Source organism: Sander vitreus, chromosome 10 (genome assembly GCF_031162955.1).
Source record: "Sander vitreus isolate 19-12246 chromosome 10, sanVit1, whole genome shotgun sequence".
NCBI classification, from domain to species: domain Eukaryota; kingdom Metazoa; phylum Chordata; class Actinopteri; order Perciformes; family Percidae; genus Sander; species Sander vitreus.
Window position 1 is genome coordinate 10,404,998 of NC_135864.1, and position 60,319 is coordinate 10,465,316.

The following is a 60,319-nucleotide window of genomic DNA, read 5'->3' on the forward strand; positions in this document are numbered from 1 at the left end:
GGTCTGGCTATTTGAGACTACATTCACAGTCAGACTGCTCCTCTGTATTACTGTCACAAATAAAAAAATATATTTTTTTATTCAATTCCTATTTAAAGCTGCTATGGTCAATATATTCACATTGGACTAACTGTATGTGAGAGAGGCTGCATGCGAAAACAAAACCACAGAGTCAACACCTGATCCTGCTGCTCCCCTCGGCTCTTCAGAGGGTTTCAGCATCTTTCCTCTCATTGTTGACTCTCACCGCTTTCATCAAAGTTTTTTCCCGAAGCAGGCCACTGTTTTCTGCTACTGTAGAGGTGGAAATCACTAATCACTTTCATCCAATCATTTAGCATATGTTAATCCTGACTTTCATCAACATCATTGTTTTTTTGCCAATATTTCATAAACCAAGTAGTTTTAGTTGCTCAACCTCAATCATAACATGACCATGCTGTGAAAATGAAATAAGTAAAAAGGGCGCATTGAACGTTTGAAAATATCATCATTGGACATAATCTTGGGTTTGCAGAATAAATCGGAATCAGAGTTGAGACAGAGCAACACCCTATACATCACAGAAATAATAGCAGGTGCTGTCTATTTCAGGGTTTCTGGAAATCAATCTACAAGCCCAATGAAATACTAAAGATGTACAACTCAAGAATGTATTGTATTGTATTGTATCATATGGTTTCTTTCCTTTTCGTTTTTGGATAACTGTAACAAAATAACAAATACTATGTTTATTTTTTTTTTTTTTTTTTGCAGAAGAACTAATAATAAGAAAAAGGAAGTCAGCATCACGTTTCTACTTTTAGAAGCTTTTCATCTATTTATACACCGCCTTTAATATCAGTGCGGGTAAGTATTCACACAGGGCTTTTATCTTGTGGTTGTGTTTTTTTGCATTTATCAGTGCAACTTTCAATGCAGGTCCACAGGTCTGCAACTCATGTTATTAAATATATTATTAACCTATAAGAGTTTTGATTTTGTTGTCACTTTAGTTAACGTTAGACACAGTATTGTTTGCTAACACAGGTTGACCCAAAACGGTTTCAGTTTGGACCAAAAGTGGTTAATTCAATTTCAATTTTATTTATAGTATCAAATCATAACAAGAGTTATCCCAAGACACCCCACAGATAGAGTAGGTCTAGACCACACTCTACAATATACAAGGACTCAACTTACACAACAATTGCCATTCATAGAGCCATGCCACCAGCTACCACCATTGCCATATTTTTCCTGCCTTTTTTCATCAGGGAATCATGAGGATACAGTTTGTCTGTTTTCTACTGGTGCTTCTCTCTGCCACTGTGCTCTCTCAGGATGCAAAAATCAAACGTCAATACCAGCATGAAGAATGCTTTTTGAAGAATGAACAAATGAGTGGCTGTCAAATAAAGGGAAAAGCCCCAAAAAATACTGTTTAAAAACAAATTATATTATTAATAGTAGTTAGGTCAGGAGGTCAGTGTGTTACATGGAACACATACCGTAGTGGTGCTTATGTCGCACACACAGTCAGATCTTTTGTTTCTCCCATGAGCTCAAATAAAATAAAACAAGTGCATTCATAAACAATTCAATCAGTATCATTTACTGTTTTAAAAAAATGTAGACATGACAATTAATTTCTAAACATTCTAGGGTAACACTTTATTTTAAGTTTTCTACATAAGAGTGACACTGTCATTACACAGTCATGAAACATGAACCCTAACCCTAACCCTAACTTGCCATGACAAAACCGAATGACACTTACTAAATGAAGCGTTAGGTCATAAAAGTTTATAACTTGTTTATAATGTTTTATGACACGTTCATGACAGTGTCATGTAACTCTTTTGTAGAAAACTTCAAGTAAAGTGTAACCCATTCTAGTCTCACAGGACTGTGTAAAAAGTGATATGCACAACAGACTAGGAAACGAGCAAAGCCACATGCAGCAGCTGCACAAAAGCTGTGGCTGGCCAATTTTTTGCACCTGACCAACACCAGGACTATTTACTCAGAGCAGACCTGACCTATATTGCACATGATGTTGGAGGTTAGAAGTGCAAAAAAGGTCTAAGATAAGTTCTTAACTTGTGGTTGTGATCGAGGTTGCTACAAACTGCTGCATGAACTCAGTGGGCTAAACGAAACTAAAGAACCACACAAACCAATCCATTTCTTGCCTCAACATCAATTTACTGACCTTTGTATTCTCTTGGTCCATTGATGCTGCGTGCTCATCAGTTGTGCTGTACTGAAGTAGAACCTCTTCCCCAATGCCTGTCAGCATCTTATAGGTCCAGCATTGTTCATTTGGATGTTCTTTAGCTTCTACCTCACAGAGAAGAAAGACACTTTTCTACCACAACTGTCAGATCTGTTATGTCTCCCTTATGTTTAATTAGACACATTCAGAAACCATTGTTACTGCCACTGTATTAGACTATTGTTTAAATATTTTTTTGTAGCAAATTGAATAGCTAAGCACATGGAGGGCTTTTTTATGTAGCTGTATTAGGTGTTTGAAAAATGTTAATAAAATATTGAAATAAACAGAAATCCGGCTGCAAAGTTCTATCTTTCTTGTCACAGCACTGTAAAAAAGTGAACTGCCTTGGAAACATACAGAAAAGCCACATGCAGCAGCTAGGCAGACAGGCGAAGGCTGCTGGCCATTTAGGGCTGAGACTAATTAGGTTAAAGAGGTTAGAGATGCAGAAAAAGAAGAGCTACAAGACTAGTTTCACCAGTTTACTTGATTATTTTCGTTTTTGCTTTGCTGTTATTCAATATGTGCTCGTTTATAATACAAATCATTGTATAAGAGCAGGGCGCCATCTGGTTGTAGTATCCTCAACAGATCCTGAAAGCAACACAATTCTTCCACTGGATTTTCAACAAACTATAACTATAATCACATAATTTCACAACGATAGTGGAGGGCATTGTGTAGATAAATGGGTCACTTTACTTTGGTGAAATCCCCTCAGCAGTAAAACATGCATTTTCTATTGTAACATTGTGATGAAAAAAGGAATGACAACTGAATAACATATCACCTCTCAAGAGCAGACGTCACAAAGTCCTTCACAACAGAAAACAATAGCAAGTAAAACAGAACAAAAGACATGAAGCTAAAAAAATTACCCTTACAAATAAATAAAATGTGAATAATTTTTATGAACCTGTTTTCTTTATCCTCCTTTGTTAGATCATGAGCACCTGTTTCCCACCAAAAGATGGCAGCAGTGTAAAGAGAGGAAGAGGGGACGACAGTATTTGTATCAAGTGTTTTATAAACAAAATGGATATACAGGTTATCAAAGCTGGAAGGTCAGAAAGTAGCTACCAACATCAACATGGGAGATAATAATAATAATAATAATAATAATAATAATAATAATTTGATATAGCACCTTTTTACAGAAAAAGTCACTAAGTGCTTCACATGATAAACATTTTGTTCAAATACATTAGGATCCAAATAGTAAATAAGCAAGCAAAAATAAATACAAATGAAAGTAAAAGATTAAAAGACTAAAAACCCAAAGTTACAAACATGAGACAAAAGCGAGTTTAGACAAGTGTGTCTTCAGCTGCTTTTTAAAAGCATCAACCGAGACTGCAGAACGTAACATAACAGGAAGGGCGTTCCACAGAGTCGGAGCCACCATCCCAAAGGAACGGCCACCGTTTAGTTTTTAAGCGAGTGCGTGGGACCACCTACAAAGGTAGTAAAAAGCAACCTTAATGCCGTATCTGTGACTGCAGAAAAAAAAAGAAAAAAAAAAAGACTTTGTTTACAGAATTTAGCAACTATGATAATTCTGCATTAAAAAAACAAGTATTTCAAAATATTTTACAGAACTTGGTCTGTGGGAACCTACTCTCGCTTTGCCAGACTCTCCTCCAAGCTGGAGGAGAGTGTGGCTACTCCGCATAGCATTAAGGGATGGAAGGAAAAACGTGCTCTGGTTTATTGGCATTTCTTTAAACCAATCACAATCGTCTTGGGCGGTGCTAAGCACCGGAGAAAAGGTGTGTTGCCGCTGCAAAATAGGCTCGGACGGAACTTGTTTTGGTGGAACGTGTGTATTTAAAAGTTGTTTTAGTCATGCAACAGAAAACTCTGATTGGACAGATAGTCTAGCTAGCTGTCTGGATTTACCCTGCAGAAATCTGAGAAAAGGTTAACCATAGTCTTAATAAATCGACCGGAGTTTAAAATGCCAACACAAAGGAAGCCCAAGGCAACTGGTATCCGGCATAAATGAGTGAAATGAAAAAGTGGAACGTCAAGGATATAGACTAGTGCACACCCTGTAGGTGCACAGTTGTACCCTTGTAATGGTGCCCTTTTCTCTGGGCAGTTAACACCCGTTCTGTCCAAAACCTCATGACTATTAACTGCATGTTGTGTTTAGGGAGAATTTAACTTTTTTGCAATTATGTATTTTGTGGTGATATCTAGGTGCCTTTTCAAAAATTCGGAGAACATGTTTTAGATAATTGGAACAGCATTGCAGCAGAAGATATTTAATTGATTGAAGTTTTTAGAAGTTCTATCAGGTTAAAATGACACGACAAGACCATTGCTTTTCCTACTGTATCATTGTTATTGATGACTTTTCTGAACTAGAATCATGCGCTTACATGACATGTCAAAAATGCTGCTGCTTGTGATGTCATGTGTGCAGGATTGACAGATGTAGTCAAATTCTAGAGGTTGTGTTGTTGCTAATGCTTTATTGCAAAATGTTCGCAAAACAGAAAAAACACTTTTTTTTACTTTGGCCAACTTAACAAGCTTGCGATGTGAATTCCCCCCCCCCCCCCCCCAACTGTGTTGCTGGGGCAAGAAATCAAAGTTCAAAACAAATTCTATAAATGATTTAGCAGTTTCCACAGACATCACTGTCACTGTGTTCCTGATTCAGGTAAGAATTGCTTAAGACAAACGTGTTGACTATAAAACATATCTATTAATTGATTACTTACTCTGTTTCAGCTGCAAGGACTAAACAAAAATTAGTAAGAAAAGAACTGTTAACCATTCTACGTTATATTTTAAAGCTTTGTTTTATTCTTACTCTCTTTGTTATCCAGCTGTCAATAAGAGTTTACAAAGGGCTTTTTACAGATTTCTCTGCAGGTCTGCGACACACAAAATTAAAAAAAAATAAAAATGTATAAGGCCTAACTTTTAGCAGTATTCAGATTTCATTTTTTTTACAGCTCTTGTCAAGTGTTATCAAGCAAAATATAATTTAGCAGTGGTAATGCTATAACACCCACAGTCTCAGTGCATATGACAATATGACAATAATAATAGCTTAAATATTGCAGTACTCGCCTATGCTGCAATACATTCTCTAACAAAATATTTTCCCCACATTTTCTTTACCAGGGAATAATGAGGATCCAATTTGCTTGTTTGCTGCTGCTTTCTGGTACTGTGCTCTCTCAGGATGCAAGCATTTCTCCTCGTTACAGAAAGTTTATAGTCCAGCATATCAAAGGGCAGATGAGTGCTACCAGATGTGACCATGAAATACGAAGTAGAGACATCACCAAAACCAACAGCAATGAGTGTAAGGAGACCAATACCTTCATCCAAGCCAGCACCAACCTAGTTAAAACCATTTGTGGTGGTGCAGGAGAGCCATATGGTGAGATGACCAAAAGCCTCCAACCTTTCAGCATCGTTGTCTGTACACTGAAAAACCAGCAGGCCAGGCATCCTCACTGTCAGTACCGTGGTCAAGCTCGTACCAGGAGAATTGCGATCAGATGTGAACAAGGCTTTCCTGTACACTTCGAAAGAGACATAATACACTTTGAAAACTGATTAAAACAATAGCTGTGTACTTCGGTCTCTTGTCAATTAAAATGCATTTGACATCTTACAGCTGTGTGTGTTTTTTTTTTTTTTAATATAGTCATGCAATAATTTACAGTGTAGTTGTGAATAACAGATCATTGACAATGTTTATATTGGTCACTGACCCTTTTCTATAAGCCACAGCAAAGTTTTAAGGAGCGACTTTAAAGGTTAGTCTCGCTTTACTACACATGTTCGATCAGTTATCACTAATAAGATCCTCTGTATATACAATTCACCTTTGTGATATAGCGCACATGAAAGAGGTATTTCTGATGTAACTATTTTATCTTTTTTTATTCAAGTATTGCAAGGGAGGGTTAAAATAGACTCTGAGGGAAAAAAACAAATGGCCCTCCCAAAAAAACTTTAAAATACCCTCCCCCCTTTTTAGCCTAACCCTGCAATAATCGTTCTTTGAACTGCAGCACAGCCAAAGTGCATTATTTTGTTGTTTGCTCATACTGTGATTAGAGGAATGTTGACAGTCCACTGGGTTCAAGGCTTCTCCAAAATTGAAACTGAACTGTGATCAACAAACATTTAAATCAGTTTGAATGAACCTTCTGCCTTCCCTCTCTAATTATTTAGCATTTGCTTCCTGCCAAAATATGGCAGCACTATTAAGTGATGGAACCATTTGTGTTTATTATAAAGACATCAAAGTCCTGAAAGAAACTGCCACAGTCAACAGGGGTATTGAAAGATAATTACTTGTAGTGTTTTATCCAAGCTCCTACTAAAACTGACACTAAAATAAGTCTGAATGGGTCAGCCTCCACAGAAATAGTATGCAATTTGCCAAATTTAGACACTGCTTTTTTTTTGTTCTCATTATACCATCATACTAAATGTTCCAAACCATGAACAACTCTTTAGTGTCATACAGTACATCACCTAATCAATCAAACTATTTCATTATCCTTTGTAGGCAACATAGTAAATATGACATGTAATACACCTGATTTTTACAAATTGCTCCATTAAACAATTTACCAGCAAAGATGTGCTGTGGGAGACTGGGGCTGTAAAAAGTAAAATAAAAAAAACATGTTACATCCTCAACTACAACCCCCAATATTTGATATATAGATGCCTAATGATGTGAAATAGACCATCACTTTGAGTAGACTGGATTGGCTGTAATGATACAGTCTTTCTCTCTCTCCCTGTCAGCATTAGCTCGCTCTACCTGGACTAGTAACGTATCAGCATGCTATACGGTCATGCTCGGCGCCTCGGCTTGGACACAGCGGCCTCGGGCGAGAGAGAGAGAGGCGTTAACGTGGAACACTATCACACTTTCCTTTTCTCTCCTCATTGGACTAAATTTGTGGACACTACTGTTTGCGTGCATCAATAAGTAAGTCTGATGTCCTGTGGGTACCGGACGATGTTATTTAGGATCTGCGAATGTACGTTAGCAACAGTAGGCTAATTCACGATTTTATGTGTGCTATTTTATGTGTGAGCTAATATTGTTCATGTGCACTGAAAGAGTTATGTTTCTGTTAATTGAATGCGTTATTCAGTGCAAATATAACCGAGAATGTAGTTCACGGAGATCAGATCACGGAGATCTGATTGAGTAGACTTTACGGCACCAAAATATATATATATATATTTTGGTGCCGTAAAGTCTACACATATATATATATGTATATGTATATGTTTTTGGTTTCTTTTAAGTGAAAGTGGTTCAAGTTGTAATTTACTGCCCCTACCAGCAGGTGGCATTTGAATGTATGTCTGATTCGTTTCTATGTTAACTGTTAGCCCATATGCCCATAACTGGATTTAGATATACAGAAATACTGAATGCTGTCTATTTAATTTGGGATTTAATGTTAATGGTTTGTTTGTAACTAAGATTGTTTGTAAGTTGTCACTTAGACAGTAGTTACTTTGTACTTATATCATTTCAGAACCACATCCATGTAGGCATCCACATACTGTTGGAGAAATGAGTGTGTGTTGATTGTGTGGCAATAAAGGATAATTAAGAAGTGACACTTGTTTGGTTCTTATCAGACCCCTTTCAGTGGACCCGGATTCACTACTAACCAGTCAGTTACCGGTACATGGGTAGCGCCATCGTGCACCCGTTTTTTCAAATTATATTAAAATTACACAAATGTTTACAGAGCACAAAATCTAAAATGGAACCGGTCAACAAAAATTTTGATTAGTTTAAATCAACCTCTACCAGAAGATAGCAGCAGAGTAAAGAGCGAGAAAGGACTGTTATTACAAAGGGATACACAGATATCCAACCTGGAAAGCCAGAAAGTAACTACCAAAATCAACCTAGACGATACAAGGTAGTACATACAAATGAAATGCAACTATAGAAAAACAAAAGGACTAAAAACACATCAAGTGGCTTTAATCAAAAGTAATATTATATAGTAACATGTATGTATTAGGGGTGTGACTCTTCACTGGTCTCATGATTTGATTATCCTGTCAACGATCCGATTCGATATCACGATGCGTCACCTCCTCATTATTTATTGCTACACATGGTTTTCATCAACAAATTCAAGCAGTCAGATATATATGAACTACCCTTTTTTATTGTATCTGCAATTAAAAAAGACGCTTCCTGAATGTAGCGTCTGTAGCGTCTAAACACAGCAGACAAAAGACAAAAACAAAAAAAGCAGCGACCGGAAAATCAACAAGTAATCGATTATAGTCTGTCACTGCATCGATGCAGAATCGTCCACGTCCATGCAATGATTCATTTCAACACCCCTAGTATGTATGTCACAGTGGAAAATAAACCGCACACCTTCTAGGTTCACTATTTTACATTTAAGCCAAACTAAAGGGAATATTTTTTGTTATATAAGTTTCAATCCAAGTCAGATATTGTCTTCACATTTCCAGCCAATCTTGGATGTTGCAGGCCTAGTGTACTTTTTAACCTGTCGCTGCACTCTAAGTTTGAACTTTAACCTTTTTTGACTTGCAGTGCACTAACAATGAGATTACAACTGCCCATGTGGTAACCTGACTAATAATAAATAAAAACTCATTCTGGTTTCAAAATGTCTTCCCTGCCTACTACTCTAAAGGAGGGTCGAGTTTCAGTTATCTTTTCTGTTAAACTGAAACTCATAAATTCACAAAACAGGCTTCTTGTATTGGGTAAAAGGTCTAAGGGGCAAATCTTATGAACATTATCACATTTCAGTGCATCATTTTCTTTCTTTTTTTTCTTTCTTTTCATACCACACTTTTCGTGTGTGTTAATTAAAGCGATGAATCATGCATTTTTATGACACGCAATGTCAAAACCACACTGCTGGTGCTGTCATGTTTGCAGATTAGAAATACTTGGTTGAGATAGTTTCAACTTTGGTGGGACACTGCAAACCAACACGACAGACCAATCAGATTGTTTTGAATCTGTTACTTCCCATTTGATACTTGTGTTAAGACCTATGGTTAAGATTAATCATGCTGTGGTACGATCTGAATTAACTGCAGTCTCAAGTGGATTAACCTGAAAATGCTGATCCTATTTTGCGTAGCTTTCTTCACAATGGGGCGTAAGTATGTGTACAAAATTCAGTTTACTCCTGTTAAGTTTCAATTATTGTCACCTTCTTATGGTAACTTTGGTAAATGTATCATATTCAATTTGCTTTACAGGATGCACAGACGACCAAAGTTTTGTGACAAAGACTGTTTGTGTTGGAGAAGATGTGACTCTAACATGTAGCCGCCTGTCTGGATTGTCAGGATACTTATTTTGGATCAGAGTTGTTGCTGGAAACTTTCCTGAAATGTTAGGAGCCACTTATACATTTGATAATGGCAACGTTAATAAAACTCCTCGCATTACAGCAAAACAAGAGCCTGGGACATTTGTTCTACATATTACCAAAACAGAGCTGAGTGATACAGCATTTTACTACTGTGAACAAGTGGTTGAACTACAAACAACATTTCTGAATAAAACGTCTCTGAAAGTGAAAGGTAAATAGAGCCATATTTACCTTGTTCATACCCAATATTTAATTTCCAACTTCAGTTATGAACATTGAAGCTTACTGTACAAAACTCTTTTATATTGAAGGTTGGTGGCATAATTTGGTTTCATTCCCTAACTTTGAATAAGTAATGTACTTGAGTAGTTACCAAACATTCTTATTATATCATGGAAATTTACATTTACAATTTACATTGTTTTTCTCCTTTCCCAGCATCAGAACCTGATCTCACTGACGTCATTAAAGACCATCCATCTGATCCAGCCCGCCCAGGAGACTCAGTGACTCTTCAGTGTTCAGTCCTCTCGGACTCTGAGGACAAAACATGTCCAGGTGAACAAAGTGTGTTCTGGTTCAGAGTCGGATCAAGTGAATTTCATCCCAGTTTAATATACGCTCACAGAAACTGCGGTGATGAATGTGAGAAGAGTCCTGAGGCTTACTCTCCACAGAAATGTGTTTACAATTTCTCTAAAATCGTCAGCTCCTCTGATGCTGGGACTTATTACTGTGCTGTGGCCACATGTGGGGAGATTTTATTTGGAAATGGAACAAAACTGGACATTGAAGGTAACCGCCATATAGCATATTTAATCTATTAGAAGTCGAGCTTAATCCTTAAAGATCATTTTCAAGTAAATATTTATCATTTTACCAAAAGTTAAACAAAGATTAATGATATACTTAACTTTTACAGTTTAACTCTTTTTCTCATTTCAGCAGCCAACATGTCGTCTGGCGATTGTCAGCGGGCCAATACAATTCTGTTTCTGTTGTGTGCTGCTTTGGCTACAAGTTTGACTGTTGTAGCCTTACTGGTATACACCATCAAGAAAAAAAAGTTCAATTGTTGTAATGGTAATAAAACTTACTTCACTCTATCACACATTGATTTAGTTGATTTTACTCAAACATTAGTGCCATGTCTCTTTGGTCTATACATCGTTGATTTTCAAAATATAACATCCTGTGTATTCTTATGATTGTTCTTCAAAGTTTGTCATGTTATATTTCAGCTGCTGCTGCGGTCCTGCAAACAAATGCAACATCTACTGGTGATCAACAAAGTCAGCAAGTGAGTCATTTTAAAGACAAGATGTTTAGTTGGTACATTCATGTTGACAGCTTCCATCTAATAATGTTTTGCCATTTATTTTTACAGAGAGATGAAGACTCATTGATTTATTCTATGCCAAACTTCACTAGAGGGAAAGCTGGCAGGAGTGTCAGGAGAGATGCAACGACAGTCGAGGGAGAGAGCATCTACACTGATGTCAGGGTTTTGGGGTAGGAACAGCAACATATACACCGTAGGTCCTAATTATTGTTTATTTAATGCAAATATTCATGTCTATTGATTTTTATTTTTATTTTTTTTATTGATTTGTGTTTTATTTGTTTTAGCTTACATTTTAGGTCAATATGGACATGATACACTGATGGGCTTTTTTGCAAGGTTACATTAGAAGTGTTTCCTACGCGTTCTGTCTCTTCTTTATGTCATAGAAAGTTTAACCTTTAATGTGGAAAATTTATTTTTAAGCTTTGTATGTAACAAAAGGCAAAATGAGAACATTCTTGGACAAATAACTGACAATGACTGGATTAAAGAATTGATCCCTTACTTGACTTTTTTGATTTTAGGTTACTTTATATTTATACTCCACTACATTTTAGAGTCAAATACTGTACTTCTTACTCCATTACATGTATTATGTGGCGTGACTGAAGCTGTTCACATTTACTTTTAGTTAACTGTTTCAGTTACTTTGCAGATACTGTTTACTAACACAAAATTTAACCAACTAATCAAAGATGATGTACTATTATAGATGTAGCTACCCAGCAGATTAAAGTAATATTAGATGATGCTTACACATAAATGTATCAATATTTATAACCCAATGATGTAATGGGTATCATTCTGACAAAGGCCATTCTGCATAATGAGTATGTGTAAGTATATTTTAATGCTAATACTTGTGTACTTTTACTTGAGTATAGTTTTGTATGTAGGGCTTTTTCTTCTAAGTATGAATTTTTCTACACTGTGGTATTTCTACTTAAAGCAACACTAGAGAACTTTTCCCGCTTCGGTCCCCCTACAGGTTGTCTCATTGGAACTACAGCTCGCTACAAAAGTTCTCTAGTGTTGCTTTAAAGTACAGAAGGAGATCTGAGTACTTCCACCACTGCAAAAGCCACTACAATTTCTAAAAAACCACAGGAGCTTTCACACCAAATCTGTCTGGCTTTCACCACATCCCCTAAGTGCAGGATAACATGCCCAACAAGTCCAAACAGCAACAGAAAAGGTCATGTATCAGTCCGACCAGTGAGTATATCCTCAACTGCCACTTCTATGGTTAAGGTTTAAGTTTTAGCAACAATAACATGGTTAATGTCAAGGTTATGGTTAAAATAAACATGTGCTCTCTGTGTCAAAATCCAGTCCGTCCAGGATTTCGCGGCCTTTTTTTGAGATTGTTGCGGCCCAAAATGCCTGATTTTGCGGGAGCTTTTGTAAAAAATTGCGATAAAAGTTGCAATGTCAGGGGCGACCTCTAGCTCACCCAGTAAGAGCGTGCGTAGGCTGAGTCCTTGGCAGCGGCCCGGGTTCAAATCCGACCTGTGGCCCTTTGCTGTGTGTCATCCCCTCTCTTTCTCTCCCCCTTTCCTGTCTATTCACTGTCACTATCAAATAAAGGGAAAAGCCACAAAAAATAATCTTTAAAAGAAAAAGTTGCGATGTCTTTTGTTTGTTTGTTGCAATGAAGTTGCAAAAAAAGTTGTGATTTTTTTTTGTATAGTTCTTTAAAAATATAAAGGAAACTTGTTTTGGGGAGAATAAAACTACTCTGGGCTGAGATTTCCTAGTAACCTTACCAAAAAGGCTCAGGGTGCTGCAAATGTTGGTATAATATGAAAATGGCTGGTGGATTTAAGACAAAAAATAATAATTTATTGAATCAAATTTGAACATATGTGTCAGTGGCTTGTTGATCTTTACATCGTTAGTTAATTTCCTAATCTGGCCTGGGACACACATTCATACAGTTTGATGAAGTACTTACTGGACTTTAACTTATCATTGCACTTACAATAACGAGCGCAGCTGTCCTCAATTTAGGTCATTGTGTCGTCTCATCTCCAGTTTTTCCTGCATCCACCGTGTGTGTTGTTGGTGTGTGTGTGTGTGTGTGCAAGTGTCGCGTGGGGAACAGAGCAGCAGCCCCACCCGCTGCAGAGAGCCGATAGCCAGGATTGAAACGGCAGCAACGTCAGCGACTTTTAAATCGTTAGAGTCTACATTGATGTTGAAAATGTATACAGGTTGGCAGGACGGTCTGAAATGTTTTGCACGGTCTTTCGCTGTACGTTTTGTTGTTAAATGTGAGATGTTTGAGTCACACACGTCTCGTCTTCATATCACAAACAAGGAAATGATCAACCCATTCTCACTCCCGCTTGGTCATTGGCTCTCAGAGTGCACGTGGGACTGCTGGGACTGGTTGAAGTCGCGGGAAATTTCAGGTTATTGGTCTAATTTGCGGAAAAGTTGCGGTGATTGGTCAAAATTGCGAGTTTCACCAAATCGCGGTGATTGGTTGAATTTGCGTGAATTGGCGCGATTGCGACATCACGAAATCCTGGAGGGACTGAAAATCGCTTTATATGGCCAACCATCCACCCTAATAGGTCACTGTTGTATCTGATGTAACTTCTACATGTTGCTTCTGCCTGTCTATGATTTGCACAACCACAAGACAGCGCTTGTCAGAAAAGATTTCAGTGTTTCCCAATAGACTTGGGCACCCCGCCCAGGTAGATTGTGACCCACCCATGTAGATAAAAACCAAACTTACCTATTTTTTTAATCAACAATGTATTTTTTTTAGGGCTGTCAGCGTAACGCGTTAATCGCGATGCGATTAAGGGGCCGACGTGACACGATTAATTTTTTTTAATCGCATGCCGGCATTTATTGATTTATTTTACACTTCACTCGGCTTTGCGTCGTGCCTAACAGGCTACTATTTTGACCCTTTGCAGCACCGTTACTTATCATCAAGCTGCCACTTCCTCCTAACACATCCTGCTGTTGCAGGCTGCAGGCATGATGGAGAAACACAGCAGCAATAACTCTGAATGGAGCTTTTTATTTTCCAAAACTCCCGGACGCCTCGTAGACAAGTCGAAAGCCATATGCACATTGTGTAAAGCCGAATTAAAATATTACCGAAGCACGTCAAGCTTGAGCTACCACCTACGAGCTAAGCATAGTAGTACAGTTAACGTGATGCTACCCGCTAGCTGGCTAAACGGGTGGCAACTAACTGCAGACCTGTCAGCATCGTAGAGGACTCGGGTCTTAAAGACGTACTACGGTTGACCTGTCTCGTTGCCGTCGAGGGAGACAGTAGTTTCACCATACACATACCACACGGAGAAAGCAGCCACACTGTAACTGCTGCAAGGTGCTGCAAACGCTGTCTCATTAACCGGTGATCACTGGACGTCAGTGAGTAATCAACATTATTTAGGAGTTACTAAAAACTATATTGACTCTAGTAAGGATAGGGTTTTTTAGTTTTTTAGTTAGGTACTTGGAGGAATTGTGCAATAATGACAGAGTCACACATTTTTCTTTTGTTTACAGTAAATAAATAATTACAAATCTTAAAATCAAGTTCATAAAGTAACTTTCTTTGCATTCATTTGATTCCCAATCAAGATACACTGGTAAAAAATTGCTTTCAATTGTTAATATGTACTTAAAAACTGTTCTGAAATGCAAAATAATAGAATTTTAATCATGTGATAAAATATGCGATTAATTGCCATTAGACATTCAGCGATTAGTTGCGATTAAAAAAAATGTAATCGTTTGACAGCCCTAAATTTTTTTACAGTGCACACAAACCAGTGGCCTCCAGCCCCTCCACGCGCTGTGTGCATGACAAGCGTCAAGGCTTCACGTTAGGCTCAGAGGCTATTGTTAGTAGTAGCATGCTGCTGATGGTCTTCCCGTGGGATTAACTGTACTAAAAAATGTAGAAACGCCGCATCCACACCGCTGTGAAAGCTCCCTGAACGTCATTTATCAGTGTCTGGTTGTTCACCCTCTCCGCAGAAGTCTGCTCCACTCCATATCTTTTTAATGGAGTTAACTGCAGCTAACCTGAGCTAACTGCTAAATGGAGCTAATCATTTTTAACCGAACATTCAGTTCTCGTTCCCCGTTTTCATATTCATTAACTGCATTTATGGACTCTAACCCAAATCAAACCCATCATTTTATTAAATTGGCTGTAAAAGTTTTAAATTACAACTCAGAGTTGTTTGAATGACAGAAATCTGTTCAAATGAGATCTTAATGAGTGCAACACGGGACATGTACAGTACAAAACAGCATGTTTATGATCCCCAAAACACTTGAAAAAATGAACAATGATGTAACAAACAAAATGAACAAGAATTAACTTTTCTTCGTCTTATATGATTTAACAGAAGTTAGGAGACAGTGTTGACATTTATAATAACATAACTGTATGGATCGTAGTATAGTTTTAAGGGTAAGTTGTTATATAACATTTGGGCTCTGGGTAATCAGGTATTTTATCTGCTGAACCATAACATTTGACAAACCAACCAGATATAATTGACCAAGCACATAAAGTAAAGGCTACACTTGATCTATCCTTATCCTCTTTTAGTCTGATTTGTTATATGCAGGCAAGGCCTTCTCATTAATTTGGACTATATGTGATGCAGCATCCTGCCATACTGCGTGAAAGTGATGGCTGCAGTCACTATGTATTCATGTCTCTGCAATAGTGCATTGAAACTCTAGGTGTTGAGCCTTGTGTTAAATCACTATTCCACACGATAATGACCTAGTGTCATGATGAGGTTATTGGTAGGACACGGCCCGCCACTGGTTATATGTAAATAGTTATTTCTTTCTAAATTATCTGTGAATGTTATGTAGTCATTGTTTTGAATGAATAGTTTATAAACCTTTGACTAGTTTATTACTGAACCCAGCCATCACATCCTGCGCCACCCACCACCACAAGTAAAATCTTAACCTTTGAGAGACACTGGATTTACTGTAACAGAAAGTTGTTTTAAGCATTTGAACAAATTAATGATGTTGTGTCCCTTGTGGTGCAGCTTATAGGCTGCTTGGAACGCAGTCATAAAACTCTGGTGCAGACGAAACAACTAAGAAAATTTAAAAAGGAAAGTGTCAGTCCAATTCTAAGAGAAGTCTAATGCAGGTTGTATGTTAAGAAGGCAACTCTTCTTGGCTGTGGGGATTTTCTTACCAATTCTCAGAAAACAAAAATGTCGTAAAACAGAGCTGTGTTCTTCTGCCTGGGTCCTACTTCCTACATACAGCCATTTCCTTACTGAAAGTGGGTTACGAAGAAACCACACGTTGTATTTGAAAGCAGCTACTTCCCACCATCATACTGTGATACAATACGCCTTGTCCAGACTGAAATATCACAACGGCTATCTGATGGATTGTCATGAGATGTTGTTCCCCTGAGGGTTACTCCAAATAACTTGATTAGCTAGATTTTTCATGCACAACCATCAGGTTGACATTTCTTTTATTTATTTTGCTGTCTTGACAACTATTAAATTGATTTCCATGAAATATGAAATAGAAATTCATCAGCCACCAGTAGATCTATGTTTTCACTTATCCAATGAAATATTTCAAATGTATGTGATGGAATGGTTCAGCATGTGATAGACATCCATTGTTGAATCCTCGTGATCCTTGAATCCTAATAGCTGTGGTAATCTCTCTGACTTTTTATGGTGCCATCATCAGGTCAGAATTTTCATTTGTGCAATATTTTGGTTTATGATCAAATATCTGCAAAACTAATGGCATTCCTCAGCCTCAGCTGTATGTTCTGTTTAGTGGTAATTAGCAAATGCTAGCATGCTAAAACAGTAAACTAAGATGGTGACCAGATGGTTAACATTAAACCTGCTTGAAATCAGCATGTTAGCATTGTCATTGTATGTTCAAATGCTGACCTTAGCGTAAGTATTGCCTCACAGAGCAGCTAGCATGGCCGCAGTCTTGTTTACTTATTTGTGTAATGCGGATGATGCAATATGGATTATTTACCTGTAAGCTCAACTTTCATTTACAATGTGAGTCACTGTAGACCTTGACTGGACAAAAGGCAGCAATATTAAATCAAGAGCATTGCTCTCTGCCATTTGAACGGACCACACAACCTAAAGGGATTGAGGTTGCATAATGTGACAGGAAATGTAGCCTACTTTTGAGACCTCCCCACTGTGACAGTCTGACCCATCAACACCATCTTATGAAATCACATTAACTGTAAAGGTGATAATATAAGGTGGTGGTGCGCTTTCTGAAAAACCAACGATCAAGCGACAACAGTCAATCAGGATGATCATTTTATGGATAACACTGCTTCTTCTCCATCAGGGATGTAAGTGCTCTTTAACTCTATCCAAATAATGTATTATTTGAGTGTTTGTTGGAAAAAAGTTTGTTTTTTAAATATTTAATTTTAAGTTGTTAGCAAATTATGGCCACCTTCTCTTAATAGTTGGTTTGGAATTAAACAAACTCAAAGCAACTTTATGTATCTAGTTGTAGTTTAATAAATAAATGTTCTGTATTTAAATGCATGTAATATAGTATGTTCTTTCATCTTTGGTAATATCATATTATGCATATGGATTATTATTATTATTATTTTATCTTTTGTAAAGAACTTTGTAACCTAGGTTTTGAAACATGCTCTAGAACAAACATTTTAATTCTTTAATTATTATTATTATGGAATACCAATTATATAATCTCCATTGTCTTTTTAATCCAGATGCACTGATCTCAGTGACCACAGTTCAACTTGGCAAACCTGCAACCTTCACATGTGTTTTACCTGATTCGGAGTATAGCAATACACGAATCAAGTGGTACAAACAGAGTTTTGGTGATACTCTTACATTAATTATTACAATGAGAAAAGGCACTGCAAATCCCATGTTTGAACAAGGATTTCCTCCCTCACGATTTAATGCAAACCAAACTACAACCATGAGCACTCTGACCATTTTGAAGACAATCCAAGAAGATGAGGCATTGTATCACTGTGCATTCTCTTCCTGGAGTACAGATCAGTTTAGTGGCACATATCTGTCCTTAAAAGGTAATGCATGTCTGTGTATTGTCACTAGACTAGATGTTCTAACTCTGCTTCCTATACTACATGATGCAGACAACCTTTAACATTTTCCATTTATATTTTGTAGGAAACACTCAGAGGACATCAAACTATACTGTTGTTCAGCAGCCAACAGTATCTGATCCAGTTCATCCAGGAGACTCTGTCACTCTCCAGTGTTCAGTCCTCTCCGACTCAGAGAAGTCCTGTCCAGGTGAACACAGTGTGCACTGGTTTGGAGTTCGAGCACATAAATCTCATCCACATATCATCTACACTGATGAAAATGGACATGATGGATGTGCTAAGATATCTGACACTCAGAGGAGTTGTGTTTATCGCTTCTCCAAGAACGTCAGCTCCTCTGATACGGGGACTTACTACTGTGCTGTAGCCACATGTGGAGAGATATTGTTTGGAGATGGAACAAAACTGGACATTGAAGGTAACTGTAACCCGTTGTCTCCCTTTTATTGCCACCTTTAGTTCTTTTAAGGTTGAAAAAAATCATCTTTGATAGCACGACTGTATATTCTGTATTGGCTTGTTTCAACCCAAGACCTTTTTCCTACACTAATTATAGGAAGGAAAGGAAAAAGGTTCTGTGGGTTTGAACAGTGTTTTGCTCTACATCATACAATAACCCACTGGCAAGTCCGTGGGCTTAATAGTTTGATAAGGACGTTTGCATCTTTAAGTGTTGATTAGTCTTGATTAGAAGTCAAATGAAATCCGTACAGATCAAGTGTAAGCAAATATTTGTGGAATGTAAAATCCTCTTTTGTGTAAATACATTTTTTATTTACTTTTACTAAATGTCATTTGTGTTTCTTTTTCATGTTTCAGGAACCGGCGCGTGGTCTTCTGGTATTATACAGACGGACAATACAGTTCTGCTTCTGCTGTGTGCCATCTTGGCTATAAGTGAGATCGTTATATCCGTCCTTATTTACGCAATCAAGAAGTCCAAGTGTGGTTATTGCAATAATAAAGGTAATATGTTACCTCACTGTATCACACATAGGTAATGCTAATATCATTAGTGTTGTGACAAAACTGATTCTAAACTAATGCATCCTTTTTTATTTTTATCTATTGATTTTGTAGCTGCTGTTTCCCTGCAAGAAAATGTTGCAAAAAGAAATTTAACGGTAAAATCAAGTTATCAAAGAAAGTTATGATTTACATTGATTGGTATTTGTCATCTAACATAATTTGCGATACATTTCCTCAGAGAGATGAAGACGCATGGATTTATTCTGCTGTCGTTTTTACTGTGATGAAAACTGGCAGTGGTGGAACGTGGGATGCAAAAGCAGCAGAGAGAGAGAGGATCTACACCGCAGTCAAGGCTTTTGGGTTGGATTAGCATGGATTAGTGGACTGTTTGTGGCTGTTGATGTTTTTCTGTTTAAAGATAAAGTCTGTTATTATATGTGGATGTTAGGTAGTGTTGTGCATATGATGTATATCTTGCCTTAATGTTTTGTTCTTATGCTTTAATTGCATTAAAACAGTCCATTTATGTAAAGAGTATAAATGGTGTAAAAATGGTGGACTAATCTAACAAATATGAAAACACGACAGCAAATTTGCCGTTGTGTTTTATGATTTGCTGTCATGTTTTCCTATTTGCTGTTGTGTTTTATGATTTGCTGTCGTGTTTTCTTATTTGCTGTCGTGTTTTCATATTTGCCGTTGTGTTTTCCTATTTGCCGTTGTGTTTTATGATTTGCTGTTGCGTTTTTCTATTTGCTGTTGTGATTTGCACTTCAGGGCCACCATAATTTATACTGCAATCACACTTTCTGTATTTTTCAACTAGGTTATATTTAGTCCTTTCCTCTGAAAACATTAATTTAACATGAATATTTCTAAAAAGACCTAAGTTCTACCAAACTTTGTAAGTAATTCTGAATATGATGTGGATCTAATGTAACATGCAATGTGACTGTGATTTAAGTCACAACTGGGAAGTTCTATTGTTTTCATCATTAAGTGGAAGGCAGAGTTATGGTGCGTGTTAGTGAACTGTATGACATGATATGCTGCTGCAGTCATAATGAAAGACCAAAAAAGTTTGGCCTGTGATGTCATTATGCAGCTAGAGACCACAACGTAGGAAGCCTTTATATTTTGTCGATGTGTAGGTACAATAAAGGTGGATAAAGTGAATGCATTTCAGTTTCTCCTGTTGTTTGACCATTTGAAATTTTGGGTAATTGTTATAAAATGATTCATAATTTTAGCAAACCACGTTGGTGCATAAAACACACTTGATCTGTGCCTGTATGACCGCAATACACCACGATATGTAAGAGCCATATTTAACTATGATCATTCAATATATTTTCCTAACCATTTATACTAGTAAATAAAAGGGGGGAAAAATCACAAATTTAGTTCATACTAATTGGGTGTGGTGGATGTAAAAAGGCAGAAAAGCCTGTAGGGGCTAAAAGGACTTGCTTAGCTTTTAAGAAGAAAATCTGCATTGCTTTTTGCATTTTTGTGGAAATAAAGTAGTAGATTTAAGAAGATTTGGAAAGATTCCTGTTTTCATGAAACTAGTACATTACCAGAAAATGTATTTATTCCCCTTAAATACATTAGTGCAACATATAACCAGATTTTCATTCAATAATCATTTTGTATGCAGGTGATACTGTTCACACACAAATGCCTTAACACCCAAATGATGAAGACAGAAGCTGTCAGTTGTTGAAATGCAGTGTAGAGCTCAAAAATAATTAAACGAGAGAGATGACAAAGGGTTAGGGGGGATAGTGTGATCATAAACTCTGCTCATGGTGTCAAAATGCTCATCCAGAAGGTTGTTAATTAAGGGCAAGACCAGAACATATGTATTGTTGGCAAGGGACTGGTTACACCTGTTACAGGCGTCCTGGACAGTGGAGTATATTTTAGACAATTTTGTGTAGTGGACTTTATAAAGGACCTTGCATTGGATTAGGCCATGCCGAGCACATATGGAGGAAGAGTGAACCATAGCCACGCGGCTTTTGTCAAAGTGGAAAGTGGGGGAATGTCTTGACAAAGTCTCTAATCTGGAAAAAGCAAAAGAGGTGTGACTTTGGCAAACCATAAAGGGAAGAGAGCTCTGTGAGGGACGCAAATATGCCATCCTTGTATAGGTCCTTGACACTGATGATGCCATTACTGTGCCAGGCCAGGCCCAGATCTAAACTTGAAGGTGTAAAGACATGTTTTTTAAGCAGTGGGGTCAAGACGGAAGGGCCCTGTAAGCCAAAGTTTTTTCTAACCTGACTCCAGATCTTGAGCGAGAGGGATACAATCAGGCATGTGCCCCCAGATGTTGAAGGCAGAGGGAGTTGGGAGCAGAGGACCGACCGCAGTGGAAAGGTGTGAAAGTTAGTTGCCCAGTAATATCGTCTGAAGTTAGGGAGTGCCAGACCCCCCTCAGTCTTAGGGGACTGTAATATCGCCTCTCGGATCCTAGCGGGTTTGCCGCCCCAAAGAAATTTAGATATTGCCGTGTCCAGCTTGTCGAAAAAAGATTTAGCGATAAGTACAGGGATGTGCTGGAAAAGGTAAAGGAAGTTGGGGAGGGCAACCATTTTAATTAAATGTATCCGGCCCATGAGGGAGAGCGGTAAGACCAACCAGCGGTCAAAATCACTTTAAGTTTTTTCGACCAGAGGTAAGAAGTTTTTGCGGAACATGTCTGCAATGGCCACTGTAATAAAAACATCCAAGTAGCAAAACCCGTCCTCTGCCCACTTAAACGACGATAAAGAGCGTGGGAGCTGCATAGCCAGAGAATTTATCGGTAGGAGCTTGCTTTTCTCCGGGAGCGAGACGGCTGGGTTAGAGTTGTACAGGAGCATGTCGTCCGCATACAGTGAGACTTTATGAGTTGTGCCAGATTGTGTGATGCCTTCAAAACTTTCCTCCAAGCGAAGCCAAATGGCCAGAGAAGGGCTTTTTTTAAACCAAAATATTAATAAATAATTAACGCCATGGCATTTATTAAAAACATTAAAAGCAGAGCTAAGCTGAAGCTCTATGAAAAGACTTGGGGTTTGTTTTGCATGCAGAACCTGCTCTGTCTACCCAGATGGGTGGTGCTGTGTGTGGAAGTCTACTCTCATAGCAGAGTACACACACTCTGGTGACGACTCTCTCTTGTTCTTCACTTTTTTCACTTTTCTTGTAGAGACATTTAGTCCTGCATAGTTCACTGCCTCTCCATCATCATCCTGCAGATAATAATTGTCTATTAATAACACACATTTTAAAATTAGGACTGTAAAATATAGAACAATTCATTCATTCATGTCTAGAATGTACAGTATATCATCAGGCTGTGGTACAGCATCAGATCATTGGGCTATTGAGTACCAACATTACTCTTGTTTTCATTACTGCCAAACACAATGTAGCAAGGGTGGAAGTAAATGGTTATGTATTAAAAATACTAATACATACTACATAATTCTACTATGTAGGTTTTATTGACAACCTAATACATTGGCTAAAGAAAACATTCCACTTTTAATAAATCTGTTCATTATGTGATACGATGCTAGACAGAGAAGCCTGCAGTCGAGAGTCAGAATAATGTTACATAGTTGAAAACTAGGATGCTTTTTGCCTTTGAATTTGGTGCTTAGTATCAAGGTTATAAACACTTACCAAGTAAGTTGACTGATCCGCTGTCGACTTGTCATGCCCAGGATTACATGCGGCACTCATTGCTCCTGATGATAAAAGCAAAGCCTTGAGAAAATGTGTACACTGGAAACTGCAAATATCAAGCAACTTTTTTTACATTTTCAGTTATTTCCTTTACAGTTACATATTCCCTCCTTTGCATCTCACGCAACACTTTTTTTAAGTTGGCAGCCGAATAGCTAAGGCATTCAGTTGTACAGTGCTGTATGTTGGAAAATGTAGATTGGGATCCACATATTTTATATGATGTTATACTGTATGGTGTTGAACTGTTACTATATCTGAGTTGATTTTTGTTGATTTTAGTTTTTATTTATGCCTCAGCGTGACAAAACCACTGCTAGAATGTAATACTGTATCATTTGATGTAATGTAATCAGTGTAACAGCTCTGTCTTCTTTTATTGGGACCACACACGTTTGTTTTTATTTTTCATCACAAAATTTGTCAAATGAAAACAGACTTGACGGGACAAATGTCAGCTGAATTTTAGAGTACTCATTTTAAAATTTACCCTTCGACTTTTTCCCTTTTATGGGACTTGGCGGTTTTAATTTATTTTTGAAAATAATGCATCATTTTTATCCCACACTTACCATAACTGTGGTAATTAGTTTGCAGAATATGGATTTACATATACTGTACAAAATGTACAGTATATGGAGATAATACAATTTATTTAAAGAGTGAAAAGGGGCAGATTCTTCAGTTGTTGCCAAGGCATCTTTCACATACAATAAATCTGCATACAGGACAGTTATTTTTTAGCAAGTATTAGCCTGTGGTGCTGACAGTTTTCCTTAGTAAAATATTTAAGTTGCATTTCCACTTTTGACAGGTTATGTAAAGTCATACATGTACGTCGCCCCAAAGACGGAATAACCCAAGACTGAAAGTGGCAACCATTTAATCAGAGGCTCACAATTTATATCCTTTGGGCTAAAACTGAAAAATTGCTACCTATAATTGCTTGACTGGGACAAAAAAAAGACAAGATGGAGGAGAACTGAATAATTAAATAGTTCATTTAAACAAATGGAACTGTATTACACATAAGGGACATTTTCTAGGCTAGTGTTTAGGCACAATGTGATGTCATGCCTTTTATTATTGAGTCTCCAAAACATTTACTGAAATGACAAATAAAACCAAATATTTTAAATGTTGGAACACGAGCATAAATCAATGCCGAAACCCTTGAATATTTGAGGAATCTACCTTCGCAATGTTTACAAATTCTCTTTCAATTTACGTAGAAAATAAGGACGACTATCACCGTCGCACAGCAGGCCAACAGGACTCCAAGAACAAGGACAACTGGGTCCAGTTCTGATCCTGCAATTAGAGAAATGTCAAAAGACATTTAACACCTCATTTGTTTGTTTATTTTAATTACTTCCCGGAGCAATAGAGGAAAGATTATTAAAGTAACTCAAAACAATTCTAACCCTCCTTTAGAAGTAGTAAGGAGTTTTCAATAAACCACTTATTACTCTTTCATTGCCCCTTATTTTCAAAACAATACAAGAAAGAGACAAAAAGAACAATATTTCTTCTTTTACTAACATTTATCTTCTCAGAGAGTTGGGTATCTGTTTGACTTAAATATGCAACTTGAAAGGGACTTAAAATATGTTTCCATAAATATATGCAGAGTACACTTAGCAATCATGAAAAATGTATGTTCTTTATAACAAAAATTGTAATCCAGTCCGACCAGCTTTTAAAGTTACGCTGTATTAAAGATTTCACAATTCTACATTAAAGACTTTAAAAACATACTTCGTCTGCAGATATGCGTTATGCAGTTGACTAATCACTCATGGACCGCCTCCCTCTCACACACATTGGCCAACTCTGGCAGACATGCTCTCTCCTCCTTTTTCAACATGAAATTAAAAAGTCATTATTAATATAACTGTAAAAACATACTTGTCTCTACTTTAGTTCGTTTATCAAAGAGGAGCTCTCCACATGTGACCACAGCACAGTAGTCTGGACACTGATCTAGGTTTCCTTCGTTTTTGGAGAGAAGTGAACACTGGAGAGTCACTGAGTCGCCCGGCTGGACCGACTCAATTTCCAGGCTTTGTTTCACGTAGAGAGATTTCTGTTGAATTTTATGATCTGTGTGATTCACAAAAAGGCAGTTAATTACTGGATTGTTAAGTATTGACAAAGCAGTAAACAAGGTCACTGAAAGGAACATACTTTACCATTCACAGCCAAAAGTGTGATGTTAATACATTTCATTATGTATGCCGATCCTGCTTGACACAAGTATGTTGCTTCATCTTCTTTGCTTACATTTCTGATGTCGAAAGCGTTCAAATTTGTTACTGTGAATCTTGAGTTGGTAAATGGTTCTTGAAGTGTTATTTTGTCAAAAGTTCCTGCTGCAACTGTTTGGACCATATTTCCAAACTTCAGCTTATACCAGTAAAACAACCCTGACTGAATACAAATAGTTTGTCCAAACATCTGGATGACCTAATATGTTTTTATACATTATACAACAACATTTTTACAGCAGTACTCGTCTTACAAGTGCACTTACAAAATGTACTTAGAAGAATCAAAGCAGCCAGTCCTCCCATTGTGGCACAGAGCCCTTCTCTTGCACAAATTGTGATGTCTTCACACCCAAATGAAGTATGAAGTCACAAAGTGATCATACGGTGGCCCTGAAGTGCAAACCACGGCAGCAAATCCCACAAGAGAGAGTAAATCCTTAGCCTGGTCCTACCAGACTCTCGTACATTTAATTTGTACAGAGAGTCTGGCCACTCTCCATTGACAAGTGTTAACTTCCTTGAAGGCGGCTACTCTGTTAAAGTTTAAAACTATTGGATCTGCCCAGAGCCACTCTGGATCTGCCATAACCAATCGCTAACATTTGGTCGTGACATATGTCATGTGCATGTGCAACAAGAGGGGAGACCGACAACTATTGGCTTATATTTAGCATTAGCATCGCTAGCATTAGCCTTAGCCAACTCCTTCACCACTAATGGAGCGAGCTGGACAATCTAACTTTTCCCAAACCCCGTGGGGAGGAGGGCCACAACATCATGGCCATCAACGCAACTCAGCAAATATTGTTCTTGCTCGGGCTTTAACTTCTGGATATTCGGCAGCATTGCCACAATGGACTGAATGGCTTCGCTCGCATCTTTCTAGCGCACGTCCTCAACGTCATCGTTCTCAGCCACTCCCTCTGTTCGCTGATTGGACACCAAATATTTGGCCGGAGAAAACCCAAGAATATACCACAAACCCAGATGGAGTACTGAAGGGAAATGAAAATTGAGTACATAGGAGGGCGCAGCCAGGGTAGAAAATCCTATAAAGGGGTAGGAAATGTCACAATGCAACTGCAAATCCCACAACACAACAGCATTTCGCCACAACACGACAGCATTTTGCCACAGACCCATTTGTAAATTAAAGACAATGGAACCAATCACGACGAGGATTAGTATCCAATATGTACCCACCCTTTCCATTTCAGTCTTACTGATGCTGTTGTGTTGTGGCAAAATGCTATTGCATTGTTCGGATTTGCTGCCGTGGTTTGCTCTTCAGGGCCACAGTATGATCAAATTTACCAAAACCATGATCATCAGTTTTAAAAAACTAATTAGCAATATTACTATATTCAAAAATACCTTTTCTTTTTTATTTATTTTTGAAAATGTATAAAATTAACATCTACTAAATGGGACCTTTAGTGAGATGGCTTTCTCAGCCTCAGGGAGCAAAAGACAGAGCGCTTGTAGTTGCAACCACCACAGATGTCTGGTAATGCTCGTCTTTTACTTTCCCTGCACAAGGGATGCAGCATATGTATATTCTGAGATTGCATACGTACTTGTTAACAGGCTTGTTTACAACCTCCGCAATTCTGACTTTTTCTGAAAGAGACTGATTGATTGTTGCAAATATGTCTTGCCTAGCTTATACAACGCTATCTAACACCATGTACATACTGACGTACATAGGCAGCAGACCCACAAAGGAAAGCTGAATGACTAACAGACCCATACAAACTTTGGTTACACTGTACTTAAAGGTATCTACATAAGAGTGACATGACACTGTCATGAACGTGTCATAAACATTATAAACAAGTCATAAACGTTTATGACATAACGCTTCTTTTAGTAAGTGTCATTCGGTTTTTGTCTTGACAAGTTATGGTTAGAGTTAGGGTTACGGTTCATGTGTCATGACTGTGTCATGACAGTGTCATGTGTTCATGACAGTGTCATGTTAATCTTATGTAGATACCTTGAAGTAAAGCGTTACCCAAACGTCAAAGACATGTTCTGTTGAAAATGTTCTTGTCCTACACAAGCTCACTCAAAATTTGTCCAGGTAAAGCTCAGTTCTAACTGGGTTAGTTTTATCAGGGTGTGTATGGTTATTCATTTGTAAGTGACATATTAGGACACTTTGTTTGGAATTCAGAACAGTATCTCTAAGAATTGCTACAGGTGTTTCTACAGGACATCAATTAGGCCTAGTGCAGTATTGGGCAGCGATGGGTTACTTAGTAATGGAGCTTTTTATGTTGTAAGTACATTTTAATTTCAGAATGTTTGCAACATAATGTATTATAAAACATGTTTTGGGGCCAACTACTCTGTCTTTCTAGTCTCACAGCACTTTGTAAAGGCAATTTGCATTGAAAACAACAAGCAAGGTCATGACAGCGCTGACAGACACAAGTTATGGCGGGCCATTTCTCTACCTTTGACCAACCACTGAGGCTGTTTACTCAGAAGAGAGCTGCCTCTGCATATCAACAGGATATGTAGTGAGGTTAGAGGTGCAAGAAGGGAAGCGCTACAAGAGGAAGCTAATTTTAGTTTAACCAGTATACCTGGTTGTTTTCATTTTACCAGCCTTTTCGTATCTTACTCCACCAATGCACTTTTTTTTCTAACAAAAGTATAGGTTCGCTACATGCACTGTGCATCACACTGCTAAGGAAAGGAAACAAGACATTTGAGTCCACCACACAGCGATAATGTATTAATACTGTTTCCTGCTCCCTGCAGGCACATTGTGTGCCTCTGAGAACGTATATACCAAAGTTACCTTTGCTGTGTGTTCTTTAAACTGCATGTTGGACTCATATATATTTGGGTGTCTTCGTGGCATGAATAATTGATGTAGAGTAAGAGATCAGGATTTTGCAGCAATAGAGTAAAAAAGATTGTCTGCACCTTTTTATAAAGCTCTGGATTAAAAAATGTAATGTGTAGCACTCCCCGGTCTCTCCACAGCAACCAGCAAAGACAAAAACCTGGTGCACTGAAAACACACGCTCACGCTCACTGGCAGTGCTCGACTAAAATACTGTATCACTGACCAGGTGTGGATTTGTGTAACCCGCCTGCACAATGAAACTATTACTATTGCACACGCTTTGCTGACTTCAAACCCCCCTCATAAGACTAAAATGGTGAGAAGACAGGAAGAAAAAGGGCTTTTGAAATCACACCTTGTTTTCGCAGCCCAACCACAACCAAGCTAAACGTTCCACACGTCATTTGTTTGTCAGTGGCGATTGTTAATGTGTGTCTTCATTAATTCACAAGAAAATAAAGTGCAGCATACAAATGTATTTATCGTTAGTGTTTGAATTATATTTTACAGTTTCTATCCCGTGTTCATCGACCGCATATTTAACTGCACAGTACTTTACTAGTCTTTTTTATTTAATTCACACAAATAAATCTGATCTCAGTGGTAGTGATAACCCGTTGGCTTTTAAATTGTCATAAGAAACATAGTATTTATAATTATATTATATGAGCTAATGAACAAAAAAGGTTTGTAAATCTAATCTGCTGTTTAACACATCATGTAGTTTTCACCAGCAGATGGCAGTGATGTGAAGATGATTTGTAGTACCGTCCAGTGCTTTAAAGTCTCAATATACAGACACATGACAATGTGAAAGACCACAAAAAACAGACAAGGGCAGGTTAATGGTATTAAATGTAACTACAGACTTTCTGGTTTAGCAATGAATTTTAACCATTGAAAGCACCACCACCGTAAAACTTAATGAGTGTGTCATACGTGATGAGGCCCTCTCATACAATGGGCTGCACACATACCTAGATAATGGTATTACTTGAATTTTGCTGAATGGAAGACTACAACCAGGCAATTGTCGTGATTGCAGTGAGCAGAAGGTTTATGGTGTCACGGCTTTGACAAATGTGTGAGTAAAAAAGATGTAGAAAACTTTAACTGACTTCCTCAATGGTGCCCTAGCTATACAGTCTATGCTTAGCTATTAGCAATCTCAACCGGCATTGGAAATGTAATTGGAAACAACATAACCAGCTGGTATTGCCATTTACATTTCATGTGGTACATGTGGTATCTCTGTTTGTGCTGTAGCCCCGACGAAGAGGTGCACATCAGCTACAGACAAAGCTATGACTCCTTAATGCAGGACCATAAATCAAGCTTAAGTCTTCACTATTTTATATTTAGTGGCAAGTACGAGACAAAAAAGAATTAAGTTTGTATTAGTGTGTCATCCATGTAGCATGGTGAAAACAGATGACGCTTGCATGCTGTCATAGCCATTTTTGTAAACATAGCCACAATATTCTCCAACCTCAACCAAGTGTTTTAGTTATCTTCCTTCAACCATAGATTAAAGCTATAGTACATAGTTTCTGTCTCCCCCATGAGGAATTCTAAGTAATGACAACAAAACTGTCGGCGCGTACACATGATACAAGCCTTCCGTGATTGTGCACCACCCCCACACAGTTGCTAGTACCAAGGAGGACACAAAGGATTAAAAAAACATGATGGAATCTTCAGAAGTGGTAATTATCTTAACTCGATTTTCTGCGTGCGGAAGTCACCAGACGACACCATTACCTAAACATAGCCATACAGAGAAATACAGAGAGTTTTCTGGAGCCAATAGTCTTAACTAGTCTTAACTGATAGTCTTAACTAGTATCTACTCATTTGGCAATGGCTTGATGTAACGGACGTTCATTAATATAAAACAAAGTTATAGTACACTAAAGCTTTAATCATACTGTAGCTGTCGAGCACAGTTATTGTAGAAATTAATAATTTCAAACCATTGATATTGAACATTTACTGTAAAATCAAACAATTCTGGGTTTTTCAGAATCCAGCATGAGTATTCTGTCTGGAGATTGTTGGTTTCGTAATATGGACTAATCTGCAGATGGAAATCCAATTCTGTTATGTCAAGTGTGAGAAATGAGTTCACTTCAAGATCAAATGACATTAGGTCATGAGAAATTTGCATTTGCTGTTGTTGATTTTCTTCACAGGAGAAATGTTGTAAACAAAATATATGTTGTGTTTACTGTAAACATCCGCCCTGAGAACCAAACATGAGATGACAGAAGCTGGTGTTGTTTCATGTGTTTAAGTTGGTTAGTTCTGCTTGACATATTTCCACTGTGGTAGTACAGTTAAACGGCAACACAACAAAAGGCCAATCAGATTGCTCTGAAAAAGTTCCCTCCCATTTGATATAATTACAATAAGCTAAATCATCTTTTGATATGATCTAAATAAGGTGCAGTCTCTCATGTGGAAAGAGCAGAAAATGCTTATCATATGTTATATGCTGCTCTTGCTCAAAATTGGACGTAAGTATTAAGGTCACATTGAATTCAAATATATATTTAAAATACATGTGTTATCTTTATAGATGGGGCATATGAATGTATCTCTGTTGTTAATCATTGTTCTGATTTAATTTTTTTTTCAGGATGCACAGACAATCAAACTTTTGAGACAAAGACTGTTGGTGTTGGACAAAATGTGACTCTAACATGTACCCGCCAGAGAAATTGGCATTCAACAAACTTATTTTGGATCAGACTTGTTTCTGGAACCTTTCCTGAATTTTTAGGAGGAACAATCAGCCTATGATTTCAGTGCTTTTGAGACTCGTCGCATTACAGCAAAACAAGAGCCTGGCACATTTGTTCTGCACATTACCAACACACAGATAAGTGATACTGCAGTCTACTACTGTATAAAAGTCAGACAAAGCTTCATGACATTTTCAAAAGGAATATTTCTGAGAATCAAAGGTAAATACAGCAACAGAAACTCCAGATGCTAAGTCAGTATTATAGAATTATACATAATTTTTAACAGCAATTACATATTTTAATGTTTTCATTTTTTCTCACTTGTACATAATAAGTTAGTGTATGCTTGCATGATGCATATAGTCACAATACTCTTTTGTTTATAAATAGATAATTGTAACTTAAACCCCCCTCCTATAATGTAATTGAATTGAGAAAAAATGGTTTATTATACTGTATGTTGTTTTGATTTTCAAGGACCAGAATCTGATATCACTGCTGTCACTTTGGACTTTCCATCTGTTCCAGTCCGTCCAGGAGACTCAGAGACTCTCCAGTGTTCAGTCCTCTCGGACTCAAAGAACAAGACGTGTCCAGAAGAACACAGTGTGTTCTGGTTCAGAGCCGGATCAGATAAATCTCATCCCAGTTTAATTTACGCCCAAGGAAACAATAGTGATGGATGTGAGAAGAGTCCCGAAGCTCTCTCTTCACAGAAATGTATCTACAGCTTCTCCAAGACCGTCAGCTCTTCTGACACTGGGACTTATTACTGTGCTGTGGCCACATGTGGAGAGATATTATTTGGAAATGGAATAAAACTGGACAGTGAAGGTAACAGCAACGTATTTCTATGTTATGGTTTAATTACCACCATCTTATCTAATAACGTAAATGATTTACTACTATTTCTTAACTTTGATTATGTGTTTCTCTTTATAATGTTTCAGTTGTTGGCACGTGTGATTCACAGAACAACAACACAATTCTCTTTCTGCTGTGTGCTGCTTTGGCTATGGGTCTAGTAGTTATAGCCTTCCTTGTTTATGCCATCGGGAATAAATCCTGTGATTGTTGCAACGGTAAGAGAAGTTACTCATCAATCTATTAAACTGTTTTTCCCAAACATAATTGGATTCACATTTGTGCTGTGTATACGACAAGTACAGTATCATGTATCTTCAAGAAAGAGAGATCCAAATAATACTTTTGTACTACAATTTATGGTTTTAATATTACAGCTGTCGTGACTCTGCAAACAAATGCTGCAACAGCCAGCGATAATCAGCAAAGTGAGCAGGTGAGGAATTTAAAGATGCTGCTATACTGTATATGTGCATGCATTGGAATATGATCTCTCATTTTCAATTTTGAACTTTCTTTCGTCAGAGCCGTGATGACTCTTTGGTTTATTGCACACCGAAATTTACCAGGAGAAAAGCCGGCAACACAGGGAGAAAAAATGCAACAGCAAAGGATGCGACGATCTACAGTGATGTTAGGGCTTTTGTAACGATTAACAATCAACATAATTAATTTGCTCATTGATGCTAATGTTATTTTTCTGTGGCACAATGTATGGAAAATGTATTGCTTTAGCAGCACTGGCGCTTGCATTTCACTATATAACAATGTATCCATACACTTTAAGATGTTTTATGCATAATATGCATAATATCAATATATTTTGTCCAAACTTTTGCAAACATTTAATAATATGTTTGAGTCCTGTTACTTCAGAAAAGAAAATCAAACAGTATTATGCAAAAATAACCTCATTAAATAGCTACCCTTTTGGATATAGGTTGTAGAATTGTGTTCCTAGCTATTACATTTATTATTTAATTTTTGTGCAGTTTATTATTAAAACTTTCAAAAGGGTTATGATGCATCTGACCTAATCTGGCTTTTTGGAAGATTCATCTTCACAGAGAACTGTGAGAAGGGTGATGGGGCAATCACATCCCTAAACACTGTTTAAAATGGTGTATTTGTTAAGCCCAAATAAACTTGAGATCTAAATAGTGTTTGAATCAATCAGAGCAACAACAGATTCCACCGAGCACAAACAAAGTTTATTTTGCACAGACATTCATGGCCCCCAGAGGATGCATTATAAATTTGGTGTTCCGATTACTTTTCATCTAGTGCCACTAGCAGGTTAACATGTATGGTGTAGTGTAAAGAGACTGTCCTCACAAAAAAAACACCCAATAGGTTGTTTGTACAAGCAGCAATTATTACCCAAATTTACGTTTTCAGGTGTATTGTCAGGCGTTGCCCTTTAGTGGCCGTATTAATTATGACAGGAGAAAAGCAGGAAGTCATGTAACGTGGTTACAGGGCTGAGAAAGTCCGTTAAGAGTGGGCAACAGACATGGAACCCTTTCCTAGAACTCGTTGACTCCCTCAGCTTATCTCCTGACTTGGAGGACTGAGCTCCTTCTGGACTGCTCCACTTGACGCCAGTCTTAGACTGATACACTTCACACAGAACAGGAAAAACCCACTGTGGCAGTAAATGCACTTTGATTGTATGTTTGTGATAAACAATCAGATGCAAGATGCATTTGATGATCTGACGTATCAGGTTCATCTCACCACCTTCACTTATGAAATAACCAACAAGTCTCCTCACAAGACACAATGTCAAGATGATCCTGTTATGGGTTACACTGCTTGTTCTTCATCAAGGATGTAAGTGCTACTTTATTCTGTGCAAGTATTCACTTAAGAATTTTCATGCCAACTAGCTACTGTGAATATGGAGGTTTTGCATGATAAATGTTATGCATCGTACACTAATTGTCATTTATTTTTTCATGTATTGTATGTTTTCATTTATTTTAGATTCACTAGTTCCAGTTACCACAGTTCGACTTGGTGAACCTGCAACCTTCACGTGTGCTCTCCATTATAAGGAGAGTGACCGTCCACAGCTCGACTGGTACAAGCAGAGTGCCGGGGAAACTCTGAAATTAATTGTGACAAAGCATAAATCTACAAAACCTGCGTATGCACCAGAGTTTTCTGAATCAAGATTGGAAATGAACAATGATAACAATTTTAGCAACCTGACCATTCTGAGGACAATCCAAGAAGATGAGGGAATGTATCACTGTGCATCCATGGAGTGGCTTACAAGTCCTGTATGGAGTGGGACATATTTGTTAATAAAAGGTAATTATGATCTACTTTTATACAACTAGGATATTCTCAATTTTGCAACAAAAGAAAAAAGAAACTAAGTTTCCGTTAAGATGGACATTACTTAAATAAGAAGGTTTCTACTGTAACTGGGAGTAATTGTAAATATGGAACTTTCCACTGGATCAGTGTTGGCAAAGATATATCACAAATTCTAAAATTCGAGAAAGAGAACACTGATTTTGGACTAGTACTCTGTATCAGCCTGTAACCTGTATTTTTTGTGTTGCTGTGTAACTATTTGTAAACATGATTTGTAACTCTATTAAACAATGTCAAAAAAGAAAACACTGCTTTTTTTGCCAAACTGTTGCTTTTGGTGTGATCTCTTCACAAAACAAGTGTTGGTTCTGCTGCAGATTCTCTATTTGTAGTTTGTCTTGTTAATGTGCTCATTCAAAGTACAAACCCTAAAGTGCGTGCGTGTGTGCGTGCGTGCGTGCGTGCGTGCGTGCGTGCATGCGTATGTGTCCAACCGTCCTGAACCCTTTACCTACTGCTATAAGTTGTTGTGATTTTAAATTAATCATAAAAAATACAGTGTTATTCCTTGCCTTTAAAAAACAAAGGTCAAACTGCCTCCTAAGGCCAAAACAAAGAGTGAGAAAAATAGTTTGTATTGACACCTTAAGGCCCAGACACATAGAGCCGATAATCGGCCATTGGACAGTCTGGCGAGGTCAGTGACTCGAGTCTGTTCGGTGTGTTCCGTGCCGTTGTCCGTCCGAGGGGCCGTCTGCCTTCATTTTGGCCGATTTGACATGTATAATCGGCGGGGCGGGCACTGCCGGCAGTCAGACTCAAATGACCCATCTGATTGGTAGAGTGCTAACCCGGAAATGGGGAGCGGAATGAGCGTGACTAGAGTCTCTCAAAATCTGACGAAAATCTTTTAAACTGACCTTTGTCGATCTAAAATGAAGACAGATTCAGCAACTGCATGGCCTATTTCTCACTTAAAATGTTTTCAGAAACACGTTTCGGTTAATGTGTTGCTGTGATACTGTGAGAGTGTCTCTCTGCTGCTGCCTTTCACCACTACTGAAAAGAAGTGAGTATAGAGGATGGATGGTTTGACAGCCCTCCTCTGTATGCTGTGCTCTTCCTGCTGAAGTGACTGACAGGCAGAGTGGGCGGGTCATCATTAATGATGTGGAGCATCTGAATTGGCTGGCTCTTACAATATTTAAGATGGCTCCTCTGTCTTAGTGTGTCACTTCAGCAAATGGCTGGATACATCTTTTTTAAATGCAATTCAAACTTAAATTCATGATTAACTGAGTGCTACAGGCACTGTTGTAGGATTTTCTATCAGGCCTAGAGACATAGGCCTATATATTTAGAGATATATTGCATGTGATGCATTTATATTTAAAGGTTAGTTATATCAGTGTCCATTTTCAAATGAATGTTTAGCGTTGGAAAAAAAAAAGTGAATCTAACAGAGAAGTCATTGAATGCAGAAAGGGAGAACATTGTATATACTGACCATGTGCACAAACACGGGCACCCAATGGCATGAACACACAAAATGGCTTGTATCGGCAGCAAGCAATTCAGGCTTGGTTCTTTTCCTCAGACAGCATCCCATTCAGAAAATTCTGAAAAAGTATGTTGATTTAAAATAGTTTTGCATGGATTACACACTGGCAATCTAATACCAAGGCTGAACGTTTAAGAGCCATGCTTTAGCCACAAATTGACAGGATCTCAGAGAGTTTCATTTTTATAAATTCTACAATCCTTAAATGTATACACAAACACATATAAAAAAAAACATGAGTGGCAGTAATTCAGCCTGGTCTCCTTTGGAAACAGATTTATATGGGACTTTTCTGCAGTGTGTCATTTATGTTCTTCAGTGGGTTTGGAGACAACAACAGGAACCCTGCATTGCAAACTGGAGATGTCAAGTTTAAAAGACATATTAACTTGTGTTGACTCTCAGTGTCAGTTATAGAAACTCACCATGAAACCAAAGTGTGTTGTTGGTATTGTTTCATGTGTTTAGGTTGGAAAGATAGTTGATTTGTTTTCCACTGTAGTCATAAACTGCAACACATGAGAGGCCAATCAGATTGCTCTGAAACTGTTCCCTCCCACTTGATATACATTATGGTCAATCATTTTCATAATGCTATCTAAATTACAACAGTCTCAAGTGGAATAACCAGAAAATGATGATTGTGTTTTATTTACTGCTGATGCTCAGAGTGGGGCGTAAGTATATGTTAGAAATATCAGATTTACTCCATATATATATATATTTAAAGTATTGTCATGTTCTTACAGTAATTAGGATTAATTCTTTATCTGTTGTTAATGTAATATATATTTTCAGGATGCACAGATGATCAGATCTTTGAGAACAGGACTGTTGGTGTGGGAGGCGATGTGAGACTGACTTGTACTCGCAAGTCTACGGGAAGCTTGTTTTGGATCTGGATTGTTCTGGAGAATTTCCTTAAGAAAAACATTTAGCTTTGAGAGTGATCCTCGCATTACAGCCACAGAGGAGTCTGGAACATTTGTTCTGCATATTGCAAATACAAGGCTAAGTGATACTGCAGTTTACTACTGTTTGATATACAGTATAACCGTTCCACAGACTGCTCTGTCTACAGAGAGGGCTGGTGCAGGTGGTGGTAATCTACAACAGAGTACACACACTCTGGTAGCGACTCTCTCTTCTTCCTCTTCCCTCTTTTCACTTCCCTTGGTGAGAAATCCAGTGCTGCGTAGTTCATTGCCCTGGCTTCACCATCCTGCAAAAAATTTAATTTTTGTGTCAAGTACAAATATTTCAGAGATTAGGTCTGTGACATCAAAAAACATCTCCAGAGTATAGATTGCTATAGTGAATTTACAGTGAGCTTAACAGTTTCTTTTATGTAATCATTTCTCATTCATCAGTACATTGTTTGACTTTAAACCCATTTATCATACAGTAACAGATGTTGTACCAGCTCAACAGTTTTATATTTTTTTGTTGTGACTAATATTATGTGTCATATCCAAATAATGTGATAAATAAAAAGAGTGAGAGTATAGGCAGAACATTTATCACACACCCACATCTAGATCTCTAACCCTAGCCAGTTCAAATCAGACAACACACCGCTACATATTTACCAGATCATTTGATTGATCCACAGTTGACCTGTCATTATCACGATGATGGGAGGCACTCAATGCTCCTGTTAAAAAAAAAAGATAACATCTTTCAGCGTGATTTTTTCACCCTATCACTAGAGGACAGAGATAAATGATAAACATATTTTAATCACATTTTCAGTTTATGGATTTTTGCAGTTAAACACATTTACTCCTGTAATGTGTTCAGTACACCTTCAGTGTTATAATGATAACCACTGATTAACTTCACTAGAGCTTTGAGCAGTCGCAGGTGAAGTGATTTGCTCAAGAGCAACTGGACAGTAGTTTGTAATAGCATGTAGCTTCTATAATTAGATGTTTCTGCTGCAATAGGATACGGTGGTGGGACATAATCTATAATAACCAGTAGGTTGGTGTTGCCTTCCTTCACATACAATATTTTTGCATAAAGAGTATTTAGTCTGCCGTAGTGATAGTTTTATTTGGGTAAAGTATTTGATTATTTCCACTGTCATCATATTTTGTTAATTAGATATATAAATGTAGATTATGGTATTGTTATGGTTCAGACAGTCAGACTTAAGTGAAATTAAAAAAGTAAGTGTGGTGAACCTACCTTTGCAATGTTCACAAACTTTCCTTCGATTTCCGTAGAAAATAAAGGCGGCGATTACAGTCACACAGCAGGCCAACAGGACTCCAAGAACAAGAACAACTGGGTCCAGTTCTGATCCTGAATCACATACACTTCTGGACCCTTGGGAGTAATCACTTACTAGTTAGTTTAGAAAACTAATGATGTTTGTCACCAGGCACAATTTGTATGTAATTTTAAACCAGGCTAAATGAATTAATGCAAGAAGCATACATGATTTTGATACAACTCTTAAAAACATACTTGTCTCCACTTTAGTTCCTTCACCAAACAGGATCTCTCCACACGTGACCACAGCACAGTAGTAAGTCCCAGTATCAGAGGAGTTCTGTATAGTTTTGGACAGACTGTAGACACAACTTCTATCCTCTTCTTCATCACTGTGAGTGTAAATGATGCCTGGATGAGATTCTCCTGATCCAGATCTGAACCAGTACACACTGTGTTCACCTGGACACTGATCTGTGTTTCCTTTTGTCTTGGAGAGAAGGGAACACTGGAGAGTCACTGAGTCGCCCGGCTGGACCGACTCAGTCTCTGGACTTTGTTTCACATAGACAGCTTTCTGCTGATTACGATCTGCGTGATTCATTAAAAAAGACATCAAAAGAAATTCATGATTTAAATGATTTGCTTGACATAAAAACTTGGCACAAACACTGAAAGTAAAATATGTTTTACCGTTCACAGCCAAGAAGATGCCATGGACGAAACTCTCTGAATATGTCGCTCCATAGTGACAGAAGTATGTTGCTTCGTCCTCTTTGCTGATATTTGTAATGGTAAGAAAATACTGAGCATCCCTTTTTGTAGCTGTGAAACGTGAGTTGTTAAATTGTTTACTAATAGCTAATTTGCCAACAATTTCAGCAACGACACGTTGGATCGTATATCCAAGAGGCTGCTTGTACCAGTAAAAGAATTTGCCTTCTTGTCTCAGAAACTGGACACTCCAAAGTTACATTTCTACCAACTTCAACCACAGTCAAAGAGATCTGGTGAGGAATCTCTGCAGTTTGAATCACGTCTGAAGAAAAAACAGATAAACAGTAAGAGTTTAAACACGAGAGAACAAAGACAATAAATAATGTAAATGCTTCCCGTTAGATTATTACAGTACAGTACATGGTCTCATACTAGTTAAGAATTGCACTTACACATGGTACTAAGTAGAATCAAAACAGCCAGTCTTCTGATCATTGTGGTGCAGCAACTTTCTCTTACACTACTGATGTCTTACCACCCAAATGGAAGATGTAGTCAGTTGACCAAGGTTTACAAAGCAGAAATCGTAGTGATTGGCTGAAAGTTAGAAAATGACCTTCCCCCTTCATTTAGCAAACCTGTGATCCATTTTCATTTGATAGGAAATCTATGTTCTAGGTTGTTGTTTTTTCAAAAGCTGGTGTTTTTTTTTATTGTTTCTGTGATAACCTTTTTTGTATTTTGTGCTTAGTTAAGAACAAGCACTGGAAGTCTTTAGAGTCCGGATCAGGCCGAATTTTTCTGTCCGAGCCCGGCCCGAGCCCGACAGGCATCAAGAGATTTATGTCCGAGTCCGACCCGAGCCCGACACAGTTAAAATCTCATTTTGTTCTCATACTAATGACACATGTAGGCATATGTTTGTTTGTGTGGAAAGCTTTTATTAAGCAACTGTAGGAAGGCATTCGGAAATGTCAACAGATGAGCACATCAGCGCACACGGGGGAACAAGCTCACGTCAATAAGCTGTTAAAATGTTCAATGTGTTAACCTTCACTGCTTGCTTCGTTTCCAACCGTGATCAGAAAACCAGGGGAGACTCGGTAACTCGGCTGTTATAACATGAATAACCCTGCTCCGGTCGCATTTACACGTCTGCTCCTCTTTCTCTATCTCTCTTCTGACCAGCTTTACACATACATACACAGACACAGCTCTCTTAAAGGAGCTCATGTGTCTGTTTCTCATGTGTCTCATGTGCACCATTTTACAACAAATGTCTTGGCAAATGGCTGATGTGACCGAGCCCGGCCCGAACCTGACCATAATTTCGAAATATCTGTCCGAACCCGGCACGGCCCGTCGGGTACCGTCGGGACCCGTCGGGCTCGGGAAGAGTATCCATGCCTTTAGAAGTCTTTAAGCAAAATCAGTCTTACTGACACACTGTATGTGTGTATTGGTCACGATCAACAGTCAAACTCCGGGCCTAAAAAGTGAAGCCAATGCAAAAGTGCCTTAAACCTGCATTCTATTTAATGGCTAGCGAGGTGGCGACTCCACTGGTTCCAAAAAGTCTGATTATATAGAAGTCATAATTGAAATGCCCCTACTTCTCACTTGATGTATTACCTCAGTCAACATTTTCCTTATGAGTTCATGGCCTCAATCACTAAGCCATCTTTAATACAGCATGATGTTCCTTTTGTAAATTTTGATTCCCATTTACAGTAAAATAGACGACTAAAGCACGGTATGTTTTAGGTTGTGGCTCCCTTGTGATAGACAAGTCGATACCACAGCGATATCCTCGGGTGTCAGTCAGATCCACCCCTCGCTTCTCTCGAACACCTCGGTTCAGTGGCAGCGCAGGACGTACTGCCTGACCACGCCACTGTGTCAAAATGGTGCCGTGAGCTGGCAACAGAGAAACGCACAAAGCTGGTTGAGGCAGATGCCCTCACCTGTTGACATTTACGAATGCCTTCCTACAGTTGCTTAAAAAAAGCGGGCTTTCCACACAAACAAACGTGCATGTGTCTATAGTATGAGAAAAAAATGTGATTTTAACTGTGTCGGGCTCGGGTCGGGCTCGGACATAAATGTCTTAATGCCTGTCGGGCTCTGGTCGGGTTCGGTTACTGCTCTGTCGGACACGGGCCGGGCTCAGACAGAAAAATACGGCCCGATCCTCTATTACTGTACCGATTATCAGAAGTAAATCTGATGATGGTGCATTCAGGTATTATGAGCCTACTCTCTGGAACAAACTGCCTGGTGATATAAGATGTAACACAACTGTGTTGTCTTTTAAAAGCAAACATGATACCTCCCTGTTCTCTCAGTCCTATGGCTAGCTTACCTTCATCTCTCTGCCTGTCTGTCTGTCTGTCTCTCTCTCTCTCTCTCTCTCTCTCTCTCTCTCTCTCTCTCTCTCTCTCGCTCTCTCTATCGCTCTCTCTCTCTCTCTGGGTATGTGTGTTTGTGTTGGTGGGTGGGCAGGGGATGACTAAATTGTATGTGTACGTTCTCATGTCTTTATTTTGTTCATAACTGTTTGTTCACCAAACATACAAGGCTCCCATGATATATTGGCAGTGAACTCCCAGTACTCATATTGCTAACCTAAAACTTTATAGCCTTGCAAGAACTATTGAATGTTGCTGTTTATTGTTCCCAAATGCATCAGTTTTATAAAACATTTTTCACAAAAGGAAATTTTTTTTTGACTTTTTAGAGCAGGAAAAGTGAAAGTGAAACCAGTAAGATTAAGGATGGGCCCATTTCAGATATGATTGCTACTAAACATGTTATTAATAACACCTGTGTTTAACCAGTCTAAATGTCTGCAGTGAAAAAGGTCTTATCCACTTTGGTTTCACTCAACATTTTGCCATGTGCACATTTGTGTATCTGTCCACTACAACTTCCCACAAGACAGTAGACGGTAGACAGCAGCATAGTTTACAAAAATGCATACGGAGCTTTGTATGTTGTAGACATAATAAGTCTTCCTTTGTTAGAAAATAAACAGTTTAAAAATATATGTCAGCGTGCAACTTGCTACTCAGATGAATAATGCCCTCCATCTCTCTGGACTCACGGCACTTTGTAAAGGCCTTCTGCATGTCTGTCGTGAGAACAACAAGCAAAGCCACATGCAACAGCTACACTGACTGACATAAGCTGTGGTGGGCCATTTCTCCACCCTTTGACCAACCATCAAGGCTGTTTACTCAGAACAGACCTGACTTTGGGCTTCAACAGGATGTGTAGTGAGGGAAGAGCTACACGAGGCTTCAGCAGACTAAATTATAGTTTTAGTCGTGTTTGTTAATGTGCTCATTCAAAGTACAAATAATGTCTATCTTTTGTGTGTTTGTAAAGAAGAAACTATATGTGATCTTCAATTATCACAGATGCATATTAGTTTAATTTAATTAATGTGAATATTTTTCATTTACCATTAATTAAAACAGGCTTCCAGTCCATCACTGCATCAAGTGACTTTAGCAAGGCTGTCATTACTTTGGTGGATAAAAGGGAAAATTAACTTAAGATCACAGTTCAAACCCCGTCTTTTGGAAGAAGACCAGGGTGAGACAAGTGAATGATTAGCACCTCCCATTCCCATCTCTGACAGCAACTACCAATGAAAAGCACTGGTCATATAGTGTGACTGGGGCTGTGTGTGTGTGTGTGTGTGTGTGTGTGTGTGTGTGTGTGTGTGTGTGTGTGTGTGTGTGTGTGTGTGTGTGTGTTTGTGTGTACCTTTTACCTTCTGCAAAACCATCCACAAGATTCAACTAGTATAATGCTGATTAATGGTGGGTTAGTGACAATATTTGTGTGTAGTTGGTTTCTGAGAGGTACCTGCGCTGATTTAGTTTGAGTGTCACTTTTACTGTTAGATGAAGAAAGTTACACAAAATCTGAGACGGACAGAGGTGAAGGAAGGCCTAGTTATAAGAACAGACAGATTGAGATGCATTAGCAAAATGGACGCTGACGAAATGGGCTTAATCTACACAATATGTCACTGATTTGACTAACAACACTAACTCATGCCGATAGCAATTCATATGCCAAATGTTTATTTCAGCCACAATAGTAGCATGGCTCTGTCGGTCAGTCAATTACTGTGGTTCAGACTGAAATATCTCAGCAAATGTTGGATGGATTGCCATAAACGTTTGTAGAGTCAAGGTTTCCATGCGATGTATCCTAATAAGTATTTTGATCTCCTAACTTTTCATTTAGGGCCATCATCAGGTTGACATAGTTGGTGTTGTGTGTAATGTCTACTGAATGGAGTGCAGTGCAATGCACAGCGATGTAAGAATTACATGGCAGGGGCAGACAGCTCTGTGTCCCACAGTTAAGAAGCCAAACATAAACTGCAGCATCCCCCAGCTCATGTCAGTGAACTGCTGTGTAACTTGCCACAACAACTTCCTACAACCGTTGTTAAATAAATACACATTATGAAAAAAATGTCAGAGGACAACCACTCAACTGAATAAACTCCTCCCTCTTTCTGTTCTGACAGCACTTTGTAAAGGCCTTCTGCATGTCTGTCATGAGAACAACAAGCAAAGCCACATGCAACAGCTACACTGACAGACATGAGCTGTGGTGGGCCATTTCTCCACCCTTTGACCAACCATCAAGGCTGTTTACTCAGAACAGACCTGACTTTGGGCTTCAACAGGATGTGTAGTGAGGGATGAGCTACATGAGGCTTCAGCAGACTAAATTATAGTTTTAGTCGTGTTTGTTAATGTGCTCATTCAAAGTACAAATAATGTCTATCTTTTGTGTGTTTGTAAAGAACAAACTATATGTGATCTTCAATTATCACAGATGCATATTAGTTTAATTTAATTAATGTGAATATTTTTCATTCACCATTAATTAAAACAGGCTTCAAGTCCATCACTGCATCAAGTGACTTTAGCAAGGCTGTCATTGCTTTGGTGGATAATAGGGAAAATTAACTTAAGATCACAGTTCAAACCCCGTCTTTTGGAAGAAGACCAGGGTGGGACAAGTGAATGATTAGCACCTCCCATTCCCATCTCTGACAGCAACTACCAATGAAAAGCACTGGTCATATAGTGTGACTGGGGCTGTGTGTGTGTGTGTGTGTGTGTGTGTGTGTGTGTGTGTGTGTGTGTGTGTGTGTGTGTGTGTGTGTGTGTGTGTGTGTGTGTGTGTTTGTGTGTACCTTTTACCTTCTGCAAAACCATCCACAAGATTCAACTAGTATAATGCTGATTAATGGTGGGTTAGTGACAATATTTGTGTGTAGTTGGTTTCTGAGAGGTACCTGCGCTGATTTAGTTTGAGTGTCACTGTTACTGTTAGATGCAGAAAGTTACACAAAATCTGAGACGGACAGAGGTGAAGGAAGGCCTAGTTATAAGAACAGACAGATTGAGATGCATTAGCAAAATGGACGCTGACGAAATGGGCTTAATCTACACAATATGTCACTGATTTTACTAACAACACTAACTCATGCCGATAGCAATTCATATGCCAAATGTTTATTTCAGCCACAATAGTAGCATGGCTCTGTCGGTCAGTCAATTACTGTGGTTCAGACTGAAATATCTCAGCAAATGTTGGATGGATTGCCATAAACGTTTGTAGAGTCAAGGTTTCCATGCGATGTATCCTAATAAGTATTTTGATCTCCTAACTTTTCATTTAGGGCCATCATCAGGTTGACATAGTTGGTGTTGTGTGTAATGTCTACTGAATGGAGTGCAGTGCAATGCACAGCGATGTAAGAATTACATGGCAGGGGCAGACAGCTCTGTGTCCCACAGTTAAGAAGCCAAACATAAACTGCAGCATCCCCAGCTCATGTCAGTGAACTGCTGTGTAACTTGCCACCACAACTTCCTATAACCGTTGTTAAATAAATACACATTATGAAAAAATGTCAGAGGACAACCACTCAACTGAATAAACTCCTCCCTCTTTCTGTTCTGACAGCACTTTGTAAAGGCCTTCTGCATGTCTGTCATGACAACAACAAGCAAAGCCACATGCAACAGCTACACTGACAGACATAAGCTGTGGTGGGCCATTTCTCCACCCTTTGACCAACCATCAAGGCTGTTTACTCAGAACAGACCTGACTTTGGGCTTCAACAGGATGTGTAGTGAGGGAAGAGCTACACGAGGCTTCAGCAGGCTAAATTATAGTTTTGGTCGTGTTTGTTAATGTGCTCATTCAAAGTACAAATAATGTCTAACTTTTGTGTGTTTGTAAAGAAGCAACTATATGCGATCTTCAATTATCACAGATGCATATTAGTTAATTTTTTTAATGTAGAGTTTTTCGTTCACCATTAATTAAAACAGGCTTCCAGTCCATCACTGCATCAAGTTACTCAAGCTGTCATTGCTTTGGTGAATAATAGGGCAAATTAACTTAAGATCACAGTTCAAACTCACACAGTTCTTCTGGAAGAAGACCAGGGTGAGACAAGTGAATGATTAGTACCTCCCATTCCCATCTCTGACAGCAACTACCAATGAAAAGCGCCAGTCATATACTGTGACTGGGGCTGTGTGTGTGTGTGTGTGTGTGTGTGTGTGTGTGTGTGTGTGTGTGTGTGTGTGTGTGTGTGTGTGTGTGTGTGCTTTTTACCTTCTGCTATAAGTTGTTATATTGAAATATTCATAAAAATAATATAGTTATTACTTGCCTTTAAAAAAAAAAAAAGAAGAAGGTAAAACTGCCTTTCTCCTGAGGCCAAAACAGAAAGTGAGAAAGGTACCAAAGCCCCTTTGTATTGACCCCTTAAATTGAAGCCCAACCACAACAATGCTTAAGTTTCCATGCATCATTTGTGGTGACTGTAAATGTGTGTTTATCTGTTTCTGTGTGCGTGAAAGTACAAATTGTGTTATGGCAGATACGTTGTCTCTCTGTTTATTTTTATTCTCTATACATCTTTCAAGTTGGCAATAAACCTCTTCTCTGTTTTGGTAATTTATTTGATGCCAGAGTTTGTGGTGTTGACCAGGACTGTATTATATTGTCAGGCGTTCCTGTCCACATTAGAGTGATGGTGTCAACCAATAAATGATGGTTGCACAGGATTGTTTTATGTTAATCACCTTGTTAACCACTGGCTTATTTTATTCATGACTTTCTCCCTCAGATAAAAAGATGCAGGTCAGAAACTGTAAATCACCTCCAGGTGAATGTGTTGCTGTGATACTGTGAGAGTGTCTCTCTGCTGCTGCCTTTCACCACTACTGAAAAGAAGTGAGTATAGAGGATGGATGGTTTGACAGCCCTCCTCTGTATGCTGTGCTCTTCCTGCTGAAGTGACTGACAGGCAGAGTGGGCGGGTCATCATTAATGATGTGGAGCATCTGAATTGGCTGGCTCTTACAATATTTAAGATGGCTCCTCTGTCTTAGTGTGTCACTTCAGCAAATGGCTGGATACATCTTTTTGAAATGCACACAATTCAAACTAAAAAGTTCTCTTCTGTTTGTTAAATAATTTGAGTTTCACTCAAATATGGTGGCAGGGATGTAAAAAAGAGTGAATGATTAATGTCCAATCTAACACAGAGGAGCTATTTAATGCACAGAACAATTTATATGCTAAATATCTGCACAAATACGGGCATCCAATGGCATAAACACACAAAAAATATACTTGATGCTCTTTCTTCGATGGCATTCCATTCAGAAAATCCAGACAAACTATGTATGTTGAATTCAAATTGTTTTGCATGGGATACACACTGGCAATCTAATCTAATCCCAAAACTTTTTAATAGCCATGCTTTGGCCACAAAGCAACAGCAAATTTCAGTTTTGAATATATAATCCTACAATCCCTAAATGTGATATGCTCTATGGTCTCCTTTGGCATACATTGGACTTTTCTGCTGTGTGTCATTTACATCTATCAGTGGGTTTAGAAATGTATTACAGGAACCTTGCATGGCAAACTGGAGACGTCAATGTTAAAAGACACATTTACCTGTATTTAGTTTCAGTGTTTAATATAGAAACTCACCATGAAACATGAAACAAAGTGTGCTGTTGGTGTTGTTTCATGTGTTTAGGTTGGAAAGATGGTTGATATTATTTCCACTGTGGTGGTGAGATGAAAGGCCAACATAACGAGGGGCCAATCAAATTGCTCTGAAATTGTTCCCTCCCACTTGATATGATTACTTTAAGGTGCATTATCTTCTAATCAATTTAATTTAAGTGCAGTTACAATTCGAACAACCAGAAAATGATAACCGTATTTTATTTTCTGCTGATGCTCAGCGTCGGGCGTAAGTATATATAGAAATGTTAGATTTACTCCAGATATATATTGAATACATTGTCATGTTCTCAAAGTGATTTGGCAGGACATACATGATTCTTTCTCTGTTGTTTATCACTCATCTGCGTTTCTCTATTATTTTTAGGATGCACAGCTGATCAGATCTTTGAGACAAAGACTGTTGGTGTTGGAGAGGATGTGACTTTAAATTGTAACCGCCAGAAATCTGACAACACAGGAACCTTGTTTTGGATTAGACTTGTTTCTGGAAACTTTCCTGAATTCTTGGCAGGAATACTTGACTTTGATTTTGGTTTTGGTGTTGTTAACATCAAGACTCCTCACATTTCAGCAAAACAAGAGCCCGGAACATTTATTCTGCATATTAATAAAACAAAACCGAGCGATACTGGAGTTTACTACTGCATAAAGGTAGAACAGACCAAAATGACATTTTTGAAAGGAACACTTCTGAGAATCAAAGGTAAATAAAAATCAGCAAACAGACCTTTCACATTCCTTAAAAAACAGAATAATTCTGCTTTTATCAAACACCACTGATGACAGCAGATTAAATGGTTAAAATGTTCCTACTTGTTATATAAAGAAACATGTTTCAATTGTTCAAAGGAAAGTGTTTTATAATTGTCATTTTTTACATTTTTGTTTTCTTCTTCATCAAAGGGAGTAAAGCAATTTTACTTTCATCTTTATATTTCCCAGAATCAGAACCTAATATTACTGCCATCATCCAAGACCATCCATCTGTTCCACTCCATCCAGGAGACTCAGTGACTCTTCAGTGTTCAGTCCTCTCGGACTCTGAGAAGAAAACATGTCCCGGTGAACACAGTGTGTTCTGGTTCAGAGCCGGATCAGATGAATCTCATCCCAGTTTAATTTATGCTCATGGAAACCGCGGTGATGAATGTGAGAAGAGTCCTGAGGCTTACTCTCCACAGAAATGTGTTTACAACTTCTCTAAGAACGTCAGCTCCTCTGATGCTGGGACTTATTACTGTGCTGTGGCCACATGTGGGGAGATATTATTTGGAAGTGGAACAAAACTGGACATTGAAGGTAACTGCAGAACATTTTTATCTAAATCATTAACAATCATTAATTTGTTTTTGAAAACATTAAGATGATGTATCACAAAACATTTGTTCCTCTTACATTGTAAAATCTTGTCAAAATAGTTGCTAACTTTTATTATTTGCTCCTTACATTGTTTCAGCATTCAACGTGTGGGATTTGCAAAAGGCCAACACAGTTCTGTTTGTGTTATGTGCAGCTTTGGCTATAAGTCTGATCATTATTGCCTTCCTGATTTATACCATCAAGAAGAAAACTTGTGATTGCTGCAGCGGTAATCTTACATTTCTCATACATCAATCTATTAAACAGCATTTTGCAAAAGTTAACTTCACAGGATTTACATTACTAATTTGTGTAAATTTACCTCCGGCATCATCATCTTAAATCTTTGTTTTTATTTCATAATACAGCTGCTGATCTGCAAACAAATGCTGCAACAGCCAGCGGTGATCAGCAAAGTCAGCAGGTAAGGCATATAAAGAAAGTAGGGAAATAGGGAAAATAATAGTGGCATATTTTCTCTCTAACATATATTAAAATCTACTGTCTCATAATATTTTTCCATATATTTCCTCAGAGAGCTACTGACCTATTGGCTTATTCTGCACCAACCTTTAACAAAAGGAAAACTGGCAGAGCAGAGAGAAGGAATGTTAAAACAGCGGAGGAAGAGACAATCTACACGGATGTCAGGACTCTGGTGATCGATTAATAATCTTCTGGCTTTGCTTATTAAAGATAATAAAAAAAAAGATAATGCACTCTAAAAAGAAATATTGGTTGGTTTTCTTTTTTAATGTTTAACAGTAGAAATAAATACCCAGTAGCCTATAATGGCCCAATCATATTGTATCATCAATCATATTGCTTAATGTTTCTTACTTATGCTTGCTCATGCTGATCTCTTTCACACTTATATCCATTCATTTTCCCAATTTTCATTGGTATTTATAATTCTCAGTGCAAACATGTAATGAAAAAATAAAAACACGGACTACTTACTGCAAATAGAATGTCCATGGATAAAAAAAAATGGGTTCCATGGGTTCAACTAGTATAATGCTGATTAATGGTGGGTTAGTGACAACATTTGTGTGTAGTTGGTTTCTGAGATGTGTCTGTGCTGATTTAGTTTGAGTGTGACTGTTACTGTTAGATGCAGAGTTACACACAGTCTGAGGCGGACAGAGGTGAAGGAAGGCCTGGTTGTAAGAACAGACAGATTGAGAAGCATTAGCAAAATGGATGCTGATGAAATGGATTTAATCTACACTGATATGACTAACAACATTAACTCATGCCGATAGCAATTCATATGCTAGTTGTTTATTTCAGCCACAATAGTAGCATGGCTCTGTCGGTCAGTCAATTACTGTGGTTCAGACAGAAATATCTCAGCAAATGTTGGATGGATTGCCATAAACGTTTGTAGAGTCAAGGTTTCCATGCGATGTATCCTAATAAGTATTTTGATCTCCTAACTTTTCATTTAGGGCCATCAGCAGGTTGACATAGTTGGTGTTATGTGTAATGTCTACTGAATGGAGTGCAGTGCAATGCACAGTGATGTAAGAATTACATGGCAGGGGCAGACAGCTCTGTGTCCCACAGTTAAGAAGCCAAACACAGACTGCAGCATCCCCAGTTCATGTCAGTGAACTGCTGTGTAACTTGCCACCACAACTTCCTACAACCGTTGTTAAATAAATATACATTATGAAAAAATGTCAGAGGACAACCACTCAACTACATAAACTCCTCCCTCTTTCTGTTCTGACAGCAATTTGTAAAGGCCTTCTGCATGGCTGTTGTGAGAACAAGAAGCAAAGTCACATGCAACAGTTACACTGACAGACATAAGCTGTGGTGGGCCATTTCTCCACCCTTTGACCAACCATCAAGGCTGTTTACTCAGAACAGACCTGACTTTGGGCTTCAACAGGATGTGTAGTGAGAGCTACAAGACGCTTCAGCAGGCTAAATGTAGTTAAACAAACTCAAATGATTGATTTACTTACTATTCTTACTTATTAATGTGCTCATTCAATATACAAATAATGTCTCTCTTTCTTGTGTTTTTAAAGATACGACTACAATCGTATGCATCTGCATCTGAAAATATCACAGAGGTATATTAGTTTATGTTTTGTTTTCATTTTAATATACATTTACTGATTCCTTCATTAATTTGGACAGGCCTCCAATGGAACCAGTGAATGAGCACTTTGCCCTCTGACAACTACGCATAAAAAACAACAAATCGCAGGCAGGTGTGATAAAAAACCATCATGACAAAGCGTGACTTTACCCTTGCTGTAAGTTGTTGTAATATTATTAATAGTCATAAAAGTGTGACTGTTGTGTTATTCCACTTGCCTATTTTAAAACAGAAGTCAGCTTCCTGAGGCTAAAACAGTGAGAATGGTAGAAGAAAGCTCCTCTGTTTTGACACCTCAAGTTCGAAAGCCCAACCACAACAATGCTGAAGTTTCCATGCATCATTTGTTTGTCAGTGGTGACTGAATGCGTGTCTATCTGTGTCCGTCTGTGTTTCTCAGGTGCAAGCGGTGCTGTGCACACTAAGAAAAAGCAGATGGTACAAAGCAGGACACAAAGTACATGAAAGTATATTCTGCTTTTGTTTAAATGACATTTTACTTTTCCTGCGTTCTTTCATTTGTATGTTATGTGTACAGGGGCTGGACACAGCATTGTGTCAGGGGATAAGGATTTAACTGTATGGTCATTTTTTATTGTCCAGCAACACGTGTAATAAGAACAACTTTATTGTTAAACCAACGTGTTTTGGCATGATGAAGGCCCCAAACCACAACGCAGCGGTCTGACAAATGTTTTGTGCTAGAAACCCCCACTCTATTTTGGTAACGTCTCGTGTTTGAGGTGTACTGGACTGCATTAACTTGTCAGATGTTCCTGTCACTGTAAAAAGCTTCCTTTTTATAAAAAAAATCACAACAAGGTCTTGGGTTCAAATCCAATATTATTTTATTTCCTCCCATGTTTACATGGATTCCCTACTTCAAATCAAAACATGCAGGTAAGTTGAATCAAAATTTCTGCTCCAGCAGCCTTTGACCTCACTGAGTAGGAATTTAGCAGGTATAGTGGTAGGATGGTGTAACAGCCCTCCCCCTCTCTGTCTGCTGTGTTGTGGTGTTAGGTCTGGCTATTTGAGACTACATTCACAGTCAGACTGCTCCTCTGTATTACTGTCACAAATAAAAAAATATATTTTTTTATTCAATTCCTATTTAAAGCTGCTATGGTCAATATATTCACATTGGACTAACTGTATGTGAGAGAGGCTGCATGCGAAAACAAAACCACAGAGTCAACACCTGATCCTGCTGCTCCCCTCGGCTCTTCAGAGGGTTTCAGCATCTTTCCTCTCATTGTTGACTCTCACCGCTTTCATCAAAGTTTTTTCCCGAAGCAGGCCACTGTTTTCTGCTACTGTAGAGGTGGAAATCACTAATCACTTTCATCCAATCATTTAGCATATGTTAATCCTGACTTTCATCAACATCATTGTTTTTTTGCCAATATTTCATAAACCAAGTAGTTTTAGTTGCTCAACCTCAATCATAACATGACCATGCTGTGAAAATGAAATAAGTAAAAAGAGCGCATTGAACGTTTGAAAATATCATCATTGGACATAATCTTGGGTTTGCAGAATAAATCGGAATCAGAGTTGAGACAGAGCAACACCCTATACATCACAGAAATAATAGCAGGTGCTGTCTATTTCAGGGTTTCTGGAAATCAATCTACAAGCCCAATGAAATACTAAAGATGTACAACTCAAGAATGTATTGTATTGTATTGTATCATATGGTTTCTTTGTTTTTCGTTTTTGGATAACTGTAGATCATATCTGTTGTGTTTACTCTGTGTCAGTTATAGAAACCCACCATGAAACATGAAACCAACGCATGCTGTTGGTGTTGTTTCATGTGTTTAGGTTGGAAAAATGGTTCATTTTATTTCCACTGGGGTGGTAAACTCCAACACAATGAGGGGCCAATCAAATTGCCCTGAAACTGTTCCCTCCCACTTGATGAATAGATTACGACGAATCATTTCATAATGCTATCTAAATTACAGCAGGCTCAAGTGGAATAACCTGGAAATGATGATTGTGTTTTATTTACTGCTGATGCTCAGAGTGGGGCGTAAAGTATATGTTAAAAATATCAGATTTACTCCAGATGTATGTTTAAAGTATTGTTATTATCTTACAGTAATAAAGTTTAACTATTTCTCCATTGTTAATGTAAAATATATTTCCAGGATGCACAGATGATCAGATCTTTGAGAACAGGACTGTTGGTGTGGGAGGCGATGTGAGACTGACTTGTGCTCGCAAGTCTACGGGAAGCTTGTTTTGGATCAGACTCGTTTCTGGAGAATTTCCTAAAGTCTTAGGAAAAACCTTTAGCTTTGAGAGTGATCCTCGCATTACAGCCACAGAGGAGTCCGGAACATTTGTTCTGCATATTGCAAAAGCAAGGCTAAGTGATACTGCAGTTTACTACTGTATGAAAATACATCGACAAAACTTCACATTTTTGAAAGGAGCAAACCTGAGAGTTGAAGGTAAATGCATTCCTTAATTTCATTACAGAGTTATTCTTAAAAGGTATGGTGACAGTTGTCTTTAGTTTGAAAATCAATGTTTGAAGTTTTATACTTTTTTAAATGTCCCAGTACCAGAACCTGATCCCACTGCTGTCCCTCCATCTGATCCAGTCGGTCCAAGAGACTCAGTGACTCTGCAGTGTTCAGTCCTCTCGGACTCAGAGAACAAGACGTGTCCTGAAGAACAAAGTGTGTTCTGTTTCAGAGCTGGATCACATCAATGTGGCCCAGGTTTTAATTATACTCAAGGAAACAGTGTTGAAGAACATGAAAAAGAATCCAGAGGGACTCTCGACAAAGAAATGTATCTACAGCTTCTTTAAGAACGTCAGCTCCTCTGATGGTGGGACTTATTACTGTGCTGGGGCCACATGTGGGGAGATATTTTCTGGAAACGGATCAAAACTCGAAACTGAAGGTAACTGCATCGTATTTGTATGTAATAAGATAATTGTGTTCGATTAAGGTCAAGTACCACAACATTAAATATGTATGAATTACTCTTAATTACACTTTCACTAATTGTTAACTTTTCATATTGTGTCAGCAGTCAACATGCAGGACTCGCTGAAGGACCATACAGTTCTTTGTCTGTTAGGTGCTGCTTTGGCTATAAGTCTGATTGTTATAGCCTTTCTCATTTATTCAATCAAGAAGCTCAAGAAAAAATCTTGTGGTTGTTGCAACAGTAAGCAAAGTCACTCATACATATATCTATCAAACGGTGTTTGGCAAATGTGGATTCACATTAATGCTGTGTTTTTATTTTATAATACAGCTGATGTTGCACTGCAAACAAATGCTGCAACAGCCAGTGGTCATCAGCAAAGTCAGCAGGTAAGGTATATGAAGGAAAGATGTAGCTGGAAAGTTATCAGTATGTTTTTCTCACTCCATATGCAAAATTTAACATCTGTCGTCTCATAACAGTTTTTCTTAAATTTTCTCAGACAGATGAGGACTTGGTTTATTCTGCACCAATGTTTACCAGTAGGAAAGCTAGCAAAGGAGGGACAAGGGATGCAAAAACAGAGGAGGAAGAGAGTATCTACTCTGACGTCAGGGCTCTGGGGTTGGATTAACACTCTAAACACTAGATTTGCTACTCATTTTTGTCTGCACACGGTAAAAAAAACTTTTACCTCTAAAGTTGGTAAATAATTCTTTATTTTGGATAATAGAAAAACATGTAATAGCCTTTCATCTGAGATTATATTTATCTGTTTTGTAAAAGTAATATAATAGTTAAGCTTTTTAGCAATAAACCTGTGCTGTATGGATCTCATATCTATAAACATTTGTTTCATTCAAAGTTTTTAACTCTAAGAAGATTATCTTATCTTCCCCTTTGTACATCATGAACTTTCAAGTCTGTTATCTTCCTCCATACCGCCTACATTACATACGTGCTGTCTGTGTCAATGCTATGCAAAGGTACTGTACTAACAGGAATTGGTGGTTGTGTATTGTTGCGTTCTTCTTAATAAATACTATGCTTTATGAAGAGCTACCAAACTGATAAGGAAATTAAAGACTTGTTTATTGAATGACTGCAACTTAGCAGAAACGACTATTAAAAGTAATTACTCAGTAGATTCAAATACTGATATATTACATTACTTTTATAGTTTTTACTCATTTCAGTGTTAGTAACGAAACATGGTGATCTGTTAACACACATGCAATCCAGATTCATGCCAAATTAAAAAAAAATTCCCTGCATTGGGTGTGACTAATAGATATAAACACAAGAGTAACTGAAGCTAGCCCTGAAGTTACCGTGAATTCAACAATATCAAACTGATATAAAATTATAAATTGTCCGCTGTTTCGTTACATTTCTTTTGGCATTCTTAAGTCATTTCAACATGCAGATTTGAACCACTGTTTTAGTTTATACGTAGGGACTTGTACATCGTATGAAGTACGGCTACTCAAAACTAAAAAAATCAGAAGTGCTAGTACTCCATAGCGGAGGGTACTGACCCACTTTAAGCACTGCAGTATAGTAGACTTTGGTTTTGCTCACAAAGGTCAGCGCAACTCAGGTCAAAGTTCAACAAATTTGAACTTTTGACACAGTGCTGCTCTAAACACCATATACATCAGTGTAAGACCATTGCAACACACCACATACACAGTATTGAGAAGGCTGGCACAAAAGTTGTTATTCCATAATAATGTAAATACGGCTTATGACTCAATGTAATAAACCCAGAACTGAACCTTGCGGCACTCCATAGGGAATGTTCAAAAACAATATTTTTAAAGGCCAGCTGTTGACATGTTCAAGCCTCCTCTTAATTTGTTATATATGGTGATGAATGATTTCCCTTATTTGTACCCTTGTCAGTAGCACAGACTCTAGTCAGTCGGTCCATTGGTCAGTCAGTCCAACACTTTGGTCCAGACTGAAACTCTGAATGAACTCGAATAAATTTAGACTGCATCTGACTTTTTTTTCTTGTACCAATGACCATATCAATTTGCCTAATGTTTTGGTTTATGATTGAATACCTGCAAAACTATTGACATCCCCATCAGCCTCAACTGTACTTTGTGTTTAGTGGTAATTAGCAAATGCCAAAATATGTTACACCCACGCATTTTGCTGCTTATCAGCATTGTCATTATGAGCATGTTAGCATGCTGATGCCTAAGTACAGTACAGCATCATAGAGCCGTTAGCATGACTGTAGACTATTAGTCTTGTTTTGTTTTTATCATAGCCATGAATATTATTTTTCTGTTTTAACAAAACAATATCCACAGTACCAAGAGATGAAGAAAGAGTATAACAGAATATAAGTTAAATAAACTGCAAGCTTTCTGGAATTAGGTGTTTGTTTGTGTTCAGGTGGTTGGAGGTCACTGGTAAATCTGACCCATTAAGTGTACAAATGAAAACCCTCTGTAGATAAACTTAAAACAAGGCATACATTCTAGCACTCTTGTTATCACACTGGACTTGTATGAAAGTTGTTACACACATAACCTTCTGCACTATTGGTCAGTTGTCCATGTGAAAGTGAAGCATCACAAATCATGATAGTTCTACTTTACTGCTGGGATTCACTTCTATATCCGCCATTTGAGGTTCTCCCCTGGTGATGAAAGTATTTCATTTTTTTTTATTACTGAAAGACCACCCTACAATAGCATTAGTTTTGGTGTCTGTGAGGCTGGACATTGTCATTTGTGGAGGAAGCATAATGTTCATCATGGCCGTCAGGTTCTCTGACAGACACACCTTCAACAATTAGCTCAAATAGCTAGACAAAGATGGAGACCACACAGGATTTTAAGTAAGTTAACTAATATCTTATTCATAACTTCGTAATGTAGTCTGTAGGTTAGTAGTGTTTGTCGTGTTGAATGGATGGTGTTGTGTAGCCAAATCAAAGAAGAAAAACTAACCAAAAGAGTATTGATCACAAAACAGGATGAAGAGCTAGCCATTATAGTGCCAAGCTGTCTTGTGCTCATATAACATGTTAAAGGAAGACGCCGACTTATTGGGACTTTAGCTTATTCACCGTATACTGCTCTAAACACCATATACATCAGTATCCCCCCAGAGTTAGATAAGTCCATACATACCCTTCTCATCTCCGTGCGTGTTGTAACTCTGTCTGACGCACCCACCGCTAGCCTAGCTTAGCATAGATCCTGGAGGTAACCGGCTCCATCTAGCCTACTGCTCCCAATAAGTGACAAAATAACGCCAACATTTTCCTATTTACATGTTGTGATTTGTATAGTCACAGCGTGTACAAATAACAAGGTCACATGAGACACAGCCATCTTCTAACCGTATATATACTGGGAACTATATTAGGGTGACCAGACGTCCCCGGTTTCCAGGGACAGTCCCCAGTTTCGGTGACCTGTCCCCGGCTGGAGCTGTCCCCGGAAATGTCCCCGTTTTTCACTGTGACTGACAGACCCGAAATTAGAATGAAAGAAAACATTGACCAAACGTATTGTCGCGCAGGCTCAAGACAGCCAGAACAAGCGCTGCTCAGAGCTCAACTTTGGTAAAGTTAGAAAGATATTCACAGATTTGAACTTCCGTGATCAATTACGCTACAGCGAAATGTTATTAAAACACAAACAACACATCTTTCCTACCGTAGTAAGGTTAACAACAAGCTACAAACTCATTTTCATCAAAATGAGCCGTCCTCCAACCTGAAGAAATAACATTGGTCTCTACGAGCAGCCGCGGGTGAGACGGCAGTGAGACGAGTGCTTAGGGACCGGCTACAAACTACAGCATCAAAAAGAGATACAACAACAATATCCATCCATCCATCCATCCATCCTTCATCCGCTTATCTGGGGTCGGGTCGCGGGGGTAGCAGCTCCAGCAGGGGACCCCAAACTTCCCTTCCCAGGCCACATTAACCAGCTCCGACTGGGGGATCCCAAGGCGTTCCCAGGCCAGGTTAGAGATATAATCCCTCCACCTAGTCCTGGGTCTCCCCCGAGGCCTCCTCCCAGCTGGACGTGCCTGGAACACCTCCCTAGGGAGGCGCCCAGGGGGAATCCTTACCAGATGCCCGAACCACCTCAACTGGCTCCTTTCGACGCAAAGGAGCAGCGGCTCTACTCCGAGCTCCTCACGGATAACTGAGCTTCTCACCCTATCTCTAAGGGAGACGCCAGCTACCCTCCTGAGGAAACCCATTTCGGCCGCTTGTACCCTGGATCTTGTTCTTTCGGTCATGACCCAGCCTTCATGACCATAGGTGAGGGTAGGAACAAAAACTGACCGGTAGATTGAGAGCTTTGCCTTCTGGCTCAGCTCTCATTTCGTCACAACGGTGCGATAAATTAAATGTAATACCGCACATGCTGTGCCGATTCTCCGACCAATCTCCCGCTCCATTGTCCCCTCACTCGCGAACAAGACCCCAAGGTACTTGAACTCCTTCACTTGGGGTAAGGACTCATTCCCTACCTGGAGAAGGCACTCCATCGGTTCCCTGCTGAGAACCATGGCCTCCGATTTAGAGGTGCTGATCCTCATCCCAGCCGCTTCACACTCGGCTGCGAACCAATCCAGTGAGTGCTGAAGGTCACAGGCCGATGATGCCATCAGGACCACATCATCTGCAAAAAGCAGCGATGAGATCCCCAGCCCACCGAACTGCAACCCCTGTCCACCCCGACTACGCCTCGATATCCTGTCCATAAATACTACAAACAGGATTGGTGACAAAGCGCAGCCCTGGCGGAGGCCAACTCTCACCTGAAACGAGTCCGACTTACTGCCGAGAACCCGGACACAGCTCTCGCTTTGGTCGTACAGAGATTGGATGGCCCTGAGAAGGGACCCCTCACCCCGTACTCCCGCAGCACCTCCCACAGTATCTCCCGGGGCACCCGGTCATACGCCTTCTCCAGATCCACAAAACACATGTAGACTGGTTGGGCATACTCCCAGGCTCCCTCCAGGATCCTTGCAGAGTAAAGATCTGGTCCGTTGTTCCACGACCAGGACGGAATCCGCATTGTTCCTCTTCAACCTGAGATTCGACTATCGACCGAACCCTCCTTTCCAGCACCTTGGAGTAGACTTTACCGGGAGGCTGAGAAGTGTGATACCCCTGTAATTGGCACACACCCTCTGGTCCCCCTTTTTAAAAAGGGGAACCACCACCCCGGTCTGCCACTCCTTAGGCACCGTCCCAGACTTCCACGCAATGTTGAAGAGGCGTGTCAACCAAGACAACCCTCCACACCCAGAGCTTTAAGCATTTCTGGACGGATCTCATCAATTCCTGGGGCTTTGCCACTGTGGAGTTGTTTAACTACCTCAGCAACCTCCACCAGGGAAATTGATGCCAATCCCCCTCATCCTCCAGCTCTGCCTCTACCATAGAGGGCGATTAGTCGGATTTAGGAGTTCCTCAAAGTGCTCCTTCCACCGCCCCTATTACCTCCTCAGTTGAGGTCAACAGCGTCCCCATCCTTACTGTACACAGCTTGATGGTTCCCCCGCTTCCCCTCCTGAGGTGGCGAACGGTTTTCCAGAAGTACCTTGGTGCCGACCGAAAGTCCTTCTCCATGTCTTCTCCGAACTTCTCCCACACACGCTGCTTTGCCTCTTTCACGGCAGAGGCTGCAGCCCTTCGGGCCCTTCGGTACCTTGCAACTGCCTCCGGAGTCGTCTGGGATAACATATCCCGGAAAGACTCTTCTTCAGTCGGACGGCTTCCCTGACCACCGGTGTCCACCACGGTGTTCGTGGGTTACCGCCCCTTGAGGCACCTAAGACCCTAAGACCACAGCTCCTCACCGCAGCTTCAGCAATGGAAACTTTGAACATTGTCCACTCGGGTTCAATGCCCCCAGCCTCCACAGGGATGCACGAAAAGCTCCGCCGGAGGTGTGAGTTGAAAGTCTGTCGGACAGGGGCCTCCTCCAGACGTTCCCAATTTACCCGCACTACCCGCTTGGGCTTACCAGGTCTGTCCAGAGTCTTCCCCACCCCCTGACCCAACTCACCACCAGATGGTGATCGGTTGACAGCTCCGCCCCTCTCTTCACCCGAGTGTCCAAAACATATGGCCTCAGATCAGATGAAACGATTATAAAATCGATCATTGACCTTTGGCCTAGGGTGCTCTGGGTACCAAGTACACTTATGAGCATCCCTATGTTCGAACATGGTGTTCAAGTTATAGACAATCCATGACTAGCACAGAAGTCCAACAACAAACAACCACTCTGGTTTAGATCAGGGAGGCCGTTCCTCCCAATCACGCCTCCATGTGTCTCCATCATTACCCACGTGCGCGTTGAAGTCCCCCCAGCAGAACTATGGAGTCCCCGACTGGAGCCCCATGCAGGACTCCACTCAAGGTCTCCAAGAAGGCCGAATACTCTGAACTCTTGTTTGGTGCATATGCACAAACAACAGTCAGAGTTTTCCCCCACAACCCGCAGGCGTAGGGAGGCGACCCTCTCGCCCACCGGGTTAAACTCCAACGTAGCGGCGCCAGCCGGGGGCTTGTGAGTATCCCCACACCCGCCCGGCGCTCACACCCTGGGCAACTCCGGAGAAGAAAAGAGTCCAACCCCTATCCAGGAGTATGGTTCCAGAACCAAGACTGTGCGTAGAGGTAAGCCCCACCAGATCTAACCGGTAGCGCTCCACCTCCCGCACAAGTTCCGGCTCCTTCCCCCACAGAGAGGTGACATTCCACGTCCCCCAGAGCCAGCCTCTGCTGCCCGGGTCTGGTCCGTCGAGGCCCCTGACCTTCACTGCCACCCATGTGGCAGCGCACCCGACCCCAGCGGTTCCTCCCACAGGTGGTGGGCCCATGGGATGGAGAGATGTCCGCCACGTAGCTTTTTCGGGCTGTGCCCGGCCGGGCTCCGTGGCAAACCCGGCCACCAGACGCTCGCTGACGAGCCCTCCATCTGGGCCTGGCTCCAGACGGGGGCCCCGAGCTTCCTCCGGGCAGGGTCACTTCATCCCTTCCTCGATGTTTCATAGGATTTTTGAACCATTCTTTGTCTGGCCCCTCACCTGAGACCACTTTGCCTTGGGAGACCCTACCAGGAGCACAAAGCTCCAGACAACACAGCCCTCAGGTTCATAGGGACACACAAACCTCTCCACCACGATAAGGTGATGGTTCCCGGAGAAGCAACAATATGTATTAATTTAATGATTAAATAAGGTAGTGTCTCCAAACTTACCTCAATTATAACTTGTCTCCTGCTGGTTATACTACAGCACTATACTACGGCATATGCCTAATTTTGGGGAATAATTTTTGCCAAAAAAAATGTAATATATGTCATAATTACAAAGAGGCAT

The 60,319-nt window shown here is 39.2% G+C and overlaps 5 protein-coding genes and 1 pseudogene across 13 annotated transcripts; 5 read left to right on the forward strand and 1 right to left on the reverse strand.

The window, feature by feature from the left end:
• Window positions 1-9,056: 9,056 nt before the first annotated feature.
• LOC144524827 (uncharacterized) lies at window positions 9,057-11,497 on the forward strand. 3 transcript variants are annotated; one of them, XM_078261335.1, is made up of 7 exons: window positions 9,058-9,429; window positions 9,533-9,859; window positions 10,087-10,443; window positions 10,594-10,731; window positions 10,890-10,948; window positions 11,036-11,183; window positions 11,290-11,497. In XM_078261335.1, the coding sequence occupies exons 1-6, from the start codon at window positions 9,390-9,392 to the stop codon at window positions 11,162-11,164; spliced, it is 1,050 nt and encodes a 349-aa protein (XP_078117461.1). In that variant the 5' UTR covers window positions 9,058-9,389; the 3' UTR covers window positions 11,165-11,183; window positions 11,290-11,497. The 3 variants fall into 3 exon arrangements, with proteins under 3 accessions (XP_078117462.1, XP_078117461.1, XP_078117460.1); XM_078261336.1 differs by having other exon boundaries at window positions 9,057-9,429; window positions 10,597-10,731; window positions 11,036-11,497; XM_078261334.1 differs by having other exon boundaries at window positions 9,059-9,429; window positions 11,036-11,497.
• A 3,417-nt stretch (window positions 11,498-14,914) lies between these two features.
• LOC144524134 (uncharacterized) lies at window positions 14,915-20,286 on the forward strand. The gene is made up of 6 exons (XM_078260175.1): window positions 14,915-17,366; window positions 17,763-18,092; window positions 18,196-18,552; window positions 18,954-19,100; window positions 19,215-19,258; window positions 19,342-20,286. The coding sequence occupies exons 1-6, from the start codon at window positions 17,324-17,326 to the stop codon at window positions 19,474-19,476; spliced, it is 1,056 nt and encodes a 351-aa protein (XP_078116301.1). The 5' UTR covers window positions 14,915-17,323; the 3' UTR covers window positions 19,477-20,286.
• A 10,081-nt stretch (window positions 20,287-30,367) lies between these two features.
• On the forward strand, window positions 30,368-32,349 carry LOC144524138 (uncharacterized). Of its 3 annotated transcripts, none has more exons than XM_078260183.1 (6): window positions 30,368-30,493; window positions 30,616-30,943; window positions 31,202-31,558; window positions 31,675-31,806; window positions 31,966-32,016; window positions 32,114-32,207. In XM_078260183.1, the coding sequence occupies exons 2-6, from the start codon at window positions 30,907-30,909 to the stop codon at window positions 32,119-32,121; spliced, it is 585 nt and encodes a 194-aa protein (XP_078116309.1). In that variant the 5' UTR covers window positions 30,368-30,493; window positions 30,616-30,906; the 3' UTR covers window positions 32,122-32,207. The 3 variants fall into 3 exon arrangements, with proteins under 3 accessions (XP_078116309.1, XP_078116308.1, XP_078116306.1); XM_078260182.1 differs by having other exon boundaries at window positions 30,369-30,493; window positions 31,253-31,558; window positions 31,966-32,024; window positions 32,114-32,349; XM_078260180.1 differs by having other exon boundaries at window positions 30,378-30,493; window positions 31,966-32,024; window positions 32,114-32,349.
• A 3-nt stretch (window positions 32,350-32,352) lies between these two features.
• Window positions 32,353-51,969, forward strand: LOC144524135 (signal-regulatory protein beta-2-like). 4 transcript variants are annotated; one of them, XM_078260179.1, is made up of 8 exons: window positions 32,353-33,421; window positions 33,575-33,910; window positions 47,446-47,805; window positions 47,963-48,094; window positions 48,234-48,289; window positions 48,401-48,523; window positions 49,604-49,806; window positions 49,908-51,969. In XM_078260179.1, exons 1-7 carry the CDS (start codon window positions 33,379-33,381, stop codon window positions 49,772-49,774), a joined length of 1,221 nt encoding a protein of 406 aa, XP_078116305.1. In that variant the 5' UTR covers window positions 32,353-33,378; the 3' UTR covers window positions 49,775-49,806; window positions 49,908-51,969. The 4 variants fall into 4 exon arrangements, with proteins under 4 accessions (XP_078116305.1, XP_078116302.1, XP_078116303.1 ...); XM_078260176.1 differs by lacking the exons at window positions 32,353-33,421; window positions 33,575-33,910 and adding exons at window positions 46,657-46,732; window positions 46,871-47,209 and having other exon boundaries at window positions 47,449-47,805; XM_078260177.1 differs by lacking the exons at window positions 32,353-33,421; window positions 33,575-33,910 and adding exons at window positions 46,657-46,732; window positions 46,871-47,209 and having other exon boundaries at window positions 47,449-47,805; window positions 48,264-48,289.
• Window positions 35,642-39,142, reverse strand: LOC144524137 (uncharacterized; annotated as a pseudogene). Its single transcript, XR_013502578.1, has 6 exons — window positions 38,861-39,142; window positions 38,385-38,730; window positions 37,947-38,282; window positions 37,665-37,805; window positions 37,064-37,128; window positions 35,642-36,696 (listed from the first exon to the last, which is right to left on the reverse strand). The product of XR_013502578.1 is annotated as an uncharacterized LOC144524137 (transcript).
• Window positions 51,970-52,673: 704 nt separating the features above from the next.
• Window positions 52,674-54,934, forward strand: LOC144524139 (uncharacterized). The gene is made up of 4 exons (XM_078260184.1): window positions 52,674-52,903; window positions 53,036-53,173; window positions 53,264-53,322; window positions 53,436-54,934. Exons 1-4 carry the CDS (start codon window positions 52,753-52,755, stop codon window positions 53,565-53,567), a joined length of 480 nt encoding a protein of 159 aa, XP_078116310.1. The 5' UTR covers window positions 52,674-52,752; the 3' UTR covers window positions 53,568-54,934.
• The last annotated feature ends 5,385 nt before the right edge of the window (window positions 54,935-60,319 follow it).

What these genes read in the sequence shown, in the direction of transcription:
- LOC144524827 (XM_078261335.1), top strand. Translation starts at nt 9,390, where the DNA reads ATGCTGATCCTATTTTGCGTAGCTTTCTTCACAATGGGGC. An exon ending in AGCTTTCTTCACAATGGGGC is followed by an intron (nt 9,430 to 9,532) that starts GTAAGTATGTGT and finishes TTTGCTTTACAG; the next exon opens with GATGCACAGACGACCAAAGT. An exon ending in GTGATCAACAAAGTCAGCAA is followed by an intron (nt 10,949 to 11,035) that starts GTGAGTCATTTT and finishes TTATTTTTACAG; the next exon opens with AGAGATGAAGACTCATTGAT.
- LOC144524134 (XM_078260175.1), top strand. Translation starts at nt 17,324, where the DNA reads ATGATCATTTTATGGATAACACTGCTTCTTCTCCATCAGGGAT. An exon ending in CACATATCTGTCCTTAAAAG is followed by an intron (nt 18,093 to 18,195) that starts GTAATGCATGTC and finishes TATATTTTGTAG; the next exon opens with GAAACACTCAGAGGACATCA. An exon ending in TTGCAAAAAGAAATTTAACG is followed by an intron (nt 19,259 to 19,341) that starts GTAAAATCAAGT and finishes ACATTTCCTCAG; the next exon opens with AGAGATGAAGACGCATGGAT.
- LOC144524138 (XM_078260180.1), top strand. Translation starts at nt 30,907, where the DNA reads ATGACATTTTCAAAAGGAATATTTCTGAGAATCAAAG. An exon ending in ATCCTGTGATTGTTGCAACG is followed by an intron (nt 31,807 to 31,965) that starts GTAAGAGAAGTT and finishes TTAATATTACAG; the next exon opens with CTGTCGTGACTCTGCAAACA. An exon ending in ATAATCAGCAAAGTGAGCAG is followed by an intron (nt 32,025 to 32,113) that starts GTGAGGAATTTA and finishes TTCTTTCGTCAG; the next exon opens with AGCCGTGATGACTCTTTGGT.
- LOC144524135 (XM_078260179.1), top strand. Translation starts at nt 33,379, where the DNA reads ATGATCCTGTTATGGGTTACACTGCTTGTTCTTCATCAAGGAT. An exon ending in TTTGTTAATAAAAGGTAATT is followed by an intron (nt 33,911 to 47,445) that starts ATGATCTACTTT and finishes CTTTATATTTCC; the next exon opens with CAGAATCAGAACCTAATATT. An exon ending in AACTTGTGATTGCTGCAGCG is followed by an intron (nt 48,095 to 48,233) that starts GTAATCTTACAT and finishes TTCATAATACAG; the next exon opens with CTGCTGATCTGCAAACAAAT.
- LOC144524139 (XM_078260184.1), top strand. Translation starts at nt 52,753, where the DNA reads ATGAAAAAGAATCCAGAGGGACTCTCGACAAAGAAATGTATCTACAGC. An exon ending in ATCTTGTGGTTGTTGCAACA is followed by an intron (nt 53,174 to 53,263) that starts GTAAGCAAAGTC and finishes TTTATAATACAG; the next exon opens with CTGATGTTGCACTGCAAACA. An exon ending in GTCATCAGCAAAGTCAGCAG is followed by an intron (nt 53,323 to 53,435) that starts GTAAGGTATATG and finishes AAATTTTCTCAG; the next exon opens with ACAGATGAGGACTTGGTTTA.